At 37.6% G+C, this 72089-nt stretch overlaps 2 protein-coding genes, 3 long non-coding RNA genes and 1 pseudogene across 6 annotated transcripts; 5 read left to right on the forward strand and 1 right to left on the reverse strand.

The window, feature by feature from the left end:
- The first annotated feature begins 4209 nt into the window (after positions 1-4209).
- On the forward strand, positions 4210-6750 carry LOC147504949 (uncharacterized). Its single transcript, XM_086605414.1, has 8 exons — positions 4210-4251; positions 4329-4586; positions 4683-4745; positions 4835-5086; positions 5166-5225; positions 5307-5375; positions 6280-6500; positions 6582-6750. Exons 1-8 carry the CDS (start codon positions 4210-4212, stop codon positions 6748-6750), a joined length of 1134 nt encoding a protein of 377 aa, XP_086461540.1.
- Positions 6751-6840: 90 nt separating this feature from the next.
- On the forward strand, positions 6841-7593 carry LOC147504950 (uncharacterized). The gene is made up of 4 exons (XR_015220492.1): positions 6841-6949; positions 7220-7289; positions 7372-7467; positions 7562-7593. It is a non-coding gene; the product is annotated as an uncharacterized LOC147504950 (long non-coding RNA).
- Positions 7594-10242: 2649 nt separating this feature from the next.
- Positions 10243-11055, forward strand: LOC147504951 (uncharacterized). The gene is made up of 3 exons (XR_015220493.1): positions 10243-10664; positions 10773-10859; positions 10936-11055. It is a non-coding gene; the product is annotated as an uncharacterized LOC147504951 (long non-coding RNA).
- Positions 11056-11165: 110 nt separating this feature from the next.
- Positions 11166-13874, forward strand: LOC147504952 (chaperone protein dnaJ 16-like; annotated as a pseudogene). The gene is made up of 7 exons (XR_015221033.1): positions 11166-11262; positions 11516-11920; positions 12061-12203; positions 12284-12340; positions 12464-12748; positions 12925-13125; positions 13633-13874. The product of XR_015221033.1 is annotated as a chaperone protein dnaJ 16-like (transcript).
- Positions 13875-14797: 923 nt separating this feature from the next.
- Positions 14798-15790, forward strand: LOC147504953 (uncharacterized). Its single transcript, XR_015220494.1, has 3 exons — positions 14798-15190; positions 15274-15404; positions 15517-15790. It is a non-coding gene; the product is annotated as an uncharacterized LOC147504953 (long non-coding RNA).
- Positions 15791-68296: 52506 nt separating this feature from the next.
- Positions 68297-70212, reverse strand: LOC147504954 (uncharacterized). The gene is made up of 3 exons (XM_086605416.1): positions 69924-70212; positions 69522-69854; positions 68297-68460 (listed from the first exon to the last, which is right to left on the reverse strand). Exons 1-3 carry the CDS (start codon positions 70210-70212, stop codon positions 68297-68299), a joined length of 786 nt encoding a protein of 261 aa, XP_086461542.1.
- Positions 70213-72089: the final 1877 nt, after the last annotated feature.

Genomic DNA, 72089 nt, shown 5'->3' on the forward strand with positions numbered 1-72089 from the left:
GATTACACTAAGTTCAAACTCCCAAGATTCAAGTGTGATTGGGTTGAGAATCGGAATGGCATCAAGGTAGATGACTTGGGTTTTATATCTTGGTTGATCTTGGTAGAATTGGGTACAAATCTGATTCTTTTCGTCTTTGCCTCTCAAGTGAAGCAAGTTTTCTATGTACGGATCCGATCGATCCTAAATGGTCAGTTGCCCTAGCAACTCCTCGAGATATTATGATCATGATAATGAGAATGAAGATGATGACTTCATTGATGATGGTATTGGAGACAACATTCAAGAATGAAGTATTTCCGGATATGGAATCTCCGGATGTGAATGACGATGAACAATCAATGTATGGACGTGAAGATTGTGAGGGGATCTAGATTGCTCACAAGCCTTCAAAGAAAAGAAAAGCCCATAAATGAAACATTTCAGCTCTATTTATTTGATTATTGTATCTTTTATTTTCTTTTTCTTTTCTGTTAGTTCTAATAGTGTAGCTTGAATTTTCGTATTTAGGAGAATCTTGAGATGATCCGAATAAAACTAATAAAGCTTTCAGGCCTTTGTTTATATTCAATTGTCTTGTTTATCTTGTTATTTTCATGTCATTGCTTGGTCATAATTCTGAAGTAGGTTTTTTATTTTTAATTTTGCACTTATCTGCCTTTGCTGTTTTTTTTTTAAAGATAGTCTCTGCCTTTTTGTTGGAAATGCTTATGGGATGCATTAGTTTCCTATATTTTTGTTTAGATTGTTGATTCATCATCCATTATCTTCCTCCTAAATTAGAAAATTGACCGTTAATCTGTCTTACCCTAAAATTTCTACATAGATTTAACATGTGTTGTGCATTTTATTTTGCCATGTAGGTTATCATGGGTACAAAGAAGATGGCCAATCAAATGACAACCGAAAAAGGAACGATGCAACCGAAAAATCGAAAAAGGGAAACACAAAAAGAGGAACAACAATAATGATTGAGCTTAACAAGAAATGGGATGGAAATAAAATTAGAGTTGTCTATGATGAAAAAGGAAGGCCAAATAATCGGGTAGTACGGAGAAAACTTGCTGGTATGGAAGGTCCATTGGCAAGGTCCAAGGTACCATTGAGTGAATTTGAAACTTGGCATGATTTACCAGAACCTTTGAGAGATGATTTATGGGAAGCAATGCAGTGCGTGTCGTTATAATTCTATGTACTTTATATTATGAACAATTTGTTTTTTGCTCTTCTTCCTAAAGCTGATGTCTTACATGCTTTTTTATGTCTAGCAAATATTTGATATTGATCCAAATTGTATGGATAAAGTCATATCATCCATTGGGGAAAGATGGAGGACTTTCAAGACCAATTTGACTAGGAAATATATTACTCCTTACATAAATGACCACAGCCTACTAGAGAAACCACCAAAAATTTATGATTTTATTCGTCAAAATGACTGGGAACAGTTTGTGAAGTCAAGATTGACGGATGAGTTTCAGGTATGTATAGTAATTGTTTAAACTTGGGATGAATGAAATTCAAATTGCATAGTGATAGCTAGTTATGTATGTTCATCCCCTACTATACTTAGTTATTGTTGTCTTTTGAATTCAAAGGAGTATAGCAAGCTGCAATCTGAGAGGAGAAAGAAGAATGTGTATAACCACCGACTCAGTAGAGCAGGCTATGTTGGTCTCGAAGAAGAGATGGTAATCATTTAGTTTTCTAAATTTTCTGTTATTAATTTGGTTTTTTTTTTGTCGGTAAGTGAGGTTTTTACTTTCTCTATATACATGGTTGATGCTGAATTGCTCCATCTCTTCTTTCATATTTTGAATTTTTCGGATCATCTTCTCTGCTGCCCATGGGTACTTGGTTTTCTTTTTCAGCCACGCTATAACATTTGTTGAGTCTGTTTGTACCGCTCTCTTACTTACTCCTTGTGTTAATGCCATCCTCATTCCTTGCTCTACGACCTGTAGCTCTATCAAAGCAATATTCTGCATGTTTGACTTGCCTTGGCTTGCTGCAAGTACTTCTCCTCTATCATTACGTAGTACTGCTGCCCATTCTCCCTCTGTTCCTTGTAGAGTCCCATCAGTATTCAGATTGTGTATCTCCTTCTCTGCTCTCATCCACTTACAGTACTCATACTTTTTCTGTTTTACTCTAACCTCTATCTCCCACATTTCCATGAAGTTCTGTGCTTCCGGTCCTTGCTCCATTCTTATGTTAAGAGTCAGTAGTCGTCTTCTTACATCTCCGATCACTGAGTTTACTAACTGGTCTGCGTCAACTTGCTTATTCTGAAAAATCTTGTCATTTCGCGTTTTCCATATCCCGTGATATAAAAGCATTCCATGTAAACCTGTGACTATCTTGTATGCAGCCTTTACCTCGTGTAATTTTTCAGCCCCATTGTACCTCTTCTTTGCCCACATATGGGCCATGGGCCTCTTGAATCCTATCTTCTCAAGCAAAGATATTACATAATGTTTGCGCAACTGTACATGTATGAAAGAGATGATCTACAGTTTCAGTTTCCCGCCAACACAGCACACAAACATCAGTTGCTAGTTTCTTCCACTCTTTTAGTTTTTGCAACGTCTTGAGCCCTCCTTTCAATGCCATCCAGCTGATGAAGGAATTTTCAGTTATTAATTGACTTCACGAGTTTAGGTGGTCAGTGTGCGGTTTAGGTGTCTGGTTCATGTAGGATCAGGCTATTAATTGATTTACTATCTGGTTATCAAATCAATTTTGTATGTCCGATTAGGTGGCTATAGGTCCAAGGTTTATCACCTCACCTCTTGTCCAATACTCTAGGTCCTATTATATGTTACTGTTTGTAGCAATGAATATAATCTAGTCTAATACAATTTTTTGTTTATGTTTAATAGAAAGAAGAGTTCGGTTCCTTAGTAGAACATGATGATCGGAGTGTCAAATGGCTAAGGGCTCGTCAAAAGAAGAATGGTGAATTTGTGAATGATGCTACTATGGACATTGCAGAAAGAATTGTGAGTTTTCTTGAAGTTTTTGTTAATTTCTTTTTTACTTTTATATATAAAATATTGAAATGTATTAACATAATTCTGTCATGTAGGCTCAATTGAAACTGAAGGAGAAGGAGGGGAATTTAGTAACTAAGGGAAAGAATGATATACTTACTCAGGCTTTAGGAACCCCGGAGCATAGTGGTAGAGTTAGGGGGGAGGGGAGGTTTGTAACTCCAACAGCATACTTTAAACTTCCTAGACGTACTTGGAAGAGAAATAGAGAGGAGCTTGAGACCCAACTACATGAAGAAAAAGCAAGAAGGATGGAAGCAGAAGAAAGGGTGAGATTTCTAGAAAAGGAAAGTGCATTAAGGAAGAAAGAGATGCATAAGTTGCCACCACCTGAGAATGTTGGATCTAATAGTGCTAGAAGTGATAATAGAGTAAACCAACAGGTATCAACTTAGTTATGCATTTGATTATGACTTGTTTGTGTTACGCATTCGATTTCTTTCTTTTTTCTTTGTGGGACTTAATTAGATCTGTCAAACATACAGGTAGAAGATAGGGATACACTTAGCAAGATGTTGCCCAATCTTGAAATCAGTACACCTAAGGTACTTATCCTTTAAATTGATATGATTCTTATCACGATATATGCATAAGCTCTAACTCATATCCATGTTTCTTATAGGCTATTAAGTGTTCTCGGCTTTTTGAGATCCAAAGGCAACATTGTTGCTAAAGGTTTACTTTTCAAGAAGACCGACCGTAAGAAAAAAAGTCCACAACATTCCTTTGGGAGAACACAATGTACGAGTACAGATTGACTTAATAATGAAACCTGATCTCCCCCTCCCAATACCAGTACCAAGTGGTGACTTGAGCGTTATTAGCGATGCATGGCACAGCTTTGTGGCATGGCCAAAAGAATTTGTCATAGTCGGCGATGTGGTAAAGAATCCTAGAAAGATTAATGACGTATTTGGTTGATTTACACTTGTTCATTCATTTGATTCATTATGTTGTTTTCCCCACTCATTTATGTAGGAAGGAGATGGTGATTTTGATGCATCCGAGAAGGCTAGAAACTATAAAAAATCAAGGAAACAGGTCAACATTTTATGTTTACACCGATATCTTCTTAACACTTAGCACTTAGTACTTTTAGTGTACATATATTGATTTATTTTTATTAAACAAGGTGAAAGATGCTGGTATCCCAAAAATGAAGAAGACTCCGACCAATCATGAATTCAGTACACCCAAGGTACTTATCCTTTAAATTGATATAATTCTTATCACGATATATGCATAAGCTCTAACTCATATCCATGTTTCTTATAGGCTATTAAGTGTTCTCTGGCTTTGAGATCCAGAGGCAGCATTGTTGCTAAAGGTTTACCTTTCAAGAAGACTGGACCAGAAGAAAAAGTCCACAACATTCCTTTGGGAGAACACAATGTACGAGTACAGATTGACTTAATAATGAAACCTGATCTCCCCCTCTCAATACCAGTACCAAGTGGTGACTTGAGCGTTATTAGCGATGCATGGCACAGCTTTGTGGCATGGCCAAAAGAATTTGTCATAGTCGGCGATGTGGTAAAGAATCATAGAAAGATTAATGACGTATTTGGTTGATTTACACTTGTTCATTCATTTGATTCATTATGTTGTTTTCCCTACTTATTTATGTAGGAAGGAGATGGTGATTTTGATGCACCCGAGAAGGCTAGCAATGATAAAAAATCAAATAAACAGGTCAACATTTTTATCTTCTTAACACTTCGTACTTTTAGTGTACATATATTGATATATTGATTTACTATTTTTTTTTTTTTTTTTTGTAGGGTGTGAAGTGTAGTTTGGCTTTGACTTTGAAAAGCAACATCGTTGCTAAAGGCTCAGTTTTCAAAAATACTCGACCTCAAGAAAATATTAATGATATTCCCTTGGGAGAAGCCAATTTTCGAGTACAAATTGACACTGTAATCAAACCTGACCTCCCTCTCCCAGTACCGGTTGGTGACTTGAGATTTGTTAAGGATGCATGGCATAGTTTTGTGGTGTGGCCAAAAGAATTTGTGATAATCGGCAATGTGGTAAACTATTAGACAAAAAGTAATGATTATTGGTGTTGACATGCATACACTAATTTTTTTTTTCTCCTTATTCATGTAGGAAGAAAAACATGATTTACTTGGATCAGAGAAGGCTAGAAAGGATAACAAAGGCAAACAGGTCAAAGTTTACATTATTGTATTTTTATATGCATTTTGTACTTTTAATATATGACTTAGATTTATTACTATACTCATGCAGATAAAAGATTTTGGTGTTGTGGCTAAAAGTAAGAAGACATTGCCTAACTTTGAAATTAGTACTCCACAGGTATTTAGCTTATTTCATATGATCATAATCCCATATATTTGCTAATTGTTATTTATAGACTTTTGCATAAAGAAGAATTGGTTTTTCTAGGAACAATCTCATTTCTAGCATTCCCCAGTATAAAGAGTAAATTTACATAAAGGAAGGTACCAATGAAAGGCAGGGAAATGTTCACACTGCACTCATAGCATTAGATAGGTTAATCTAGTAAATAAGTAAAACTAGTACATTGGTAATCAAACACTATGTGCCGTTAATTATTATTAGAGTTTGGTGAACAATCTAAATTGGTTCTAGGACGACTAGGAGGAAAAGTTATTTCATTTTGTATAAACTCGGGTTGTTGTGCCTCCTGGGTAGTAAATGATAGCATGTTGTTAAATTTAGGTCTTGCTCTAAGTGCAATATTCTAGTTTTCCACAAATCCTGTTGTGACTCCCATACTGTTTATAAGTTGAATGATACTTGACAAGTTTCCAACCACTTTTAACATTTTCATTTGTGTCAATTGTATTAGTGTTTTGCATTGTAAACTTCTTTTTTTGAAGATCTTAACTTAACTTAAGTTCCATCCTCATAACCTAATGGTTTCGCAGATGCAACTAGTTTTGGCAGGACTTTAGATTATTTAAACTTCAATCGATTTGAAAGTATGAGTTGATTTTTTTCTTTCTAGATTTAGCGATGATGTTTATAATATTAAGTTGTGAAGTTCTATCCATGTGAAGTAGCTTATTCAAGTTAAATTTTTGCCCTTGTCCTTTTATTCTCTTCAATTTCTTTGGGTTTTCAATTTCAATTTCTTTTGTATAGTTTAGTGCTTTTTATTATTTTTTCTAGTAGCATCAGTGATATAAGTCCATATCTATGTTATGCCCGTCAATATTTTGATTATTTCACATAGGAAAAGGAGGAAACACTTGATGAGATGGAACGTAGTATCAGAGAATATGGCGATATGCTTGACAACACGATGGAATCGTCTGATAATATTGTCATCCCTATAGAAAGGGAGCTTTTCGGGGAAGAGATTGAGCTAGGCCATTTTTCCATTGAAAAATCTGATTTGTTGGATATTTGTAGCATGGATTGGCTAAGTGTCAGCTGCATGACTACATACATGAAGTGAGCTAAAGTTGCATGCTGCTTTAAACATTTGTATTTGATTAGTAGATGCAATTATCGTAATATTTTTAATTTTTTTAGATATCTTTATGGGAGTTTCATGAGTTCTCAAGAAAGATACACATTTGCTAATCCTTCTAACTTCACAAACTATGGGAATGATGATGGGGAGAAAGTTCAGCATTTGCAACACATATTAGGTTATGTAAGGCGGAATCAAATTCTATTGATTCCTTACAATTTGGGGTAAGTGTTTTGTTTGTCTCTTAATCATATTTATTACTTAAATGACTATACCCTATACATTACGGATTAATTATTATCTATTTATTTCATTGTAGTAGGCATTGGGTATTGATTGTTATTGATATATCATCACAACAAGTTGACTGGTTGGATTCTTCTGGAAATCCGACTCCAATATTCAGAATAAAAGTTCTTGTTAACAAGTAAGTTATGTGTTTCATGTATTTTCTTGTATGATTATAATCTTTTTCCTTTAAAATACCAACCCTTTAAGTTCTCGACTTTATTAGAAACATATTCAAACTTGTATTGTCTTACATGATGCTTCTCGCTAGCATCCTCCTTTAGTATATGTTGTGTTAATGCGTGTGCCCCTCGCCGAAGTGAATGCAATGTGAGCTTGGATCTCAAAATGTTTGCAGCAAGGTCTTATATGAATATGTGTATACCCAATTTAATTTCTTTTTCTGTAGTGCTATTAGAGCTTTCACTTATGCTGGAGGGAAAAGAATGATGGCAGGACCAAATTGGCAAGTGGTCAAGGTAAACAAAGCTAAATTCATATATTTTTATTACTTTTTCCTTCCAAGTAAGTATGACTAATCTTATTATTTGTCTTATGTAGTGCCCAAAACAACCAGGAGGTGTAGAATGTGCCTACTACGTTATGATGTTTATGAGACACTTTCTTAGGGATCCTTCTCAATCTTTAACAAATAAGGTAAACACATATATACTTCTTTGTCATATAATTAAATTAGAATATTAATGCCTTATAATATATTAGTTACGTTTTCTTTCCTTCTCTAATTTAGATCCAAGAGTTGGGGAAGATAGCAGCATATACAAAGATGAAATAAGAGACCTTCATTCGGTTCTACTTGACTTTATTCAACAATTCTCATTGAGTATAACTTGAAGTGGTTAAAGGCATTTGGGAGCGAGACTTTTGGTGCATGGTGAGTATTTTCTTACATTGTTTTTCTTTTTTAGAAATTATTTGCTAAATAGTATGCCTTTGTTTTGCTGACAATCAAACCTATCATGGAAAAATGATAAAGTCAAACTCTTTAAGGTGTTCATTTTGGCTTTGTAGGTTTTGGATCATCACTTTCAGTTAGAAGATTCTGGAGATAGCTAGCTTTCAAGGATTTGGAGATTCTCTTAGTTTTCTTAGGTTAAATGTTATTGAAATCACCTTTTGGCTAGTGATTACTTTTATTACTTGACGTAGTTATTACTTTTATTCGTATTCGACATATAAGACTTTTTTCTTAGTAAATAAATTCTTGTAAGGAATTTATATATGCCATATTGCTTGTATTAATTGTTTTGATGATCAATGTGATGGTGGTAAGGGAAATCCTATACTAATACTATGTCCATGCAAACTATGCGGGAATGTCAAGAAATTGTTGAAAGTTATACTACATGGACATGGCATGTTGATACAGGTCAGTTTCTTCTCTATTTTGTTTCCTTGGAGGAAGACTGCAAAAAAGCACAAGAAAGCTATGCCAGGCGTGAAGGAAGACGGAAAAAGCGCTTTGCCGCACCCCATATGGCTTCTACTCCCTTCAGCTTCATGGAGCCCTACACAGAACTATACTACCAAACAGGCAGAGGTCTCAGCCTCTTAGGTATGTTGTTGTAGTCCTAGCATCCTCCTAATCTAATAATTTACTCTTTGCTTCACAAAGACTGGTATTAGAAGCAGTATACTAATGCATAACTTTTCAGGTGTTGCCTATAATGTCTAGTCAGGGATTTCAACCAGAAGCTGCTGTGACCGCTCAAGCTGCCAGTATGGTAAATGTTTCTACAGTCGAAGGACCATCTACCTCATCTGTTTCGGAGCCATTGATTGTTGCTTCTTGTGAGTTCGCTTGCCTGTGGCGCCCTTGGGATCACAATCTACTCAAGTTATTCCTTCCGTGGCACCAAATGTTGTTGGAGGTCACTCTCCGTGGCATCTGTTACTCCCTCACATGCTACGATCACCGGAATGGAGTTTCGCTTCTTTTTGGCAAAACACTACATTGACATATTGACCTATTTAGTCCTCTTGAATTTTACACAATTGTTGGAAGTGAATTTTGGATAATCGTAGTTTGTTGTTTCTCTTCCAATGGTTTCGTGGAATACTTCCATGAATTTACTTCCTCAAGATGTTGCAAATTCTGCTGATGTAGCCTCTGCTCGGGATCCGGAGGTACTCGGTTAAGCTCTCTTATCGGATGCCTTCTTATGCCGTAAAAAGACCGATTAAATTCCTGTTTCCCTTTGCCGAAGTCAATAAGTATACAAAATAGACAAGCATCATTTGTACTATCTTCTTAGGGATGGTATATGGTTTCATATGGATCTTTTTATTTCTCTACTTGCAATGGAGTTTAAGGCACTTGATCCTATTAATCTAATAGTTATAGTGATTAGTTTGCTAATTTAACTTGCACTGCGTATCATGCTGATGTTTTTACTTTTAGCAGGAAGCAAAAAAGGGTATGGCAGTTGCTGGAAAAATAAATATTCCATAAGAGCGAACTTGTGTTTCTTTGCCAATATAGTACTCCATCATGTACTCTGCAACTTCTGCCCATACTGGCGTTGCAATAGCTTTAGGAGAAGCTATTTGAGAGAGTTTGTTTTTAAAGTACTTTGTTCTAGCTGAGGAGCGATGAACTGCAGCTTCGAATTCATCGTTTTTTGTCAAGTTTGGGTTATGGAATGGCGATCTAATGGAGTTGCGGTGGATAAGGCGCGTTGTGAATCCTGTAGGTTTTGAGGTTGCTGTATCACAAGAACTGAGTGATACTAGAGAGATGATTACTAGTATACATGACAGAGTAGCGGAGACTGTTGCAACCATGCTACTCCACTGGAGGAAAAGTCAGTTGATGATGAACCTTTGGTTTATGCTAGTAAACAGGTGCTTGCTTAGGATTCTCCTTTTATAGCACTGAATTAAAAATAAAGTAGAAAATACCTTTTTATAGTTGACTTGTACAGACTAAAAGAAGTTTTCGTTATGTATCCTTTTAGGAGGCAAATATTGCGTTTAAAGAACTTTTGGAATCTGCGAATGTTGAGCCTAATTGGAGCTGGGAACAGGTATATTTATCTCTTCCCAATATTTCAGTTTCTAGATGTGCACTTTGATTTAATGATGAAATCAAAATATTACAGGCCATGAGAGTAATATTTAATGACAAAAAGGCGCGAAGCAAAGATATGAAAACCCATAACTCTTCTTATCTGCCCAAGACCAAGAGAGGAAACAAAGGGCAAGTAAACTCGAGCGGCTACCTCTAAAACCCTACTACTTCCTCTCCAAAATCTTATCCATAAAAAAAAGAAGAAGATGGCGTCTACTAATGCCCTCACCACTTCATCCATCCTCCAATTCCCAACTCAGGGAAGCCTTAGTAATAGGACAAATCAGAGGCAGAAGCTCAATTGTAGACCATTTACTACTGAAAAAGCAAAGCGTGTTTGTTGTACGTGCAAATGCTAAGGAAATTGCTTTTGGTCAGGCTTCAAGGACAGCTCTTCAGGCTGGAATTGATAAGCTTGTTGATGCCGTTGGTGTTACCCTTGGTCTTAGAGGAAGGAATGTTGTGTTGGATGAATATGGTAGCCCAAAAGTGGTGAATGACGGGGTAACAATTGCTCGGGCAATTGAACTTGCAGATCCTATGGAAAATGCTGGTGCAGCTCTCATAAGGGAGGTTGCAAGTAAAACAAATGACTCCGCTGGTGATGGGACAACGACAGCATCTGTTCTTGCACGAGAAATCATTAAATTAGGGTATTTGAGTGTTACATCTGGTGCAAATCCCGTCTCGATTAAGAAAGGAATTGATAAGACTATACAGGGTCTAGTGGCAGAGCTAGAGAAGAAAGCAAGCGTTTAATGAGGTAAGCCGGCCTTCACAATGATGGTTCTTCATTTTCTTTTTCTTCTACGCTTCTCTTTGTTTCTCGTCATCAGTGATATTGTAATTACTTGTACTTTTTGTATTTTAGTACTTGGGTCAAAGGAAAAAACAGGAAGCCGAGGAAAGACGCATTAAACAAAAAAAGTCTCGAGAAGAATTCACGAAAATGCTAGAAGTAAGACGGATAGTACTCCCAAATCTATTATTTTCAACAATAAGATGGGAAACTAATTGATACTTTTGCTTGACAGGAGTCCAAAGAACTAACATCGTCTACAAGATGGAGGTTTGTCTTCTCTCTTAAGTAGCACTGATTTTTCGTGTTGATAGTAAAGTTTGCTATAAAATTGAAACCTTTCAACGTATTTCATCTTTGTTATTAAGTATTTTGAGACGGTATAAGCAGAGTACTATTTAAATGTAATGTCACTTATAACGCTCTATATGAATTGTTTCATTATTATCTAGCAAAGCAATATCCATGTTTGAGGATGACGAGCGATTCAAGGCTATTGAACGTCCTAGAGATCGCGAGGATCTTTTTGAAAACTATTTGTCGGAACTTGAGAAAAAGGCAAGTTTTACTTGTTAACAAATTTCTCTATGTTTGAATGATGTGATTTCTCCTCATGTGGTCTTTAATTCAGTATATTCCATCTATCTAAGTTTTACTTTACAAGACATCTTCCACCGTTCCAGTCTATTGAAGGTCATATGTTGTGTTAAGTTGCATGTTTTCAAATTTTCGCAACCCATCTTATACTGTGTTCTAGTCTTTACCTTACTTTCTTTATTTACTCAAGTCATTTGGTATTCCTTGCTAATTTTGAGTCACAAGACATGCTATTCATCCATTTCAGCTGGGACAATCTTGTTCTAAGAAGGTTGAGAAACAGTGTGCTCACTTTTATTCTGTCGACATAACCGAACAAGAAGCACAAGCAGGCCTTGTCTGTCGAGTCCAATCATCGGACAAGAGCAAGTTTAAGCTATTGTATTTTGAACCGGAGGATAACGGTGGATTAAGCCCGGCATTGCAGGAGGAGAGCGCAAAAAAAAGGAAAAATGTACCTCACCGATGTATTTTCTTGGTTTTCCTTTTTACCGGTTGGATCAAGCAATCAATTCGGTGGCAGCAACAAAGGATCCTAATACTGCTTTCCTTAAAAATGGGACGGATTTCAGCCATGTGAAATATCCGAGCTAAAAGCGGCACCCATGTATTTTCTGTTTATGGTCGGAGTTACGCTTACTTGATCTTTGGGAAATGGTACTTTTGGATTGAAAGCGATTAATCAGTATTCTTAGCCTTTCGGCCGTTTTCTTAATCTTTTGGAATGGTATCTGAAATCTTCGGTCCTTATTATTGTACACAGTGACAAACTTCTTTAAAAGTGCAAGCTACGTAATAGAAGTTCTTTGTCTTTGGACCTTTTTTCAGAAGAAAATGATAAACTTCGTATCGTGGAAGCTTCGAATCTTGACTAAAAGGGTGGAACTATCCAAGTTTGAAACCGAAGTATAGAGGTTAAATTTTTCAATGTAGGCACTCCTTCTATCCTGTATAGATAAGTTCATTCTCACATTTGTTCTACATAGCAGGTGTTGGCACAATTCACAGAGATGACCAGTAGATATGCATAGGAAATGCAAGCTGTGAGTTTACCTTCACTCTTCATCTTGGATTTCATAGTCTTATGAATTGTTCCACATCATTGACTATTGAACTGGAGCAACTACATTTTTACTTGATCGTTACGTATTTACTTACTTATATAGATTGATGAACTCCTGAAACAAAGAAACACAATCCATGCCTCCTACTCAACTGCTCCTCCTCTGAAACGAAGTTCGAGTAGTAGCAAAAGCAGTGATTCCTTCAAAGAATCCAACTTAGAAACGATTTCCACTACCCATTTCAACTCCACAGATAGGTCGCAACTTCACCGTTTGCAAGACGGAGTGAAGCTGATGATCAAAGAATCAATCTCTCGCAGATGGATAAGGGGGTGACTGGAAAACCCGTCATCTCTGGCATCTCAGTAAAGAAAGACCATCAGGCAGGTAACAATCTCTTTATTTTGCAAGCTTCACGTATTTTTTGTATTGACTTACGTGATTAGTTGATAACTTTTCTTGTAATCCACTTTGTTTCTAGTGTATATACTTTGTCTGCTATTTAAATTGAATGTTTTTCAATGCTGAGACTCATTATTTCTTTTATCTAATATACCACTCAGACTCCTGCTGAAAATCTCAAGGTACTTTATTTGCAATATGCAAAGTTGGAGGAGGATTATGGTCTTGCGAAGCGTGCAATGAAGGTCTATGATCAAGCTGCAAAGACTATTCCCGATAATGAGAAGATGAGCATGTATGAAATTTACATTGCTCGTGCTGCAGAGATCTTTGGTGTCCCCAAAACAAGAGAGATCTATGAGGTAACGTCTATTCACTTCTACCTTATTTAGTTGATGCAAACATCTTCATGTATCTTCTTTGAATATTTTGCTAATATTCTGGATGTTTAAAAATGTAAACCAGCTTCAATTTTTTCTTGGGCCTTGTCATGTAGGTACTTTGTGACACAAATTTCCTAGTTCCATAAAACAAACCTGATAAATATTCATGAAATTTGTAAAGCATTGCCTTTCCTCATTCATATCATATTGCTGTGTTGGGATTTCGCCAATTGCCCAAGATTCAAAACAGCTCCGTCCCCCCCCCCAACAAACCCCCGTGGTAGTTTTCAACTTTTCATATTGCATTGGGCTTTGGCCCATGGCCGAAGCTCTCAGATATGCTGATCTGTTTCTTTATGTGAAATCATGTTTGCTTCTTTCTTGCATGTGGCTGGTGCATTATGGTGTGGGTGTCAGTCTTTTGCTATGACATTTTTCATCTTGCTAACTGTGACTAATAGTGTTTTTTGTATTTCTTACAACAAGCAATTGAATCTGGGCTACCGGATAAAGATGTTAAAGTTATGTGCATGAAGTATGCCGAACTGGAGAAGAGCTTAGGAGAGATTGATCGAGCTCGAGCAATATATAATTTCTCGTCTCAATATGCTGATCCAAGGTCTGATGCTGATTTTTGGACTAAATGGCACGACTTTGAGGTGCAACATGGTAACGAGGACACATTTAGGGAGATGCTTCGGATGAAGCGCAGTGTGTCTGCTAGCTACAGCCAGGTTTGTTTATACTCCATTTGGATCTGTAACGTAAACGAAACAGAAATTTGCTACGATGATTTAATTGGTAAGCATATCCTTGTTAGCGTCGTGGCATAATAGATTCGATCTCATCGTAAAAAGAATAGGATCGATTATCCACCACGGATGATAATGAACACTATTGGATGGTCCCAACTCCCATCCATCTTAATCCCTTTCTTTTTATCCCATCACTAAAATACATTTCCGGCAATAGTGAGTAGAAATGGATGTTATGACAATCTTTCTCATGACACCTTTCTCCCGAATTGCTCCAGGTTATATATTTAGGGTGGATCGGATCAACCATTATGTTCGATTCTCGACTACATAGGTTTTAAAATCGGTGTAAAGGCATCTTCCTTGTCGGTATATGCTGATTCCTCGACTAACCTTCTTTTCCTCACTGTTTTCATCTTCTTGCGGACACATTTTATTCTCGAGAGTATCGATGCAAAAAGACCAGAAAATTGAACCCGAAGAAACTGGGACACTCACGAGCGTGATGGGGTTCCCAAAGACGAAATGGCAGCTCTAGAAAGGCAATTTGCTCCGAATCCAATAACATAGCATCCAAAGATGGCGAGAAAACTAGGGTTTGTGAGTCTTTGGAGTGGAATCTCAAACGGGGGTGAGATGAACACCGGATGGTGGAAGGAAAGTTACAGACAATGTTGAAGACATTGATTTGCCTGAAGGTAGTGATGGCGAGGACGGTGACAAAATTGAAATTGCGCACAAAGATGTTCCTGCCATGTGTTTGGCGACTTGGTGAACAAGGTGGAAGAAAACAATAAGGATGGAGATGAAGAAACTTATAGTAAGCTTGGTGCCCTTGAAAGAATCAAGAGAGAGCGAGGGTTTAGTTAGCCTATAAGGCAAGTGTTATTGCAAATTTTGGTCTTATCTTGCTGAACTACTTGGTCTCTGTCACTGATATGTTTGTATTTCATGCTTAGAGTATGTTTTCTCCTGTAAACAAGCTTCAAACACCTGGAACACTGTACTGAGTTGCATTACAAGTATCTGTTAACTATTCATTTCTTACTTCCTAACCACTAATTATTGATTAATCACTGGATGGTTGATGTTGTAGTTAGCAATTAGAATGCAGTAATCACATGAAAATGGTGTTTGAATATGAAGCATGTGAACATATTTTTGTTTCTGATTTTATATGAAGTATATTTTTCAGTTTCTTAAATTAGCTTTGTGATCGTAGGTGGTATGCATCAAGTGGAGCCTCTGCCCAAAAAGTCCAGTGCGATGAATACTTTATCAACACAACAGTGAGTCATATGTTCATACCCATCAGCATTTTGTCGTTGATTACTTATGCAATTTGGTGTCAGAATTTTTTCTTTTATTGTAGATTTATGTTGGAGGATTAGATCCAAGTGTCAGTCTTGAAGATCTCAGGCAGACATTTCCTCGGTATGGAGAGACTACATCTGTGAGAATTCCGGGTGGGAAAGGATTTGGGTTTGTCAAATTTGCCAACAGGTATGGGGAATTATGTCAGCATGTATAATGAAATGCAAATCGATCACTTGCCTATGGTTTAATTCTTTAGCTAACAAGTGATCTGCCATTTCGTTCTTCATTATTCTTGCAGAACTAATGCTGAGGAGGCATTGCTGAAGCTTCATATGACCGACGTGAATACCTTAGGTTTGGGAGCTGTGGATTCTCAAAAAAAAAAAAAATAGTAGGAAATTCAGCAAGAACCATCTGTAAGGAGGAAATTCAACAGGAACCATCTATCTTCTTTGCTGAATATATAGAGAAAGGTTAAAAAAATGTTTTATTATAGTTCGAAGAATAGTAGTTGATACAATATTTGAGTTTCTATAAATAAATGATTGATCACTAGTACTCTTTGAAAGTTAAGATCATGTTTGACATTGTTCTTTCTTATCTTAATGAAATAAGTTCTCCAAAGAATTTACTTATGTTGGGTTGCTTTTGTTAATTGGTGTTGATGTTTATGAATATGCAAAGGGAATGTGGTGGTTTGGGACAGATTTTTATTTGCTGGTTAATTGTCATGAGCAATACCAGCAAAAAATGACAAAGGGTGAGATAAAAGGTTGTCCAACAATCTCCCTTTCCAAAAGAATTTATCACGGTTATTTTTTGATATTATCTCAGTTTCAATAAAAAAAAATATCTCAGTTTTCTTTTATACTAATTGGTTTCAATCAACAATTTATCTCGGTTTTATTTAGAAAACCGAGATAATATATTTAAATAAGATGTCAGACTTCTGAGATAATTTAGTAGTTTATTATCTCGGTTTTATAGAACTCTATTATCTCAGTGGATTTTACCTCGGTTGTTTTTTCCTAGAAAACCGAGGTAAAAACTCTAACATCTCACCTTTTAGCTGAGCTTATAAGTCCTTTTTTTAGTAGTGGTAGCTCTTCTATCGACTCTAAGCAGTCTTAATCCGTTCTCGTATCACACTAACATTCTCTGCAGTCTCTTTAACAATGTCTAGACCAAGTAAGACACCATCACCCACCTCGGCCCAACATGCTGGTGATCTACATGGCCTCCCGTAAAAGGCCTCTAATGGTGTCATGCCAATACTAGAGTGAAAACTATTATTATACGCAAACTCAACCAAAGGAATGTGTTCCTCCTAACTGCCTCCAAAATTAAGGATGCATGCTCGTAACATGTCCTCCAATATCTGATTCACCCGCTCTGTTTGTCCGTCTGTCTGAGGGTGATATGTCGTGCTCAAGTTTAGCTTCATGCCCATAGCACACTAGAAGCTATCCTAAAATTCTGATGCAAAAAGTGGATCTCTATCAGACACAATGGAAACTGGTACACCTTGAAGTCTTACCACCTCCCGAATTTACTTCTCTGCCAAACTATCAGTGTTTCGATGAACTCCAATCGGAATAAAGTGAGCAGATTTTGTCAATCGATCTACAATAACCCAAATCGACTCGTTTCCCCACCGGGACTTAGGTAGTTCATCAACAAAGTCCATTGGGATTTGTTCCCATTTCTATGTGGGAATCTCCAAAAGCTGGAACAAACCTGAAGGCCTTTGATGCTCTGCGTTCACCTGCTGACATGTGAAACAACGAGACACATACTCTCCAACATCCCTGTTCATACCTTCCCACCAGAAAGTCCTCTTCAACTCATGATACATCTTCATACCCCCAGGATGAATAGTGAATCGAGACTTATGAGCCTCGCCTAATATCTCTCCCTTCAACTCGGCATTATCTGGAACACATAGTCTATCCCAGAACCTCAAAGCACCATCAGAAAGCATGGACCAATCCGTAGGGCAATCATCGAGAAGATCAATCACTAAGTCATCCAAGCGTTGTACTAAAGAAAGATGACTAAGTTGTAGGTTCAAAACCTTGCTCACCAAGGAAGGCTGGACAGTCAAACTGCCAACAAAAGCTCTATTTGCCCCTGACTCAAAATGCAAATCTACTAAAGCCAAAATCTCAAGTGACTTCCACTCTTGCACCATAAGTGAAGCCATCATACTGTGTTGCCTACTCAAAGCATCAACTACCACATTTCCTTTACCAGGATGATAAAGAATCTCAAAGTCATAACTAGTAATATACTCCATCCACCTTTGTTGTCTCATGTTCAACTCCTTCTGTGAGTACAAATACTTCAAGCTCTTGTGATCCATATACAACTCAAACCTCTCCCCATATAGGTAGTGTCGCCATACCTTCAAAGCAAATACCACCGCCACCAACTCCAAATCATGTGTAGGATATCGCCTCTCATGAGGCTTCAACTGTCTAGATATGTAAAAAACCACCTTCTGGTCTTGCATCAAAACACATCCCAAACCAGTACCGCTAGCATCAGTAAAAACCACCAACTTCCCACCTCTAATGGGAATAACTAAGATCGGCACTGTAGTCAATCTTTATTTCAACTCTCGGAATGCTCTTTCACAATCATCAGTCCACAAGAACTTAATATTTTTTCGCGTCAACTGTGTCAACGGTGCAGCAAGAAGAGAAAACTTCTCTATGAGCCTCCTATAATACCCGGCCAATCCTAAGAAACTCCTCACTTCAGTGGCATTAGTAGGTTGCTTCCACTCTTTAATAACTACAACCTTCTCAGGATCCACTACTATCCCCTTACTTTATATCACATGCCCAAGAAATCTAACTTCAGTCACCCAAAATGGCACTTGCTAAACTTTGCATATAACTTCTGCTCTCTAAAAATCTATAACACTATCCGCATATGTTCCTTGTGCTCCTCAACACTCTTGGAGTACACGAGAATGTCGTCAATGAAAACAATGACAAACTTGTCCAGATATGGATGAAATACACGGTTCATCAAGTCCATAAAGAATGCAGGTGCATTAGTCAGTCCAAATGGCATAACAGGAAACTCATACAACCCATAATGAGTATGAAAAGCTATAAGAGCAATGCTATGCTCTTCAACACCCATCTGATAGTATCCCGTTCTCAAGTCAAACTGATCTAGGAGTTCATCTATCCTGGGCAAGGGGTACTTGTTCCTGATAGTCGCCTTGTTTAACTCCCTATAGTTAATGCACATCCTCAAAGTACCATCCATATTTGACACGAAGATAGCTGGTGCAACCCATGGTGAATTACTCGAATGTATAAACCTAGTTCATACACACCTTAAATGGTTTATACTTATATACTAACATAATAACAATTAATAAGCACACAACACACAAAAAGAAAATCAAACACAAACAACAAAGGCTCACCCCTTCTGCAACAACTCCTCAAGTTGAACTTTCATCTCATCAAGCTGCTTGGGTGCTAATCTATATGCTGACATGGAAATGGGAGTTGTCCCTGGTAACAAGTATATCCAGAACTCTACCTCTAACTTAGGCGGTAGTCCAGGGATCTCCTAAAAAACGTTTGCATAATCTCGTACCACTTCCACCATACTAATGTCCTTTTCCAATATTTCCATCGAATATAGGAAACTAGACATCACAGAATCTCCATGAGTACAACAATCATAAGTGGCACGCGGTAACCCAGGACTACTAAAAGAAACGGACCTCGCATCATAATCTAATGTAGCATAGTTCTTACTTAACTAATACGTTCCTAAGATGTAGTGGAAACCTTCAAAACCCAAAACTACAAGGTCTACAACAAACTCACGACCCATAAAAGAGATCTCAAAGTCCTTACAGTAATCATACAGAGTCACTGAACCTCCTAATGGTGTTTCAACACGTAAGGGTTTAGGGAGTGGGGTAATTTTAATCTTTTTGCTTTCCACAAGCTGACAAGAAATGAAAAATGCAATGCACCAGTATCAAATAGAACTCTAAGACTGCTATTAGGTGTAGCAAAAGTACTTGCCATATTTTCCTGCCCTGGAAGGGCTGTAAAGGCATAAGCTGGAGCTTCTTGTCCCTATCGCCCCTGCTCTATCCTGAATCCATTAGGGCATGCACTAGCCCTATGTCCTGGTCGCCCACAAGTAAAACAATTGCCAAAAATTGGGGCAATAATCCTTTGAGCTGGAAGAGGTGCCATCTAAGGCCTAAACTATCTGTTATGATGTTACTGACCTTGGTTGCCCTACCTCTGGTTACCATTCCCCTACCTATTATGATACTGATTCCTGCCCTGCGGTTATGATACTGATTTCCCTATCTCTGGAAACCATTGCCCTGCTGGGGTCTTGGTTGGATCTGCTGGGGTCCCCTATTTCCCTGATCATACGGCATGTGCCTAAACCTGTCCCCACCATGACCATGGTGTGGTCCAGATTGTCTGGAATCACTAGCTTTTCCCTTACCCTTGTGTAAAGGTTATGTTTCATCTAACCTTACTAGAGTAGGTAATTTGGGGGAGATAGATTGGTTGATTGGGTTTGACTGAGTTTGTATGAACGAACTGCCTACGTATCAAGTTCTCTTTCTTTGGGGGGGAACTTGAATCAAGTCAGACGTAGTTCCTCATCCTCTTTATATAGGCAAGATGCCAGCGCCTCATGCTCTCCTGCTTCAAGTCAGATCCAGGTCTTCAGGTCACTTATAAGCCATGATGGACACGTGTGTGGTATTCATTGGATGTGAATATTACTCCCTCACACAGCCCCATCTCAGTAGGTCGTTTAGTACGTTTTAACAATCTACTGAGAGAGAATGTTTGCACGTGTGTAGCATATGTGTGGAATAATAACCGCCTCGTTTTGTGGAAGTCGAAAAGACAAGACATAAGGAGACGTGCCGGTTTAGGGTTCATTGTATTGATGGCCTACATTGGGAACTGAACGGGTGGCATGTATAAGACGTTTTAGGGAACTGGAAAGTTATTGTTTTGCCTCATTTCCTTCAAATTTTTGAGATCATTAAGGGCTCAGGTTAGTTCAATCTCCTTCATTTTTCCTCTTCTCGTTTGGTAGTTAAACTTTGCTTATTAGGTTCTTTCCTTTTTTGTCTTCACACCATGTCTGACTCTGATGATACACGATTGGAGGAGGTTATAGTAGGGTCGGTAGGGTTTGATACTGAAGAAGACTATGTAAGATCTGAATCTGTAGTTGCTTTGGAGAGTAGCTCTGGACGTTGTGAGGGTTCTTTTTCTAGTGGGTTGCCCCCTAGAAATGTAGATAAGCATGCTTTGGAAAGTTTTGGAGATTTGAGGGATGCTTGTGGTATAGATGTTAGCGACCTAGAGATACATGAAATAGGAAATGATGTTAACACTTTAAGTAATGCGTACACCCCACGGGGATATGGGGTGGTAGTTTGTGAGGGGCAATTGTGAGCTGGCATGAGGATACCGTTTTCGCCACTTATCTATAATTTTTTAAGCTTTTGTAAGAAAGCGCCTTGCCAGTTCGTTTGCAACACTTGGCATTTGTTGAGAATATTCGACCTGTTGAATGAGGGATTAGGGTACCATGTTGAGGTCACTGATATTATTAAGCACTTCACTGTGAAGCGATCTCGTTCTAATAATTTTAGTTTGCAAACGCTAACAGGGAAGTCGAGCATTCTGGACGGTGTGAGCAACGAGCCTTAGGAGAGAAGGTTGTTGTTGTAATTGGAAATTACTGTGCTAGTGGGTTTGCAGTTCATACTAGGGTTTGCAATTTTTCTGGTATGTTTTGTGTCCTTTGTTGTATATTGAGTGATATTTGTTTGTTTTGAGCTGACCTTGTAACTGGCTATTTTGTAGAGGTCACTATTTCTAGTCGTACTGAGCGGGGAGTGATCGAGAGGTTCGCTAAGCTTAGCCGAGCTAAGAAGCAAGAGAAACTGCCTGAGGTAGTTGCTTTGTGGAAAGGGGAGGATGTGGGATAAGGCTCAAGTAGAGGAGTCAAAAGAAAAGGGCTCGTGGTCAGGTTGATAGTGAGTCTTCTAGCGAGTTCTTCATGGAGAGAGAAGATAGTGGCGTTCTGACCCGGGAGGCTAGGAACAGGAATCGGAGTAGGGCAGTGAGGCCTGTGGGAGGTGATAGGACCTCTGGTGGTGATGGTGGGATGCCCAAACTTAATGGTGGGAAAGGTCACCACTCTGGTTCTGACCCTGCTTCCTGGGAACAAACCAGGAGGCGAGCGCCCGCTCTGGTGGATGTAGATATATTGAGAGTTTCAGTTCATGAAACTGGGAGTTTGTTGAAGAGAAAAGTTGTTGTTGATGACGATAGGGTGGCTAAGGCGGCTCGTCTGGAGGGCATAATAAAGGGGGAGTCTGATCACCGTTCTGATGGGAAGAAAGCTGGGTGTTCTGAGGGAGGGTCGAGCTCTCGGGTGAGGTCATTCCAGAGGGTCGATCTGGGAGATGATGACCTGAACCCGCTCAAGAAGGTGAAGGGTAGTACTGCTATAACTGTTATTCCTCCTGCTAGAAGAGAAAAATCTTCTGGCAAGGGTAGTGCCAAGGCTGGTCTTGGTAAGGGGAAGGGTGGTGCTCTTGAGACGGGTGTCACCTATGTTAACCTCGATATTGGAGAAACCCAATACGTGATGAGGTCTGACTGTAGCATCCAGTCAGCTCCAATCGCGAGTTACTTGTTGGATAGCATCGTTGTTGATGGAGATCGACGGAACTTGGATGTTATGGGCGACCTTGCTGCAAACGTGAGGGCCATAGACCTTGGATATTGCTTGGTATGTACTTGTATAACTTGGCTTTTTGTTGTGTATGAGTAGGATGATTTATTGATTTGTGGATGTACTATTTTTCGTAGGTACTATCCGGTGTCAAAAGTTGAAAGAGCTGGCCGTGATCGCTGATGCTGAAAAGGGCGAGTGGGAAAAGATGAAGGAAGAACTAGAGAACGTACGTTCTGTTCAAGTTGCTCTCCAAGCCAGTTATGATGAACTAAAGAAGCAGCACGATCAGGTCGCTCTGGAGAAAATGGTTATGGCAGGGGTGCTGGAAGAAGCAAATGACGAGCTGTCACTGTACACTAGGTACGTGGAGAAGGCAACAACTGCGGCCAAGGCGGCGAAGGACGCCTATGAGACTCTGTTAGGAGAGGCAACCGAGCTGGCCAAGGAGTACAATGATCTGGAGAAGAAATACCTTGCCTTACAGGAGGAACCAGAACGTGGGGCTCGAGGTGCAACAATGTTAGACGTACCTGGAGATGCTAGTACCATTCTTCCTGTATTTGAAAGTCCTGCTCTCGTGGCTGATGTTGCTTCGGATCCTGCCTTGGATGGAGCTGCTGTGGAAGTCATGTTGGAGCCCCTAGCCACTGAGAATTTGCTAAATGTTTCTTGACTCTTGTCAGCTATGAAAGAATGTCCCTTGTTTTTGTTTATCTTATCTGTGATTAGCTGTTATGATATAATAGAGCTGGTTTCCTGGGCTTGCCTTGCCAATTCGTCTTTATTTATTGCTACATGGCCTATGGCCCGATACATTAAGAGTTGATAACCTGGGCTTGCCTGGGCAGTTCGCCTTTATTATCTGCTTTATTTTGAGTTTGGAATGAATTGGTTTCCACCTAAGTGGCAGTTCGGTAGCTATAAAGAACTAGTTTCCTGAGCTAGTTCAGGCAGTTCGTCTTTTACATTTATGAAATGCATGTTTATTCTCCTAAGCTTGATGTCTTGAATTCAATTTGTCTGATGTTGTTGCACTTGTCTAGCGTTGTAGGTTCCAACTGGTAAGAAGTGTCCAAATTATGCAACCAGCGAGCTTGACTGAGCGTCTTGCTCTTAGAGAGCATTCTTCGCTGAGTCACGTCTAGCGTTGTGATAAACATAAAAATGATAGTTCTACTCACAAATAAGCGATGAAACTAAATGCAAGTAAAACTAAAATTGTACGAAGACTGTGTTTATCAAAGATTATTCTACTCTTGAATCTATCGAAATAAAGTGGAGTAAAAGATTCGTTCCACTCCTAGTTCTTTAGCATTCAATGTTTTCTAATATCATCAGTCCTAGCCAAAGTAGTGAGAGTAATGGTGGGAATTTATACTACGATGTGAATTCAAATAACAAAATATGCTAATTCAACTACGGAATTTCTAAATTGACTATATGATAAGGAATTAGGGGGGATTGATTCCACCTTAACTCGACTTAATCAACTAACAAAGATTCGTCGTGATCTAAATTTCAATGCTTTCGCATATCAAAATGGTATTTCTAATCCCTAATTATACATGGCAATCTCTACCAATTAATAACTAGCATGTGAAGCAACCAAACCCATTCTCATGGTGAACTAATCACTTTCTACAATTGAATAGATTATCACGACGATTTCTAAGTTAACAAAGACCAAGCTTTCATCAAAGCTTCATCAAACCCCTCTAATGGAAGTTTAGCCTTGATTCATAAAACAATCATTTCTCATGGAATTCAAACAAGACATCATATAAAGGTTCTAACTTTACTAAATTGAACTAAACAATAATTCAAATCTAAATTAACAACTAAGAAATGATTAACAACTAAGAATCAAAATTAGATCTAAGTACTTAAATAAATCAAAACCGAAATTATAAAGAACTAACTATTTTATTGATCTAATGAATAATAAAATAATTATTCAATTAACTAAGTTCAAAACAAGATAATAAAAACTAATTAATTTAATGTAAAACTAGATCTAAAACTATGCTCTAATGGCTACCTTCTACCCTAAGCTAAGTATATCTTAAGAGCTAGGTCTTGTGTGTTGAAATGGAAGAGACCAGATCCACATTTTCGTGTATGGGCAGAGGAGCCATATTTTGGGCCGGAAAATCGAGCCCAAAACCCAATCTCTTCAGTCCACAGGCCCTTTTCATCTAGATCTGACTTCAGCAGACTTTTCATCCACTTCTGCTCCTCTAATTGGGTCAAGATTCAAACTATTGGAAAGCTCTTTCCGAGCTGGTCGTTTTTACTTAAGGTAGGCCCAATTCCGAGGCATGAGTCCAAAGATATGATCATCAAAAGTTATGCTGACTTTTGTGTGTTGTTTCTGCCCGCATTGACTTTTACTTTTCAGCTTTTAACCGGGATTTACAAAGGCTTTTTCTCCTTGAATCTTGGCCTTTAATCACAGAACTTCTTAGCAACCAACCCTTGCTCCTTTATCTCGCCAAAGTGGCACATTTCTACACATAATTGACTTCAATGCCTGAAATACATAAAAGCATGCAATTAGCATTAACTCTTATTTATTACTCGCACAATTGGTCTAAAAGTATTATTATTAAGGGTTTAAAACTACAATTTTGGGCTCTTATCAAACCACCCCCAAACATCATTTTGCTTGTCATCAAGGAAATATGAGAAATTAGCATAAGTGACCAAAAATGGAGTTCTAACTAATCTCGTTTTGTCGAGTGCGATTGCATTGACCATATGCAACAAGGCCTTAAACCACTAAGAATTCCCTAGTGGAGGAGTTATAGCCTCGTGAGAGTTTTCCAATGAAGGTACTCACAAACTTCATCTATACTACAACAACTAAGAAATAAAACTATTGTTTCCTTATTTATGCTCCCAATTATCTATATATCTCACTAGCAATGAAGAAAGAATAATCAAGTCGAAACCTAAGCTAATATATGCATAATAATCAATCATCTACGAATAAACATATATACAATGAGTACTACTATGAATTGCACTAGCAGGTCTATTTCTGAAAACTCGGAATAGCGTCCTTAAGTAGGTCCTCACATAAATATCAAGACAACAATACTCTTATTTTTCCGCTCGAGTTTCGCTACTCCAGTGTGCAGTGGGCACACTTTACCTTACAATCTCAATGACACACAAGGAAGCCGGAGTCGATCAAACACATCTGTCACTTACTATCACACTAACATATTCCTAATTGAGCTAAAGGTCTTTATTAGGTGTTACGGGGATTAGGAGATGGTTTAAGAAGGAAGGAAATGGATATTCAAAAAGGACACGTCTAAGATAATAGAGTCTTCATATTATGTAACTAGAGAAAACCTTGTTATTTACTTTTGCTTCTACACTTTGTTTCCATCCTTAGCCATATTTTTCTTTTTCTTTCACTTTTGACTCCTTTGATTCTATTTTTGGAGTTCTAACTCTTTATTTTCTTTTATTTGTTTTTTTTTTATTTGGATGGAAACTTCATTTTCTTATTTGAAGTGACTAACAAATTCTTGATCTCAAAGGTCTTTCTCTTTTCTATTCTTCATCTCTATTCTCAGACTCATTCAAAGAATGGGTAGGCTGATTTTTATTTTTATTTTGTTTTGTAAAAGGTTAAAGGATTTATGGTTTATGAAAGGCTAAAGAAAGGCTCAGAGGGGCGGACTAGCGGGAAATAATTCATAGGTTTGAATTTCTGGCTATATCAATCCAAAGAGGGCCTAAATTCTCGCTTAGGATATGGTATAGTGATCAAGCAAGTGGACGTGTGATTTCCCTATCCGGATTTTACTTCTCCCTTGTGTCATTTCTCAAATGTTCACTCATATAAGGCTTTAGGCTATATTCTCATAGGATTTGTAGAATAAGTACTCTAGCCTAGATTTCAGAAACTTACTGCCAAACAATCATAGATACTCATGTAATATATTTATAGATAGATGCAAAGGTTATTACCTACATATTAACCTAAGTTTCTAAAAACTATTCTAATACAAAAGCTACGTGAGATTTCTAGATTATCAAGGGCCTAGAGAAGGAAAACAATACCAATATTCCTAACTGTACAACATAACTTTTTATTAATATTTTTAAAAATTTTGAATTTTTAACTAGAAAACAAGTGCATATTATACATATCTATATCCTAACAGATGCCTTAATTACGTGTTTGTATCCCCCCTAAACAAGAAGCATGCTTTGTTCTCAAAGTATTTAAATAAAAATGGAAGAAAAATACCATGGAAACACGTGAAATTCTAGAACATCTACAAAACAAGGTTATAACATACTAATATAGCAAATAAAACTGACGTAACTATATAAGAGTTCCACCCGTTATGGGGTTAATAAGAAATAAATTGCTTGGGACATAAGCAGACACTAACTGAAACTAAAAACTTACCTTATCTCTCGCTTAATCGTCCTCCTCATCCTCTCCTTCTATAAAGAATTGAGGTTCCTTCGCGTCCTGCCATGCCATGATAATTTGCAAGGCTTGACGCCATTTATCATCTACGGATGCTAACCTGTTAAGCGCCACTTAGTCAGATGGGGTGTAAGGTGCAACCTGATGAGATTGTATCCTCCACCCTTGCCAAGTCATTGCACAGAAAGATCGAATAATACAATTGGTGGGTCTCACAATGTCGACCCCAACCCAATCCGTGAAACGGGTACAAAAAATAGGGAAGAAACATAGCATAATACGGCAAACTAAAACAAGTATAAGAAGGTACTTATGCCTCATGCTATGGGCTCGCACTAAACTAGAAACTAAGGTTCGGGGAAGGTTATAAAACATACGTCCCATGGTTAAAGCAAGGAAGATGCTGCATGTGGCGTCATTCACAGACGGAAAATGTCATTCCCCTAATATGTTTAGCATGATCAAAAACATAACAGTGCCCACGTTCATGGATAGCCTACCAAGGGAGACATTGTATTCCCCTTGGTCCTCGACACGGAAAATTCCTGCCCCATAAGCCTCATGCAAAAACTCATAGGTGTAGACATACATATTATCTACCCAATAGCCCCATGGGTCTTGTATTTCAGCGGGCATAGCAAGTCCAAGAACAAATTCTAGCAAGAACCTGGTAATTTCCATTGGTTCATCCTCAATGTTGATGGAGTACACTTGTTCTCCATCCGATCTATCAAAGAACATGCAATTATCATAAAAATAAGATGTAAGTGCTGGAGAATAATGTTCATCAGGTCTTACCATTAGTGGTTCCCAGCTTACGTGTATGATCACCTCGCGAAACTAAGCACCATAGGTGGTGCTTTGGAACAAATCTTTGAAAGACTGTTCCGGTATGACTGTAGGAGATGTCATCTCAAAACTACCCTCTGGAACAGCTGCAAACGATCCTGGAACAACCCATAAAAAATCAGAATTTTTCGTGCCCACGGGTCGGGCGGGTCGCTAACCGAGGCCTTGTATGGGCACCGGTCGCTCCCGAGAATTTGGACTTCTGATGTTTTGAAGCGAAAGTCTACTCAACCTATGCCTGGGTAGGTGTCACACCCCGAATTTCGACAGAATTCGGAAAAACATTATTTGTTCCCGACTCTTCGATTTTCGAGGTGTGACGCACTCTCCACTTCCAAAAACCCATAAATAGTTTAAATATACGGATAATTAAAAACCAATAAAATTTTTAACTTAAACAAGAGTCCTCTTCATTATAAAAATTTACAAATGAAAATACAAAAAACATTGTCTAGACTGAAAATCTATATCACCTCAAAGGAAAACAAAACATATCCTGAGATGCAACGCTAACGCAAACCACAAGCAGCAACCAATCTTCTTCAACACTAAACCTGTCAAGACTTATCAACTATGTTTATTTAATGAACACACCCGATAAGCCAACATGCAAATCGGGTCAGCATTACAAAAATGCTGGTGTGAGTAGCTCTAAAATACAACATATACTTATACATATATATACACAATCCATACGGCAGTTAGTTCCTCCACCAAGGCGCCTTAACTTTCAACGACTAATATAACATCCTTAAGTATAATAATTAAGGCAGGTAGTTCCTCCACTGAGGCGCCTTAACTTCCCACTAACCACACAACAAACTATACGCATCATAAATAAGGCATGTAGTTCCTCCATCGAGGCGCCTTAGGTTCGAACTAAACAAATAACCAACATATTACCATAATTATATTATTTAAGGCTTTCTTTGCGTGTCCCTAAAATCACGTCGTATCTATGTCTTACCTAGTTTCCCTGGCTACCACAATCGCTTCCCAACGCCGAACATGTACATCCACATGCCTCCCCTTACATAATGAACCACTTTCGGTCGCGTAACTACCTGAAATGGGATACCGCACACCAGGTAACCCTCACACGGAAGCCATTATGCAAGTACTGCCACTATTCGGCATAAAAATATCGCGCGTCTCGTTCTATTTTGCGAACGGAATAATCAAGCCACCATTTGGCTACGATTGCCCAACACATGGGTCAATCAACATCTTATATATACACCCTACACAAGGGCCATTCATATCACATACGCCCACACAAGGCAAATCACTTGAGTTGTGGTAGTCAGGTTCTAGGATTTTCGTTACGTAATTTATTCAGGTGTCATACATTTATGACTTATAAAAATTTCACTATATCACGTGCATGTCAAATACATTATTGCACTAAGCCACAATATTTAGAAATATCTCAATTATATCTCATAACCACTTTCATTCTTTCACGTGCCAATATATTATTGCACTACGCCACAATATTTAGAAATATCTCAATTATATCTCATAACCACTTTCATTCTTTCACGTACCAATATATTATTGTACTATGCCACAATTCCGTGGGAAAATATCCACAAATACTCTACTAGCATCTCACAGATAAAATAATGGAGTGTCTATACATTTATTTCTCCAAAACTGCATTTAATATATATATCCCAACATATTATATAATGTCACAATATCAACGTCAAATCTTAATTAGATAATGACCACCAAATTTATACAAGCTTCCACAGCATTTTTGCATTTGATTTGTCCATACAAGTTACAACATAAAATGTAGCACAATTAAACAGTCCACAGTCCACAATCAAAGCCCAATATATATATGCTTTACACACTACTCACGTCAAATCTTAATTAGATAATGACAAACAAAGTTATACAATTTTTGACAATATTTTATTACTATATTTGTCCATATTCTCAAATATGTGAAAAACTGGAAAAACAACATTCTACAGTCAACGGTCAAAGTCAATGGTCAACGGTCAAAGTCAACACGTCATGGTCGAAGTCAAACTGTCGTTTCTATGTTCAACAGGTGCGTGGTCATTAGGGCTGGCAATGGGTTGGATCGGTCCGGATATAGGCAAATCCAAAACCGATCTGCTTTTCAACAATACAGACCCAGAACCGGATCCGACCCGAACGGATATTTGAGTTAGAGAACCAGAACCGAACCGAAAACTTTTTTTTGATTCCGGATCCGATCCGATCCGTTCCGAACCAATAAGCTCAATTTCAACACGGTGAACCGAGTTTTTAATAATTGGATCCTAATTTTCATTATATAAATATTAAATAATTTTTTTTTACTAAACACAAAAACAAGATATACAAATAAAAAAGGCATAATGAATGATTTGAAATCCAAATTTGTAATAGAAACCATCTTTTTATTATGTAAAAAAATATCGTAATATTACATATGTATTTTGCATATCTTATTTTGGAACTTTAAATATTGCAATGTTGTATAAGGTAATAGAAATATATGGTGGAGGAAAATTAGAAAGAATAAGACTAAAAATTTTAATTGGATTAGGTCCATAACGGTTCGGTACATACTTAATCCAGAACCAATCCAATAAGAGTCCGGTTCTGATTTTCAAGACCCAGAACCGGTCCAATATACTAACTACCTGTCCCAGACCCGCTTTTATTGGTTCGGACCGGATCGGGTATCGGTTCTTACCCAACCCATTGCCAGCCCTAGTGGTCATGGCCATGGTTCATGGCTAAGGTCAAGGTGCATGGCTCATGGGCTCATGACTAAGATAATGGTTCGGACCCAACAGGCCAAGCCCAAACCTTAGAACCTGGAAGTCTAAAACCAACTTATTTATTCCACTTGACCCAATTGGGGACATAAGGACCAACCCATATAAAATTAAAAACCGGCCCAAAGAAACTAATTGGAAAAGGCCCAAACAAAATAAAATAGAACTGGTCCAAACTTAACAAAACTGGTCTGGCCCAACAACTAGAACTAAATCCCAACAATTTAAAACATAAGCGGGCCCAATCAAAACAAAACAAACTGGCCCAACCAAACACCCCAAACCCAAGAGAAACCGACCCAGGCCCAAGCCCAGCCGGTCATCTTCTTCCTCAGGCTTCTCCTCCACCACCAGCACCAAATCGCGCCGGCCACCAACTCTCCCCTTCATCATATAGGTTTTAATCCCCATAAAAAACCAAACAACATTAATTAACACAAACACCTCAAATCCTTTGATCCATATATTTCTTCAAAACTAGATCTAGAATCGCACCGCCATTAACGACTTCTACAACCTCCGACAGCCCCCATTCGAACATCAATACCCAAACCTCAACCCCTTACTACCCCAATCTTCAATCAACACAAAAAAACAACAACCACAGTTCACCTAACTTTTACTGGCGATTTTTCCTTAATGCCGCCATTAATGCCCTCTAAAAGCTTCGACAGCACCCATTACAACCTCCAAGCTCACAACTGTCGACGCCATTAACGTCTCCTTCCAACCTCAATCAATCCTCCTAACCCCATTACCAACAACCCATAAACAAAATACAACAGTTTAACATCACAATTAAAAACATAGTTTAAACAAATATGAACAGGACGACTCCGTTCCTTTGGCTGGGCGACGCCATTGACGCCCATTCCGAGCTTGAACAGGTTAAGTTCAGAGTTTCCAAAACCACGACCAAACAGAGTTTAAACGAAACACAAGCCGACATCTTGTTGTGGGGCTTGCGCCGCCATTAACAGCTTGTCGATCTCCGAGTCTCAACAGAGTTTCAAAATACAATTTAACCAATTTTTGACAACGACAGGACGAATGCTAATAACAAAATAATGAACCGAAAATATGAGCAGAAACTTTTTAACAGTATACGCCGGTACACGGAAAACTATAAATTCGGTGAAATAGCAAAAATAGCTACTCACCTTTACTAACAGCTCGACGAATCGTCATCGTCCGAATCATCGCGCTCCAATGCTCTAGCCAACGAGCTTCTAGCTCTGCCTCCATTTTTATTATTTTATTTTTCTTCGAACCCTATTCTCCAGAACAATGTGATTATATACTTGGGTCTGAAACCCAAGCCCAACACAGACTCAGGCCTAGAAATTAGGCCCACGTATCCCAAATCCAATCTAGTCGATTTTTAAATAAATAATTTAATTAATTAATAAGTAGAAAAATACGTATTTTAAATACAGGCGTTATAGTAGAGTAGCTGGTCGCTTCGGGGTAAACTGGATTTGGCAAAGTTATGGGCGGTGAGTGGTGCTCCACCGAAAAGCAGCGCCTCGAGGTGCTTTGAAATGCTGAAGTTTATATAGGTTTTTAGTTTCCAAAATAAATCGAGAAGTTGCCAAAAAGTTTTAAGGCAATTGCCGGAAACAAAAAATTCCAAAACCGAAAACGGAAACAACCCATATTCTTGATTCTAAAACAAACCTAATATCTTTTATTTTTGAATTTAGGGTAGTAACTACCTAACTCATTGAGATTTCATCTTACCACAATATTTACTCATAGCCATACCAATATCAACAACATTCCCAACAATCATCGCAAAAGTACATAATAAATTGTGGATCATATAAAAACCATGCTAAAAGAAATAATACCACCCCCAAACAATTCGGGAAGGTGGGATTAACACTAAAATCAACGCATAATTTGAAAAGAACCAAATTAAATTAAAATCAAAATTCAAATACAATTAACTATCGAATTCAAATTTAACTACTGAATTTAACAACTTAACATCCAATCTACTAAAAACAATAAAAACAACATCAAAACAACAAACAACAAGAAGGCTAGCTACGAGATGAGGAAGGGATAAGAATAGGAAGTTGAGTGATCAAGAATGGAAAAACTAATCACCCCACCCCCAAACAAATTTTATAGAACAGAGTTTAGAAAAAATGTTTTAAATGTGGGTCTTTTAAAGTCAGATTCCCGAGACTTCCTAAATTACTATTTTTATGGTTTTAATATTTTTTTACTTTTTATGAATACGAATTAATATAAGAAAAAACAAAAAGCAATAAGGACATAATTAACACCATAGAAGAACATGGCTCAAAAACTGAGAAAACATGCAAGAGTGGAAAACGTGAATTATGTTAACCGTAGACTTAGGATCCGGTACTTACAGCTACACACTCCATAGGGAGGGCCTGGTTACTTTAATGGTGCACTTACCAATCATATGGAAGTGGAATGTAGCACACCAAAGAATAAAATGAGTCTTTTATAGTCAGATACTCAAAACTTTATCTAACACATATGTATATAATGAACATGTAGTTTACCATATATCAATAACCAAAATAGTTGTGGATCATTCCATAAATAATGATCACAGGAAACACACCCAAACAAAATCAAATACCATGATTGCCCAAAATGTGGGCTAGCAGGATGAGAGTGAATGCTGATAAATCTAGAACCTAACCTAGCATGCAAAGTCTTCTTTTTCCTCCAATGAAACGGTGGCCAAGTGAATGAGTGAAAAAATGGATGGTTGTGTAAGATATGGTGGATATGGATGAATTTTAGAGGTAAGGAATTGAAAAAATGAGAATGTGAGTTTAGCATAAAACTCATTTGTGGCATGGGTTGGTATTATCACACAACTAAAATTGAAGGTGTCAGGTGGCTCTTTAGGTAGTATTTTCTTAACAGGAGAGTTTAGAAAATCATGAAGCACAGGAGAAACAAGAGGATCAAGTGCAAACTCTAAGTTCCTTTGAAAGGGTGGAAAGAGAGGAATCGAGGCGGTTAGTGCTCAAGGTAGTTCTTGATAGGGTGAATCATCACCTGCTCTAAGAAACTCGTTGAGTTCCTCATCCAGCTTGGTCACATCCACATTACTATGGTATTCCTCTGTATCTTTGAGAAAGTCATCAATCTCATCATTATCCATAAGATGGGTATCGACTAATGTAAGGACGAAAACACCGTTGTCTGAACTTCCAAAGGAAAAAAATTTGGGCATCTGATTATCAGGAAACGTGTTGTCAAAATAATCTCGAGCGAAGCTCTCGATCATGTTAACCTCTCCATCGACAATCGTATCTAGGTACTATTGAATCGTCTTAAAAACATTTACCTCAACAGAAAGATGGCTGATAAGAGCCCAAAATTGTAGTTTTAGCCCTTTAACAATATTTATGTTAGACCAATTATGTGATTAATAATATAAGTTTATCATTAATTACGTGCTTTTGAGTATTTCAGGCTTTGGAGTTGAAAAAATATAAATTCGTTACTAATTAGGCGCTAAAAGGAGCTAAAGGGATTGCTATGAAAGTTCTATGAAGAAAGTCCAAGTTTCATGGAGAAAAAGCCCTTAAAAAGCCCAAGTCAAAGCTGTTAAGTAAAAGTCAAACCGGATTAGAAAGCTGAAGAAAAGTCAACAGAACTTCAAAAGGTCATATCTTTGGACTCAAACCTCGGATTTGGGCCCATTTTATATCAAAATGACCGGCTTAGAAATCTCTTTCCAATGGTACAACTGGATCAGAGTAGTATAAGTTGGTGAAAACTCTCACTATAGTAACACAACCAGAATGCAAAGTCTTGGATTCAACAAATTGGGTTTTGGGCTCGATTTTTCGGCTCAAAACATGATTCCTCAACCCATACACGAATTTGGGGATCTAGCTCTTCTATATCAAGAGACAAAAGCTTAGCTCTTAAGAATCTGGATCAAAACCTAGTTCTAGTTCATAAAATTTAGTATTGGTAATATAAAATGAGTTTTAATTCATTAACTTAGTTTATATAGATTAATCTAGTTAGTTGTCAATTTTATTAGTTGTTAGAACAAGAATGAATATTATTTATATTAGCTAGACCTAGATTAGAAAATAAATTAGCTTAGACTCCATTAATTAGTTTTATTACATTGTTTTTAATTTAGTTATTGAATCATTGATAATTCTTCATTATATTAATAAAAGTCAAGTTATTGTTCTTCATTATGTTTTCTTATTATTCATATGTTAATGATAGTCTAATGAATTCTAGCTAAACCGCCATTAGAGGAGTTTGATGAAGCTTGGATGAAGACTTGATGTGTTAGTTAGAATTATTGCATTTAAGAGTTCACTCTAGTAGGTTAGTTGATTCGCCATGAGAATGGGTTGAACTTCCTCACATACTAATTATTAGTTGGTAGAGATTGCCATGAATAATTAGGGATCACAATTAATCTTAATTGGTTATGATTGCAATAATCTACACTACCATATTAGGAATTTATTTAAGTGAAATCAAATCCCCCTAATCTTTTCTCCATATTCTTCTCTATATTTTATTCAATTCATATTCAGTTGCTTAGTTAAATTATTATAAGTAAATTCATATAATTAGTTTCATAGTGTAAATTCATCTCTATAAATAGTGCTCTCACCATTGTTCCCTTGTGTTGAGTAATTGATTTCTTTATGTCTTGGTAGTTTAGGAGTGGAACGATTTCGTAGTCTATATATTCCATAAATCTATATGTGAGAGTAAAAAATAAATAATTGATACCATAAGAATAAGGTTAGAGTAAATCTAATTGAGTTTTTACAGGTTATCAAATGGCGCCACTGCCATCTTAAACTCTTTCAAGACAAGAATTCAATTGCTTGAATCCAAAGGACAATCCCCCATTCTCTACCCACCCACCCTTTCAATTTTTCTTTCTTGTTTCTCATATTTTTGTTACTGTTCATGCTTGAAATTCACTATTTTAATCCGCCTTCCCTTTTGCCTTGCACAAAGAAAGCCCGCGCTCCCTTAAGATTGCGGAATCACAGTGACGAATACTGCAGTAAAGGTATTTTTAAATTTTCGAAAATTCTAAAAAATTTCAGGAATAATATCTAAGGTGTTATTGATTTACTGGAATATTTTCAGAATTTTCCTAATTTTTTTACTCTGTGAACAAATATGATCTTTACAGTGCTGCATTTCAGTTTTCAAACTGTAAGTTCTTGAAAAACAGATGAGTAAGGTTACTTAGGCATTTCCAAAAATTCTAAACATTTTACAGGAGTATCTATCCTAAGTTAGAAGTTTGCAGTAAAAATTTGACGAGTTTTTTATTTGTTTTGACCTCCTAACTAGTAGAGTGTTTCCAGTGTGTTTCTGCAGTTTTGCAACACTTAATTTCTGGAACAATAGCCGATAAGGAGGATTTGTAGAACTCCAACTTCTCTAAAGTTTTTACAGAAATACGCATGATCTATCAGAAGTCTCCAGTAAAGTTTTGGCGATTTTTGGCTCTGTTTTGATTGGTTAACCATTCGATTGTTTGTATTGTGTCCAAAAACTGTTTCGCAAACTTTGCAGGGTAGTAGATGGACATTCATAGCTCTGATTGTTCTGAAATTTTACAGACTACTTACTGGACGTCTTAGCAATCTACTATAAAATTTCAAAGTTTTTGGAAAGCGTGACCCATGCCCATACAAGGCAAAGTTTGAGCGCGACCAGCGCTCAAAACATTGTAACTCGAGTTCCACCCGAGCGCGACCCGCGCCCTTCACAGGCAAATTCTGAGCACCCCCCGCGCTTAACTCACTAAAAATTGCCTCAGGAACGAGCGCGACCTACGACATTCACAGGCAAATTCTGAGCGCACCCCGCACCCTCTTCTGGAGCAGCCCGATTTTCACAAGTCAGTCCAAACTTTGATTTCTTCAAGTTATTCGGTGTTTCTAACTTCTTCAATACACTGAGATTACGTATACAAGACGATATTCATACGCGTAGCAAGGAGGCATTAAGGTACTCCTTCTTCCACTCCTCGCCTCTTCTGTCAGAGGAGTTTCAATTCTAGTATAATCAGGCTTGTTTATCGTAAACATCAACGTACATGCCTATCTAGAAATTTATAGTTAGAGTTTTGGTTGCATATTAATTGTCCTATAATATATTTATAAAACCAATATGGCATATCAATATGTAGACCAACAATCATATGATTATTATGCAAACCCTTCACCATGTTCATGATGTGGTAGTCCTTACCATTGGGCTTCTCATTGCCCATCATATCAAAACTTTGAGCCTACAATAGGATATAATAATAATTATGAACCTTAATTTTCAAATTTTTATAGTGACCCATGCAATCAAGAGTTTTCTAGTCATCCAAACTATACAGGGAGTCAACCAGTGTGGTATAATTCTAGTTCCGTAATGAGTGTGTATAACGAACCAAACACTTTTCCGTGCACAATTTGTTCAGATCCAGACCACACTGCCTATTAATGTCCCATATTTATTCAACCTCAACCTATCCCTTCACAATACGAGATCAACTAGAGTCACTCAAACGCCAATAACTGTGACTATCAAACACCATACCAACAAGACATTTCCACCATGCCAGAAATCACCCACACATCTAGTTCGCCACCCTTCCCAGACCAAATTTCCTAAACTATGGTTCAGAACATAGCCCAGATGATTTCCATGATCTCCTCGCCTAACAAAGAACTTTCAACCTTGCCAGAGATCGACACACAACTAGAACAACCTATTCCCATAACCACACCATTCGACCTAGTTAAGACCTACCCTAAATTTCATGAATCATTACCTTCCCATGACCCTCCCAATAACCATTATGTTGACTCCACACCCCACCTAGATGAGGAAATTCTTGAAGACGACTCTTTAGGACATGTTTTGGATGACCACTCAAATTCGATAGATGCCTCCGAGGAACCTTCCACTGATCCATCTGAAGATGAATATAATGATGACACATTAGAAGATATTTATAAAGATGTGACGGAGGAAGAATTTGATAACTATTGGCATTCTCTTAATATGGACCCTCCGGTTGAGCATGTCCAAGCCTTTGTGTTTGCTAACCGCACTCGGCTGGATGATTCCTTGACACATTTGAATGATGTCATTGAGGATACTCATAATGTTTTAGAGGAAGAGGGTGAGGAAATAAAGATTAACAATTCTAATATAAGGCATGAACAAGGTCATGTGCAGGAATTAAAGGAAGTAACTTTTTTATCACAATGTGAATCTCAATTTAGTTTGGCAGCTGAGGAAATAACAATAGAAGAAATAGATGAATTTCTTAAAGATAAAGCCACGAACCACAACTTTATGGATTCAACTAAGCTAGATGAAGACTTCTATGATTTCTTAAGAGCGTGTTGATAACCCATAAAAACTCAACTAGATTACTCTAACTTTACTCTTACGGTATATCAATATTTTATTTCCTACTCTCACATATATATTCATGCAATATATAGAGTACGGAATCGTTCCACTCTTAATCTATCTAGACATAAATGAATTCAATTAATCAAACACAAAGAACAATGGTGAGAGTAATGAGATGTGAAATTTCTATTATAAATAACAACTATTCTAACAAGCAATCATCCTCACATGGCTTCCTTAACCTCCTCTAATGGAGGTTTTCACCTAATATCATTATACTATCATTCCCGACACAAGAACAATAATAACAAGTTATAATTTAATAACTAATTTTAACTTTATAAATCTAATTTTAACAATAGTCTAAGAATCAAAATGAAGACAACCTAATTTATAAATTTAAAACAACTAAAACTAAATAAGAATTTAATCAATAACTAAATTGAAATGAAAACTAATACTTTATTTTAAAACTAATAGTGATTCTAAATGATAATCTACTTTGTTCTAACACTAATTAATTGAAGGTAAAAACTAGATCTAAAACAAGCTATTCTAACTAATTAATGGAGTCTAACCTAATTTTCTAATCTAGATCTAGGTATCCTTAAGAGCTAAGTCTTCTCCATGCAAATGGAGGAGACCAGATCCACTTTTTCGTGCATGGGCTGAGGAGCCATGTTTTGGGCCGAAAAATCGAACCCAAAACCCAATTTCTTCAGTCCACAGAGGCTTTTTCAGCTGGATTTGACTTCCACAGACTTTTTGCCCACTTTTGCTTCTCTGATTGGGTCAAGACTTAGACCATTGGAAAGCTCTTTGCGAGACGGTCGTTTTGACATAAGGTAGGCCCAATTCCGAGGTTTGAGTTCAGAGATACGGCCTTCGGAAGTTCTATTGACTTTTGTGCGTTGTTTCTGCCCGCGTTGACTTTGACTTTTCAACTTTGACCAGGCTTTCAAAAGGTTTTTTCTCCTTGAATCTTGGCCTTTAATCACAGAACTTCTTAGCAACCAACCCTTGCTCCTTTATCTCGCAAAAGGGGCGCATTTCTATACATATTCGACTTTAATGCCTGAAATACATAAGAACACGATAGCAGTACTAACTCTTACTTATTAATCACATAATTGGTCAAAAACAATATTGTTAAAGGGGTTAAAACTACAATTTTGGGCTCCTATCAAACCACCCCCAAACAGCATTTTGCTTGTCCTCAAGCAAATATGAGAAATTAGAATAAGTGACCAAAAATGGAGTTCTAACTAATCTTGTTTCGCCGAGTACGATTGCATTGACTATATGCAACAAGGTCTTAAACCACTAGGAATTCCCTAGTGGACGAGTAATAGCCTCGTGAGAGTTTTCTAGTGAAGGTACTCACAAACTTTATCTATACTATTGTAAAGTCCTGAATTCTTATTAAGGGTAAATTAGTAAAAGACACGTGAACCTTAGGGACGATTACATACGTGGCTAGTCGAATAGACGTTTAGCCTGACGTAACGTAAATTAATTTAACACCGACTGAGAAACCAAGTTGGTTCAGGAAAACCACTTGAAAAATTCTAAGGTTTCATATCACTGGTTACTTAGAATATACGAAGATCGAAAAAAAAAGATAAATAATAACTAGTAAAATAATTCGATACATAGTAAATTCGTGTACGCATAACTAAATACTCGCATAGTCAATACGAGTCTGTCGCCTGTAAACCCAGAAACTTTAGAACTGGACAAGTCATTTGACGACAGGTTAGTAATTACTGGATAATGTGTGCAAACTTAGATCGTTGCATGCGAGAGCGTGTGATCAAAACCCTTGCTTGATAATAGATTACAAGGTAAGGGTAGGATGGCCTTTTTATCTAAACCTTAGAATTATCCCAAAACAAAATCGCACCAAACCAAAAATCGCACCCAATTTCTTTCTTCTCCATTTCGCCACTTAGAACCCTATGAGAGAGAAAAACAAAATCGCCCAATTTCTATCGATTCAATCCTAAAGGTTTCACACCCAATCCCTTAGAAACCTTAAACTCAAGTGTGAGAGTTCGAATTTTCAGCGTACCAACGGGAAAGGTGAGTTAGTCTTCTTCCCAATTAGCTAGTTTAAACTCAATTTCGATGGAATTAGATATATTGATGAAAAATCATTGAATGTGGTGTTTTAAATTTCGGCAGTAGCTATTTGGAGGAGATATGGCTTAGCGAAATGAGTAGAGAAGGAAGCTAAAGGAGATATCCTTACTGGCTTGGTAAGAATCGTTATTATCCACTCTATTTTTGAGGAGTTCATGTTGGTTTATACTGGTTTAAGATGATGTTGATTATTGAGTGAATGAGGAGAAACACCCACCTATTTTTTTTAATAGATTTAATGTGAATTGAAGGGGGTGGAATTTGGTCGTTGTTGGAGTTGGGAAAAGTCTTAATCGTTAGTGGAATTTATAGGATTCGTATTGACATAAAGGCCTGCAGAGACCTGTCAGAGGAACAGTGCTAGAAATGGCATGTAGCACTGTTAATAGTAGATATAGGAAAAGTTACCTGAACCCAAATTCTTAGCGTCGAGATTTCTTCTCGGCTTAAGTTAGATAAGAATTTCTCGTTAGTTTGATAAATTCTAATAGCCTACTTATATATATGATGTTATATGAGTTAAATAAGAGTGGATTCGGTTAAGTGAGGCTTGAGGAGAACGGAGCTTGCTAAGGTAGGAACTTACATACCAATATATAGCATGCTTATTTTCATGCCTGATTTGATTGGTTTAAATTGGTAAAAGATAGTTTGCTTATCAACCATGCATGTATATGTGATATTCATGTTTTACATTTGTATTTTTCCTCGATATAAACTAAATATATGGATACCTTTTGTGTGAAAATGAGTTTTGTGAAATCTGGGTAGTTGGGATTGTTTTCTTTAATTAAAAGAGCAAAAACTGGTTTTGGAAAGGGTTGTCGTCTCTTGTCTCAGGAAGGAGAAAGAGAGATAGATTTTGTTATGTGGGTATGGATTACCCGATTATTTGTAACTATGTGTGAGGTTCTGAATTGTTCCATGTATATAGTTCGTTGTTATTTTCGATGATTCGCCGTTTGGGAATCATCGGTTGTCATTTGCTATGACTGGCCCGTTTGGGAGTCATAGGTTGTATTTAATCGATTGTTGGAAATCTAGGAACTCACACATACAGAACCAACAGTTTTAAAGGAAAAAACTAAATATGTATTTATAGTATTTAGAAATAACCGATAATATGAGTATATATTACTATGCTTATCACGAGGGGATTTAGAAAAGAAATTATGAATTCCTATAAAGAAAGAATTGTTGTCGCATTTTCAGAGACTGTAGTTCATTCTAGGATTCCAACTGTGGTGTACACCTTTCGAGGTGGTGGACCATCTTTAAAGGCATCACAGGATGTAGTCCGGGAATTCCTTTTCCACTTTTCTAGATAACCATGTTTGTACGTGTCACGCTGTATGGTGTTTAGATTGTGTGAGGTTACATGTTTACCTCGATGAGGTTTAGACGCGAGGAGTGAGAGTTTAGTCCACTCCTAGACATGTGTCAGGATCCTGAGCAATCTGTAGTCATCAAACGGTTGACCACCGTAAGTTAGGTGACAGCCCGTATAGGGGTCGTGGTCACAGGGCCCACCTGAGCCCTAAAAGCTTTGGGTTTTGTGTGTACGAACACAACAACGGCATTTCAGCTCCCTGCTGGTAAAATTAGGAAAACAACGCGGCATGGTGGTGCAATCGGAAAGTATCTTGAACCGAGATATACCCGGATCAGGCTAAGTACCAGTCGTACCCTCACCATTCTAATAGGATGCAGCGACCACAATAGTTGTATGATGATCGTGAAAACTCTATTTTGAATATTAAAGAAGCATGCCGAAATGATTTCTGCTAGTTAGTGATGTATTATATAGTCACGATATTTTGATATTATTATGGAAACCCTGCATGTTTTAAATGGTTGCTATAAGTAGACTATTTATTGGTTATGTGCGTTTCTACTGGGCATAGTTGTTTTGCTCATCCTACATTAACATTTCGCATTTAATCGGTTCGCGGAGAGAGACTATCCCTACCACTAGTGAAGATGGTTATGGGGATTTGGGTGGTTTTCCTTATGCTTGACGAGGGACAGAGTCAAGTTATTTTGTTGTATAGGGCAAATCTAGCTCATTTTGTTGTATAGAGAGAGTATAGTTCATTTTTGGTTGTATAGAGAGAGCTCAATTCATTTTGATGTAATACTTGATGTATTTGAGTGACGGTTACACTTAAATATTTTGTGGATATGTATATATACATCACTGTTGTATATAAAGTTAGTTTAATATAGATATGGCTGTTGAGAAGGATGTAGCATATGATTTCCAGGTTATGACAGGTTGTAAGTATACGAAACATTGATTAAACAAAGGAAACTCCGCTGAAATTTCAATAGAATTGGGTTAGTGACTGCCTCGAGATTCATCTCCACGTCCTCGGGATGTGTGATGGGTATACATCTCACTAGTATTTAAACAAGAATGATCATTCTAAAACTTAAACTAATACATGCATAACAATAAAATCATCTTAAGAAAAACAACTATACAATGAACTATGATATGAAATGCAATGTTAGGTCCATTTCTGAAACTTTTGGGTAGCGTACCTAAGTAGGTTCTCACAAGGAATGTGTCAAAACACATAACATTCTGATTTTTCCACTCAAGTTTGCTAACTCCAGTGTGCAATAGGCACACATTTCCTCACAATCTCAATGGCAATCCAAGGAAGCCGAGGTCGATCAAACACATCTACCACTTACTATCACACTAACCTATTCCTAATTGAGCTAGAGGTCTTTATTAGGTGATACGGGGCGTAGGTGTTGGTTAAAGAAGGAAGGAAATGGACATTCAAAAAGATAAGTTTGAGAAAGTAGGGTCTTCATATTATGTAACTAGAAAAAACATTGTTCTTTTGCTTCTACACTTTGTTTCCATCCTTAGCCTTTTTATTTTGGATTTTTGACTCCTTTTATTCTATTTTTGGAGTTTTTATTTTATTTTTATTTTTCTTTTCTTTTCTTTTCTTTTCTTTTCTTTGGATGGAAACTTCTTTTCTTTTTCTTTTCTGAAGCAACTAACTAAGTTTTGTTTACACAGGTTTTTCTCTTTTCTTTTCTTCACTCATCCTATTTCTCATACTTATCCAGATAGGTAGGCTGATTTTATTTTTTATTTTGTTTTATTAGGTAAAGGATTTGTGGTTTGTGAAAAGGCTAATAAAAAGCTCAGTGGGCGACTAACGGATAATAAATTTCATATAGGTGTGAATTTCTGGCTATATCGATCTAAAGAGGGCCTAAATTCTCGCTTAGGATATGGTGTGGTGATCAAGCAAGTGGATGTGTGATTTCTCTACTCGGAATTGACTTCTCCCTTGTGTCATCACTCAGATATTTCACTCTTATGAGGCTTTTAGGCTAGATGCTCACAGGATATATATTAAGTACTCTAACCTAGGTCTCAAAAAAATACTGTCAAGTACAATCAAAGATGCTCATGCAAAATGTTAGTGAAAAGATGCAATGACTATTACCTATGTATTAATCTATGTTTCAAAAATTCAATCCTAATTCAAGTACTACGTGAGATTTCTAGACTAATATCATCATGGAGAAGGGAACAATATTATTATCACTAAGCGCCTAGTATAAACAATATTTATGATTTTTAATTTTTTTATATAAAGAAAAGTGCGTAATTTACATCCTAAAAGTGCATAATTTTTGCAAATGTTTCTATCCCACCCCCAAACAATCGAATGCTTTGTCATCAAAGTATAAAGAGATAAGGAAAGAATTTACAATAGAAACGTGGCAAAAATTGGCAGTACTTGTAACAAAAATATTGTAAAAATGATATGATAACATGAAGCACAATTAAACTGTTACGTACGCACTAACACAAACTCTACTGGAGCAAACATGACAAGCAAGGGGTGGCAAAAAGATTTGAAATAAAATACCAAAATACGCCACCCCCAAACAAAATTAGAAAACTCTTTTTAAGTTTGAAAATTTTTGTTTGGCCTATACTCCAGAAAGTTGGTATTGTACTTTTAAAGTTAGATTCCCTAGACTTAATGTGATATATATGTATTAACATGTAGTTTCCCATATATCAATAATCTAAATAATTGTGGATCTTTCCATAAATAGTTAACACTGGATGCACCATTAAACAGAATTAAGCACCAAGATTTCCTATGGCATGGCTTAGTAGAATGGGAGTGAATTCTGATGGATCTAGAACCTAATCGAGCATAAAGTTTCTTCTTTTTCTTTGAACGAAAAGGTGTTCAAGTGAATGATCGTGAGAAAATGGATGGTTTTGGAAGATATGTAGGGTATGGATAAGTTTTAGATTGAAGGAATGGAAAAAATGAGTGCGTGGTTTTAGCATAAAACTTATTGGTGGCATGTGTTGGTATTATCACACATATAAAAATGAAGGTATCAGGTGGCTCTTTAGGTAGTTCTTGAGAGGATGGATACAGGCTCTTAGAAACTCGTCGAATTCCTCATCCAGGTTGTTCGCATCCATATAATTATGGTATTCATCTCCATCTTTGAGGAATTCATCTATCTCGTCTATTGTGAGATTTAGTCCATCTCTTGTAAGGTTGGAAGGCAGGGTGGAAAATTCTTTCGCTAGTTTAGTTATGTTCAAGGAGTCAAAATTGTGATCTTTGTCTTCTTCCATAAGAGGGGTATCTACTAGTGTGGGGACAAGATCGTTGGAAGCAGTAATGTGATATACAAAACTCTCAATAGACTTCACTTCACCTTCTATAGGAAAACCTAGTTGTCTCTGCTTTTGTCTAAACATGTTAACTTCCACAGAAAGATTTCCAAAAGAAAGAGTCATTGAGCCATCCCGGTTGTCAAGAAAGGAAGCCCTAAGATGATGGGAATATAATCATGAGCAGCTTCTGTGTCAAGAATAACAAAGTTGGCTGGATAGTAAAAATCCTACACTTTAACGAGAATGTTTTCAACTACACCCTTGGGATACGTAATATAACGATCGGCTAGCTACAAAGTCATTTTGGTTGGTTGAAGTTTTGTTAGACCCAATTGTTTATATAAATAAAAAGGGAGTAAATTAACATTCGCTCCCAGGTCTAATAAAGCAATTGTTATGAAGATATCACCTAAGGTGCATTGTACAGTAGGACGACCAGGGTCCTTGTACTTAACAATTCAGTTATGTTCAGATAAAGAGGGATATTGTTCAGTTAAGAAGGCTTCATTGGGTATGTTAGTTTTCCTCTTCTTGGTGCACAACTCTTTTAGAAATTTAGCGTATCCAAGTAGACTTTTTATAACATCTAGAAAAGGTAGGTTTATAGTCAAATTTTTAAACACTTCCCTAATCTCATCAAAAAATTTGTCCTTTTTAGACACAATTAGTCTCTCGGGATATGGTGGTTTACCTCTATATTTAGCAATATTATTAGTCTTTGCTTTATCTCTAGCCATTTTCCATCTAGGTGTTCATATTGGAACCTCTACAGGTGTTGGGTCTTCAATTTCTATTATTGGGTCTTGTAAGGTTTTCTCTTTTGGTTGTGGTTTAACTGGTACTTCTACAGTTGTAGGGTCTTCAGTTTCTATTACAGTATTTGGTATGGTTTCATTTTCAGCTTCTGTTTGCGGGTGGTCTTCAGGCATAGTTACTTTGTTATCAACTACTTTCCCTGAACGAAGGGTAGTGACTGCATGTAGGTTCCCTTGGTTTATATTACCATTACAATGAAAAATTATTTATTTCAAAGGCGGTGTTTGTTAACTTAGGATTAGGCACTCTTTGACCTGGAAACACGCCTGTTTGGTTATTATTTTAGTTAGGAGATATGTCAATAACCTTTTGGCACAAAGACTGCATCATTTGCATCGTTTGTTTCATCATAGTAGAGTTTTGATCATGCTGATCTTTCATCAAGTTAGAGTTTTGTTGCATAATTTCATTTTGTTTTTCCAACAAGGTCACTACTACTACTATTCTGTAGATGGTTGAACTGGAATTAAGGCTTGTTGAGCGTTAATGTCTTGATGTTGATAGTTCTGGGTCATGGGCACTAAACCTCTATTCTAGTTACCTAAGTTCCCTTGTCCTTGATGTTGAGTTAACTGGTTGAAGTGTGATGGTTGTGGTGGTGGTTGTGCATAGACAAGAGGACAATAGAAGTCGGAATGCTCAAAACTAAAACAGACATTACAACGAGTAGAGTTAATGTTCATGACAGGAGTGGGTTGTTGTTTAACAGAGATGGCATCTACCTTTTTAGTGAGGGCATCGATAAGAGTTTTGAGCTTGGAATCATTTTTAACCTCAAAAGAAGAAGGAGTGGAGCGGGAAGAGTCGTTACCTCCCCAATTGTTGTTCCACTTAGATTGATCTTCTAAGAATGCATAAGCCTCCAAGGCTCCTTTACTAAGAAAACTACCCTGAGTCATGATATCTAGAACCTCCTTATGACGATGTGAAAGCCCCTTGAAGAAAGCACAAACAAGCTTGTCTTTCGCAAGATTATGATGTGGGCATTCAATGAGAAGATCAGTGAAACGATTCCAGGCCTCTGAAAAGGATTCATGAGGATTCTGGCGGAAGAAATGAATCTTGTGAAGCATTTCATCTGTCTTTAGTGGTGGGTAAAACTGTTCCATGAACAATTGAACAAGTTGAGCCCATGAGTCCACAGAGTTTGGCGTTTGGGCAGTTAACCAAGACACCGCCTTGTCGGCTAGGGTGAAAGGAAACACCCTAAGTTTAACTTGATCCGGACTTACCCTAGGATGATGGAATGTAGTGAGAACTTACTCTATCCTACGCATATGCTGGTAAGGCTTCTCGTGGTCTAAACCATGAAAAACCGGTAACAAGTTAAATATATTAGGGGGAATTCGAAAATCCCCCACTAGGTCTGCAAGAACGATGCACAACTTAGGGCCATCGTTTAGGGCTTTATAAAAATCAGAGAGAGGAGTCTCTTGTTCTTTTGCCATTGATGCAGGTGTAGTGTGTGAAATTCTAGATAGGTGTGTGGTATTTATGTCTACAAAAAACAAGCCTGATTATACTAGAATTAAAACTCCTCTGATAGAAGAGGCGAGGAGTGGAAAAAGGAGTACCTGAATGCCTCCTTGTTATGCGTTTGAATTGCGTCTTGTATACATGATCTCAGTGTTTGTATGATGTTAGAAACACTGAATAACTTGAAGAAATGAAAGCTTGACTAACCTGTGAAAAATTGGGCTGGTACACAAGGGGGCGCGAGTCGCGCTCAGAAATGGCCTTGGTAGGGCGCGGGGTGCGCTCCGACCTTGCTCGAGGAACAGGCACTTAGGCGCAGGTCATGCTCAAAATTAGCCTTGGGTGGGCACGGATCGCGCTCAGGTCAAACTCGAGTTCCAGGCGCTTGGGCGGGGGCGCTCGAACTTTGCCTTGGTTGGGCGTGGGGCGCACTCAACCTTCACTGATGTCCAGTGTTTTAGGCGCAAGTCGCGCTCAAAAATAGGCTATCTAGGGCGCGGGGCTCACTCCAAAAAATTTGAAATTTTTACAGTAGTTTACTAAGATGTCTATCAAGTAGCCTTTAAAATTTTAGATCAATCGGAGCTATGAAAATCTTTCTACTGCCCTTCAAAGTTTGTGAAACAGTTTTCGGACACAATACAAACAACTGAATGGTTAACTAATCATAACATAGACAAAAATCGCCAAAATTTTACTAGAGACTCTTGACAGGTCATGGGTATTCCTATAAACATTTTAGAACAATTGGAGTTTTACAAACTCTCCTTATCGACTGTTGTTCCAGAAATTAAGTGTTTGTAAAACTGCAGAAATACACTGAAAACACTCCACTAGTTAGGAGGTCAAAACAATCAAAAACTCATCAATTTTTTATTGAAAACTCCTGACTTAGGATAGATACTCCTGTAAAAAGTTTAGAATTTTTGGAACTGCCTAAGTAACCTTACTTGTCTGTTTTTCAAGAACTTACGGTTTGAAAACTGAAATGTAGTACTGTAAAAATCGTATTAGTTCACTAGGTAACACAACTAGGAAAATTCTGAAAAAATTACAATAAATCAATAACACCTTAATAATTACAATTTTAAATATTTAGAATTTTTCAAAATTTACAAATACCTTTACTGCAGTGTTTTCCTCTGTGAATCTGCAGCCCCTATGCCTAACAAAATGAACAGTTCCGAAAATTCAAGAAATAAGAATGAAAAATTAAAAGGGTGGGTGGGTAGAAAATGAGGGATTTCTCCTTGGATTCAAGCAATTGAATTCTTGTCTTGAACAAGATTAAGATGGCAGCGACGCCATTTGATAACCCGTAAAAACTCAACTAGATTACTCTAACTTCATTTTTACGGTATATCAATATTTTATTTCCTACTCTCACATATATATTCATGTAATATATAGAGTACGGAATCGTTCCACTCTTAATCTATCTAGACATAAATGAATTCAATTAATCAAGCACAAAGAACAATGGTGAGAGTAATGAGATGTGAAATTTCTATTCTAAATAACAACTATTCTAACAAACAATCATCCTCACATGGCTTCCTTAACCTCCTCTAATAGAGGTTTTAGCCTAATATCATTATACTATTATTTCCAACACAAGAACAATAATAACAAGTCATAATTTAATAACTAATTTAAACTTTATAAATCTAATTTTAACAATAGTCTAAGAATCAAAATGAAGACAACCTAATTTATGAATTTAAAACAACTAAAACTAAATAAGAATTTAATCAATAACTAAATTGAAATGAAAATTAATACTTTATTATAAAACTAATAGTGATTCTAAATAATAATATACTTTGTTCTAACACTAATTAATTGAAGGTAAAAACTAGATCTAAAACAAGCTATTCTAACTAATTAATTGAGTCTAGCCTAATTTTCTAATCTAAATCTAGGTATCATTAAGAGCTAAGTCTTCTCCATACAAATGGAGGAGACCAGATCCACTTTTTCGTGCATGGGCTGAGGAGCCATGTTTTGGGCCGGAAAATCGAGCCCAAAACCCAATTTCTTCAGTCCACAGAGGTTTTTTCAATTAGATTTTACTTCCATAGACCTTTCGCCCACTTCTACTCCTTTGATTAGATCAATACTTGGACCATTGGAAAGCTCTTTCTGAGCCGGTCGTTTTGACATAAGGTAGGCCCAATTCCGAGGTCTTAGTCCAAAGATACAGCCTTCGGAAGTTCTGCTGACTTTTGTGCGCTGTTTCTGCCCGCGTTGACTTTGACTTTCAGCTTTGACCGGGCTTTAAAAAGGTTTTTTCTCCTTGAATCTTGGCCTTTAATCACAGAACTTCTTAGCAACCAAACCTTGCTCCTTTATCTCACAGAAGGGGCGCATTTCTGCACATATTCAACTACAATGCCTGCAATACATAAGAACACGATAGCAGTACTAACTCTTACTTATTATTAATCACATAATTGGTCAAAAGCGATATTGTTAAAGGGGTTAAAACTATAGTTTTGGACTCTTATCACGTGTGAGGATCCACCAACTGATGAAGCACCAACCAACCACCATCCACCTGAGTTACCACCTCCTATAATCCAACTATCTACCACAACTAAGCCATCTATTCACCCACCATTTCAAAGGAACCTCGATTTTGCCCTTGAGCCAATTGCCTCAGAGACCCTCTATAATTTTTTCAACCCTTACAGTGAATAGTGTTTGCCTAGCACACAATCCCATTGGTACACCATTCTTGTAGTTGAGAACCAAGCTTTGACCAAGTGTAGTGAGACACCTAATTTGTCTTATTTTTCCTCATCTAAGCCTCATGAAAGACATCAGGATCCATACTTCATTCCTTTCTCACCTAAATTATTGCTAATTCATCTTTTGGGTCATTTCAACTTTTTAACGCAGCTACAACATGATGGTTCGCATATGTTCTTTGATGGGTTGCATAAATTTTCTTTCATTCTTCTACATGATTGCTTCCAATTATACAACTTCATTCTATTTGGAGGTGCATTTCGTATCATGTTTTTATGGCTAGACCCCCAACTGTTTCAACTATTAGTTTATAGTTGACCACGCATTATCTATTTTGTGTCACCCCAGTTTCTTGCTTGTTTAGGGGTGTGCACAGTCTAGGGGAATCTGACTTAAAATGACCCCATATTAAGTCTAGGGGAATCTGACTTTAAAAGACCCACGTTTAAAACAATTTTTCTAAACTCTGTTCTATAAAATTTGTTTGGGGGTGGGGTGTTTGGTTTTTCCATTCTTGATCACTCAACTTCCTATTCTTATCCCTTCCTCATCTCGTAGCTAAATTTCTTGTTGTTTTGATGTTGTTTTTATTGTTTTTAGTAGATTGGATGTTTTTTTTTTTTTTTTTTTTAAAGGCACCCCAACCTCGTATAAGCTTAAACTCTTTGATACATCATACCTCTTGCATCCTCCTCCACTATTACAAAAAGCTCATAGACAAGTGGAGGAGTGTTAAAAACAAGACCTAGCCTCACACCAGATATATACAATCCTTTATTGTACTAGACTTGGCGATCAATCGGGCTACTCTATTCATCTCCCTCAGATACATGGGTTACCACCACTGTCTCAAAGAGACGCATGCTTTTCCTAATGGACTCTACTAGGTCCCAACAATACCAAGGACAGTCCTCCTTTCGATTAATCACATTTATCGCTTTCGCAAAGAGTCCGACTCGGATGATCCTTTTACAGTTCATGTAGCAAGTCGCTAGCAATACTCGCTTCAATCCCTTTTAACTCCTATATAATCACTGACCTGAGGTTGGTATTTCCCATGAGCACGATCAAAGGTGCTCCCTCATGGTTTCTAAGCACTCCCCATATCCTGCTCCAAAGAAAGATTCACAGCTCCATCTGAAGTTAATCTTTGTCGTGCCGACTAGTGGCTTTACCCGGTGTCCTTTGTATCGACTTTTTCTCTGCTTAACCAAGAGTTCAATCCCAAGAGCACTCATCATGTTTTTAGTTTCCGCAGAATCGTCAAACTTCTTTTATCACCCTTTGTAAGTAAATTCTCATCATGTTTACTATATCTCTACCGATCGCTTCATCCGGTGTGGGTCTTGCTTTTAAACTTTCGGCCGTTTCTTTCATTCCGGATCCCATAAACCGTAAAGCGCGGTCGTTGTCCTAATTATCTCAATCGGGCGGTAGAGTTTGATCGAGTAATTCTCGTGAGATGATACCATTCAAGATTTGACTTTGCACTACAAATACCCTAATCCCAAAATTGTTTTTTTCACCGCAGCCCATACCTTTTGGGAGAATTCGCAGTCAAATGTTAAGTTGTTAAGTTGTTAAATTCAGTAGTTAAATTTGAATTCGGTAGTTAATTGTATTTGAATTTTGTTTTTAATTTAATTTGGTTCTTTTCAAATTATACGTTGATTTTAGTGTTAATCCCACCTTCCCAAATTGTTTGGGGGTGGTATTATTTCTTTTAGCATGATTTTTATAAGATCCACAATTTATTATGTAATTTTGCGATGATTGTTGGGAATGTTGCTGATATTGGCATGGCTATGAGTAAATATTGTGGTAGGATGAAATCTCAATGAGTTAGGCAGTTACTATCCTAAATTCAACCTAAAATATATTAGGTTTGCTTTAGAATCAAGAATATGGGTTGTTTCCGTTTTCGGTTTTTGAAATTTTTGTTTCCGGCAATTGCCTTAAAACTTTTTGGCAACTTCCCGATTCGTTTTGGAAACTAAAAACCTATATAAACTTCATTCATTCTCCACACACAACTCACATCTCTCACTTTCATCTCTCACCTTTCAGTCCCAAGTTTTCCTTCTTTTTCCTTCTCACTTCAAATTTCAAACCTCGAAGCTGCTTCGCCTCGAGGAGGGCCACTTGCACCCATAACACCGAGTCCCACCTCGAAGCGACCAGCCCAAAATACTTCAGAAGTCCAAATTCTCCGTGAAGCGACCACTACCACCACCGTGGGCATGAAAAATTCCAATTTTTTGTGGGTTGTTCAAGGATCGTTTGTAGCTGTTCTAGAGGGTAGTTTTGAGATGGCACTCCTACAGTCATACCAGAACAATCTTTCAAAGATTTTTTCCAAAGCACCACCTATGGTGCTTTGTTTCGCGAGGTGATCATACACGTAGGCTGGGAACCGCTAATGGTAAAACCTGATGAACAATATTCTCCAGCACTTACATCTTATTTTTATGATAATTGCATGTTCTTTGATAGACCGGATGGAGAACAATGGAAATTACCAGGTTCTTGCTAGCATTTGTTCTTGGACTTGCTAAGCCAGCTGAAATACAAGACCCATGGGGCTATTGGGTAGATAATATGTATGTCTACACCTATGAGTTTTTGCATGAGGCTTATGGGGCAGGAATTTTCCGTATCGAGGACCAAGGGGAATACAACGTCGCCTTTGGTAGCATGTCCATGAACGTGGGCACTGTTTTGTTTTGGATCATTCTAAACATATTAAGGGAATGGCATTTTTCTTCTGTGAATGATGCCACTTGTAGCGTCTTCCTTGCTTAAGCCACGGGACGTATGTTTTATGACCTTCCCCGAACCTTAGTTCTAGTTTAGCATGAGCCCATAGCATGAGGCATAAGTACCTTCTTATGCCTATTTTAGTTTGTTGTATTATGCTATGTTTCTTCCCTATTTTTTGTATCCGTTTCGCAGATTGGGTTGGGGTCAACATTGTGAGACCCACCAATTGTATTATTCGATCTTTCTGTGCAATGACTTGGCAAAGGTGGAGGATACAACCTCATCAGGTTGCACCTTACACCCAATCTGACCAAGTGGCGCTTAACAGGTTAGCATCCGTAGATGATAAATAGCGTCAAGCCTTGCAAATTGTCATGGCATGGCAGGACGCGAAGGAACCTCAATTCTTTATAGAAGGAGAGGATGAGGAGGAAGATTAAGCGGGAGATAAGGTAAGTTTTTAGTTTCAGTTAGTGTCTGCTTATGTCCCAAGCAATTTATTTCTTATTAACCCCATAATGGGTGGAACTTTTATAGAGTTGCGTCAGTTTTATTTGCTATATTAGTATGTTATAACCTTGTTTTGTAGATGTTCTAGAATTTCACGCATTTCCATGGTATTTTTCTACCTTTTTTATTTAAATACTTTAAGGACAAAGCATGCTTCTTGTTCGGGGGTGGGCATAGAAACACGTGTAATTAAGGCATCTGTTAGGATATAGATATGTATAATATGCACTTGTTTTCTAGTAAAAATTTGAAAATTTTAAAAATATAAATAGAAAGTTATGCTATACACGTAGGAATATTGGTATTATTTTCTTTCTCTATGCTCTTAATAATCTAGAAGTCTCACGTAGCTTTTGCATTAGAATAGTTTTAGAAACTTAGGTTAATATATAGGTAATAATCTTTGCATCTATATATAAATATATTACATGAGTATCTATGATTATTTGGTAGTAAGTTTCTGAAATCTAGGCTAGAGTACTTATTCTACAAATCTTGTGAGAATATAGCCTAAAGCTTTATATGAATGAAACATTTGAGAAATGACACAAGGGAGAGGTAAAATCCGGATTGAGAAATCACACGTCCACTTGCTTGATCAATATAACATATCCTAAGCGAGAATTTAGGCCTTATTTGGATTGATATAGCAAGAAATTCAAACCTTACGAAATTATTTTCCGCTAGTCGCCCCTCTGAGCCTTTATTTAGCCTTTCATAAACCACAATTCCTTTACCCTTTTACAAAACAAAATCAAAATCAAAATCAACCTACCCATTCTTTGGATGAGTCTGGGAATAGAGATGAAGAATAGAAAATAGAAAGACCTTTAAAATCAAGAATTTGTTAGTCGCTTCAAATAAGAAAAGAAAGTTTCTATCCAAATAAATAAAAATAAAAGAAAATAAAGAGTTAGAACTCCAAAAATAGAATCAAAGGAGTCAAAAGCCAAAGAAAAAGAAAAATATGGCTAAGGATGGAAACAAAGTGTAAAAGCAAAAGTAAAGAATAAGGTTTTCTCTAGTTACATAATATGAAGACTCTATTATCTCAGACTTGTCCTTTTTGAATATCAATTTCCTTCCTTTTTAAACCATCTAATAATCCCCGCAATACCTAATAAAGACCTCTAGCTCAATTAGGAATAGGTTAGTTTGATTGTAAGTGGCAGATGTGTTTGATCGACTTCGGCTTCCTTGTGTATCATTGAGATTGTAAGGTAAAGTGTGCCCATCGCATTAATCGGAGTAAAAAACTTGAGAAAAAATCAAAGTGGTTTTTGTCTTGGCATTTATGTGAGGACCTACTTAAGGACGTTATTCCAAGTTTCAGAAATGGACCTGCTAGTGCATTTCATAGTATTACTCATTGTATATATGTTTATTCGTAGATGATTGATTATTATGCATATATTAGCTTAGGTTTCGACTTGATTATTCTGTATCCATTGCTACTGAGATGTATAGATAATTGAGACATAAATAAGGAAACAATAGTTTTATTTCTTAGTCGTCGTAGTATAGATGAAGTTTGTGAGTACCTTCACTGAAAAACTCTCATGAGGCTATAACTCGTCCACTATGGAATTCCTAGTGGTTTAAGGCCTTGTTGCATATGGTCAATGCAATCGCACTCGGTGAAACGAGACTAGTTAGAACTCCATTTTTTGTCACTTATTCTAATTTCTCATATTTGCTTGACGACAAGCAAAATACTGTTTGGAGGTGGTTTGATAAGAGCCTAAAACTGTAGTTTTAGCCCTTTAACAATATTGCTGTTATACCAATTATGTGATTAATAATATAGGTTTATCACTAATTACGTGTTTTTGAGTATTTCAGGCTTTGGAGTTGAATAAATGTAAATTCGTTACTAATTAGGCACTAAAAGGAGCTAAAGGGATTGCTATAAAAGTTCTATAAAGAAAGCCCAAGTTTCATAGAGAAAAAGCCCTTAAAAAGCCCAAGTCAAAGCTGTTAAGTGAAAGTCAAACCGGATTCGAAAGCTGAAGAAAAGTCAATAGAACTTCAAAAGGTCATATCTTTGGACTCAGACCTCGGATTTGAGCCCATTTTATATCAAAATGACCGGCTCATAAATCTCTTTACAATGGTCTAGACCTTGACTAGATCAGAGTAGTATAAATTGGTGAAAACTCGCACTACAGTAACACAACTAGAATGGAAAGTCTTGGATTCCACAAATTGGGTTTTGGGCTCGATTTTTCGGCCCAAAACATGACTCCTTAGCCCATGCACGAATTTGGGGATCTAGCTCTTCTATATCAAGAGACAAAAGCTTAGCTCTTAAGAATCTGGATCAAAACCTAGTTCTAGTTCATAAAATTTAGTTTTGGTAATATAGAATAAGTTTTAATTTATTAAATTAGTTTATATAGATTAATCTAGTTAGTTGTCAATTTTATTAGTTGTTAGAACAAGAATGAATATTATTTATATTAGCTAGACCTAGATTAGAAAATAAATTAGCATAGACTCCATTAATTAGTTTTATTATATTGTTTTTAATTTAGTCATTGAACCATTGATAACTCTTCATTAGATTAATAAAAGTCAAGTTATTGTTCTTCATTATGTTTTCTTATTATTCATATGTTAATAATAGTCTAATGAATTCTAGCTAAACCTCCATTAGAGGGGTTTGATGAAGCTTGGATGAAGACTTGATGTGTTAGTTAGAATTATTGCATTTAAGAGTTCACTCTAGTAGGTTAGTTTATTCGCCATGAGAATGGGTTGAACTTCCTCACATACTAATTATTAGTAGGTAGAGATTGCCATGAATAATTAGGAATCACAATTAATCTTAATTGCTTATGATTGCAATAATCTACACTACCATATTAGGAATTTATTTTAGTGAAATCAAATCCCCCTAATCTCTTCTCCATATTCTTCTCTCACTACACCATAATAGCTTTTTTGTGACAGAGGCTTTTTTCGTTTTGTGACGCCAAATAGGCGTCAGAAAATTTGTGATGCTGTTATGGCGTCACTGTATGGGTTTTTTCATCACAATTAATTAAATGATTCATTTAATTTCTCTAAGAAATGTTTAGAAAATATACTGACTTCAAGGTGGCGTCAAAGAATTTAATTTCAAACGCACGTGTTGGCCATGTGCGATAGGACGAGGCGTTAACACGAAACTGTGTCCAAAGACTTCGATTTCTTCTCGACCTCAACTTAACTTAAGAACACCAAATGAGAAACCCTTCTTCTCCACCTTTCTCGATCTATTTGAATTCCACCTGTTATTCGATCTATTCAAAAAAACGTTTCAATTAGACCATCTCTAGAAACCCTTGTATTCAAATTACAATGGATTGAGTTTCAACTTGCCAGAATCTCTGGGCAATCTCCACTCATTGTTGTCCTCAATCATTACTTGCGAAGTAGCAAGCCTCAAATACGGTTGGAAACTTGAAATCATCCGTTTCTCTTGACGGCAACGACCATCGGTTCCCCAACCTCTAGTAAGCTTTCCTTCCCAACTTTTTTCTGTTAACGGCTTTTTTATTGATAAGCATCTCCAGTTTTTTTTATTTTGCTTGGAAAATAATTATTACAATTTTCTTATTAAGAATCCCATTTTTCAAATTTTGATCTCTTCATGAAAAATATATCACCGCCATTTGTTCGACGAATTTCCTGAGAGAATAAAACAGTGGCATCCTATTCAATTTGATTCTCCGCAAAATGTAAGTTTTTGGTTGTTTGGGGTTGAAACAATTTCACAGAGAACAGTCAGGAGGACAGTAATGTTATTCCATTAAGTACTTCTTTCTTCGACTCATTTGTCTACATTTCTTCTATTCAAAATAGCATAAGTCTCAACCAGCCATAATCTTGCTCCATATCTCTTCCTCACTTGGAGAAAAATGGCAGATCACTATATCAAGATGTGGTATACATTGACCACTTTTATGCATTGCAAAATCTATTATAAATTGTTTCTTGACACCGAGGAGAATCTCTATATTTGAGGTTTTAGTTATCATTCATATTGTCAAGGAGGCAAGCTTGTGAACTATCCGCTATGATTCGCTTCTTCAATATTTGAAGGAATTTCTCAGTGATATTATTTCAATGAAGCTTATTCCAATATCATACACTTTCATGAGGTCGTTAGCCTCCCTAGTCCCATTGGAAATGGTAAGGAGGTTATTATCAAGTTTATCTGTGTTTTTATTTTAATGGAATAGTAAGCATATTCTTTTATAGAATATTTATGTCGGCTCACCAGTTGGATGTTGTGTTTGTTTATTGTGATGTGAAAGCTTCTCTCCCCTATTGGAAATATTGTTGTTTCTTTTTGTTCATTGCAGGTAGACAGGATTATCGAGGCACTGACTTGAGGGATAAGCTTGAGAGAAGGCATTCTCCCTAACGAAGATATTCTCCAGGGAGAGATTTTAGGGGACGACATGCATTGCATAGTCAAAAGCAACTTTCTTATGACAGAGGTAATTACTATTTTACAGTTATTGAAATTATTTTCATCAAAGTTTGTTATGCTTTTATATAATAAACGATAGGATACCATGAAAGATTCAAATGCTGGGGCTTATATGGTTATACCATTTTGTGGTAAACAACAACTTGTCTGTATTCCCAAGAAGTTTTCAGACCAAGGGTGTGACTCATGATATATGATATCGTGTATTTGTGAATGGACTGGGCTGATATGCACCTCAAGTTCTGAGTGTGTCACTGCTGAGTCGCTAGTGTGCCTAGTGGCACTTTCCGCTTTTGACTACATAGCTCAGCTTATCTTTACAATTTTTCTAGTCATCTTTTGAGTGTTGCAACTCAGCTTTCTAAGTATATTATGTCCTTAAAGATTCCTTCAGGTTCTATCATAATTTTCTTTTTAAATTTCTTTCCGCTGCTATTTAGCTAGTCTTCGAAAGCTTGATGAACAGCCTGAATGGTTGAAAGGATGAAAACTTTGAGATTATCAGCTTGAGGGATTAAACTTTCTGGTTAACAGGGATGCTATATCCACCTTTCAGGAGTGATGTATAGGTAATTAGCAACATCCTTAGTAATATGGTAATCAGTGGTTTGTTTGTGACAGTTGGAGGAATGATACAAATGTAATTCTTGCTGATGAGATGGGTCTTGGCAAAACTGTTCAGTTTGTTTCCATGCTAGGTTTTCTCCAGGTACGATCTTTAGGCTCTTTATGATATGGTTTTTAACCTTCAGTTATACCCTCTTTTTCTCAAGAATATCTTCTTTTAAATTTTTTGCAGAATGCTCAACAAATTCATGGGCCTTTTCTTGTTGTTGTACCACTGTCGACTTTGTCCAACTCGGCAAAAGAGTTTAAGAAGTGGCTCCCTGGTTTGAATGTTATTGTATATATTGGAAATTGTGCAAGTTGAGAGGTAGGCAATGTTTTGTATGGGGATATATATGACTAGTTGCAAACACATTGTTTTTTCTCGGGTTTCTATTGCGAGATAATTGTAGTCAGTAGTTGCTACTTCTATGCTTAGTTTTTTGCCAAGTTTCTGCTTTACTTTGGGGTTCCCATGGTCTCTGCTAGCGGACCACATAATCTGTAACTAGTGCTTAGGTTAGCCGTGGAGGGTGCAAGGGGCAATGGTAGTTTAGAACATTCTTTATGTGATCTTTGTGTGTCTCCATGCAATTTTGTTTTAAGGATAAAAATCGAACAAGAAAAAGCAAATTAAATTGTGTGATACACCATCTTATTAAGTACTTAATAATGTGACATGGACACCCCCTCTTTGTTGAGATTTCTTAGTTACAATACAGATGCCTCTTCAGCCCCTCTTTTGTTGTTTTTTGTTTTAATGATAATGCTTCTTTTACATAGAAATGAAATTTAATCCTGTGGATCCAAAGCAAAAATGTCTACTGCTGATGACGGGTACAACATCATTCTCTTTTGGTTGCAGGTTTGTGAGCAACATGAGTTTTACACCAACAGAAAAAGTGGTAGAAGTATTAAATTTAATGCTCTATTGACAACATATGAAGTAGTTTTGAAGAACAAGGCTGTATTCTCTAAGATCAAGTGAAATTATCTCATGGTTGATGAGGCACACCAGTTAAAGAACTGTGAAGCTTCATTGTATACTACACTTTCGGTATAACATGCCTCGTTTCTTAATTTATTTCAGGAAAAAGCAATGTTTGTGTAGGTTTGTGAAGGTTATTGTGTTATTTCTTTTTTCTGCAGGAGTTTAGCACCAAAAATAAGTTGCTTATCACCAGTACCCAGTTACAAAATAGTGTTGATGAGCTGTGGTAAGCAATTTTCTTTTTTTCCAATGATAAATTTAGGTTTTGATGGGAAGAATGATAGCATCAGTATTAGACTAGACTTGTTAGATAGGGCAACCCCAAGGATGATTGCAATATGAAGAGTTTTCTGTGTGTTTGTGTTTTTGTGCACGTGCTCGTATGCAAATAAAGCTATTGCGATTTGCACGTGTTAAATTGAAAATTGTGTGTGAATGCCACATGAAGAGAAAGTGGAAAAAATTATTGGGTTGGAGGTTTTTCAGGTGTCATAGACAACAATTTGAGTGTCTAGACCTAATCTTATTGGTAGAAGTTCCAACGCATGAAACAAGAACCACCATGCTCTTAAGTCATTCATTGACATTGTTAATGACAAGGACACATGATAACTTATAACTTATAACTTATTTTACTTCTTTCTTTCTTTCTTTTTTCTATTTGATACACGTTGTCCGCTACCGGAAAAATCCCTCATTAAATGGGTTTTGCCAATACCCAACCTCTATGCTGAATATATGGGTTATGCTACTCGAGTGGTTCTTGTACCATCTTTACAAGATGCTTACCATGATTTTGTTTTTCCTCAGATACGTGCTGTCATTGCCAAATTCTATAAACAATCATTTTCTCCTAACATTATAGCAATGCTTTAATTTTGAAACATTTAGATTTGAAGACTAATATTTTTATTCATCTTCGTTTTGCAGCCTGCATTTGATATCCATTCAGATCTCAAAAATCAGGTATATTCTTATGTTGGCTTCATACTAAGTCTATTTTCTATTTTTCTGTACTGGCCCTTATTGATCATATCATTACTATTCATATTCATTGTTCTTTCTTCTCTCTTGACCCAGATTACCCATATTACAAATCCAAGGCTTTTTTATGCAAATAAGGTAAAACGGCAAAGCTTGATATTTTGATGTAGTCTCACTCTTCAACCGTAAACGAGAGAAGCTTCGATATGTAAAGCTTCTTCTGCAATTCAAGTTTGTTACAAGGAGCAATTCAAGTTTGTTACAAGGCAGTATGTATAGAGTCAATTCTTCAATGTTAGATTCTGCAGTGAGCCTTCATTAAGCTTGGCTGAGAGAAGTTCAAAAGAAGGCTATGAAGACAAAATATGGTGGGCTGGTCTTTCTTGTTATTTTATAAGTCGTTGTCCACTGGTTCCTTGTAAGTGTTAGAACTGGTTCTTTGTAAGTGTAGGCGTGTTAATACAATTGTTGAGTGAAATTTACTATGTGGGACTATGCATGTAATAGAGTTACAATTATATTGTTTGTTGAGAATACAATGTTATATATATTAAATATTTTTAATACAAGATTTCTTATTTTATTTGTGTGGTAATCAGATGTGGATGGATGAATGGAAACAATTGTATAGTAGTGATTAGAGCACTTGCAGGTAGTTTCTAAATATATGGCAGCAGCTGCATTATTATGTTTTTTTAAAAAGCAAAATGAAAATATGATTAGTGACGCCATAACGCCGTCACAAATACAAAATACCGTCACAAAATTACTGACGCCATAATGTCGTCAAAAATTTAAAATATCGCCACAAAATTACTGATGCCAATATGCTGTCACAAATTCAAAATACCGTCACAAAATTACTGACGCCAAAATGTCGTCACAAATTTTTGTGACGCAAATTGAGACGCCTAAATTGTGATGCCTATTTTATTTGTGACGCCAAATAGGCATCACAAAAAAGCTATTTTGGTGTAGTATCTATATTTTATTCAATTCATATTCAATTGCTTAGTTAAATTATTATAAGTAAATTCATATAATTAGTTTCATAGTGTAAATTCATCTCTATAAATATTGCTCTCACCATTGTTCCCTTGTGTTGATTAATTGATTTCTTTATGTCTTGGTAGTTTAGGAGTGGAACGATTCTGTACTCTATATATTGCATAAATTTATATGTGAGAGTAGGAAATAAATAATTGATACCGTAAGAATAAGGTTAGAGTAAATCTAATTGAGTTTTTACAGGTTATCAATGGCCAAAGGATAAGGACATCGAACCATCGCGGCAGTTTATAAGCGCGTTGGCAGTAGCCAAGAAGGGACGCCCTAAAATGATAGGAACAGAGTCGTTAGCGACTTCTGTGTCGAGGATAACTAAGTCGGCTGGGTAGTAAAAAATTTGAACTTTAACTAGCACATTTTCAACCACACCCTTAGGATACTTAATAGAACGATCCGCTAATTGCAACGTCATTTTCATTGGTTGCATCTCTTGTAGACCGATTTGTTTATTTACATAATAAGGGAGTAAGTTAACACTTTCCCCTAGGTCTAATAGTGCAGTTGTCGTGTGATTATCCCCCAAGGTGCATTATACAGTAGGACGACCAGGGTCCTTGTACTTAACGATTCCATTATTTTTAGATAGAGTTGGGAACTATTCAGTTAAAAAGGCGTCTTTAGGAATACTTGTCTTACGCCTAGTAGTGCACAACTCTTTAAGAAACTTAGCATGGTGAGGTAACTTTTTTATCGCTTCAAGAAAAGGAAGGTTTATCGTTAGATTTTTGAAAACTTCCCTAATCTCATCGAAATTCGTATCCTTGGTTAACAGTGCTAATCTCTGTTGAAACGGTGGTTTCTCTTTATATTTAGCGTAAAGATCAATAGGATGTTTAACCTTGGCTTTTTGTTTCTTAGGTTGTGGTTTAACTGGTACCTCTACAGGGGTAGGATCTTCAGTTTCCAGTTCGGTATCTAGTAGAATATCAGGTGTAGGGACCATTGGTGGGGTAACCACAGGCATACTTACGGCGTTATCAACCACTCTGCCAGAATGGAAAGTGGTGATAGCATTTAACTCACCTACGTTTCCATTTTCATTACTAGTATTACCGATTACCTCAAAGGCTGTGTTTGGTGTTTTAGGATTAGGTAACGCTTGACCTGGAAGCACGCCTTTTGGTTAAGCTTTCTCTTGGGCTAACTGTTGGGTTAAATGATTAATGGATTGTAAAACATGTTGGTTAGATTGAGCCATGGATTGGAAAAGTTGTTGGTTAGATTGAGCCATGGTTTGGAAAAAATATTGGCTAACCTGTATGAAGGCGTCAAGACGATCCGGTTGTGTAGGTGTAGTGGTCACAGGTGGTGTGACTGGAACTATCTCACGTTGATTATTAACAGGTGTGTTGTGATAGTTATTATTAACCGGAACGATACCTCTATTAGCATTATAATTATTATTGTTATAATTATTATAATTACCTTGTCCTTGTCCTTGTCCTTGTCTCTGAGGAGCTTGGTTGTAATTGGGTGCTAGCCTAACATTTTGATTATTATACCCTGGAGGTGTAACTTGTTGATTATTTCGCCAACCGAAATTGGGGTTTTGTCTCCAAGGTGCGTTAGGTTCGCTATTAATGGAATAAACATTGTCCGGCTATGCGGATGGATGTTCATAGACTAGAGGACAATAGGAGTCGGGATGTCCAGGACTCAAACAGAAATTACAGGGAATAGAGTTGACATTCATGACAGGGTTAGGCTTTTGTTGAACAGCAATAGCCACTACCTTTTTAGTGAGAGATTCGATTAAGTTTTTAAACTCAGGATCGGGTTTCATCTCAAACATACCGGCGGCTTTAACTGTTGTAGAAGAACTAGCGGAACGGGAGATATCGTCACCCCCCCCACCCCCAGTTATTATTATGCTTAGTTTGATCTTCTAAAAATTTATAAGCCTCTGAGGCTCCTTTACTTAGAAAACTACCCCCATTCATTATGTCAAGTACTTCTTTATGGTGGTGTAGAAGTCCTTTGAAAAAGGCACAAACTAACATGTCTTTCGCGAGGTTATCATGTAGACACTCTATAAGAAGATCGGTGAAACGATTCCAAGCCTCTGAAAATGATTCATGAGGATTCTGTCAAAAGAAATGAATCTTGGAAAGCATTTCATCGGTCTTCAGTGGTGGGTAAAAATGTTCCATAAATAGTTGAACAAGTTTGGCCCATGAGTCCACGCAATTAAAGCTTTAGGCAGTTAACCAAGACGCCTCCTTATCGTCTAAAGTGAAAGGAAACACCCTCAGTTTAATTTGCTCAGCACCAACCATAGGATGGTGGAATGTAGTAAGGACTTGGTCAATCCTACGTATGTGCTGATAAGGCTTTTCATGGTCTAACTCATGAAAAACGGGTAACAAATTAAATATATTTGGGGGAATTCGAAAATCCCCCACTGGGTCTGATAGAACGATGTAAGATTTAGGGCTATCGTTCAAGGCTTTGTAAAAGTCAGGGAGAGGAGACTCTCTTTCTTCAGCCATTATTTCAGGTGTGGTGTGTGGTATATTAGCTAGAAGTGTAGTGAGTGGTATACTAAAAAGGCGTGTTTGTTAACGTTGTCGGTTGATTACGTTAGGCGTTTTTCTTCGACCTGACCTTAATCTCATGCAAGGCTAAAACCAATCTTAACGAAACACAACAACACTCCAAACAATCCTGATATGCTAGTATGAACCTCTAACAGGAGATGCGAGGTGTGGAAGAAAGGAGTACCTAAATGCCTCCTTGCTTCGCTTATAAATAGCGTCTTGTTTACGCGAGCAAGTTAAAACACTGAAAACCTTGAATAAATGGAAGTTTGAAACAAACCTATGGAAATCGGGCAGATTCAGTAGAGGGCGCGGGTCGCGCTCAGAATAGGCCTAGGTAGGTCGCGCTCAGGTCAAGCTGGAGTTCCAGGCGTTTGGGCGCGAGGAGCACTCGAACTTAGCCTTGGTAGGGCGCTGGTCGCACTCAGGGAAAAACTCAAGGTCCATGCGCTTCAGTGCGGGGGGCGCTCGAGTTTTGCCTTGGCAAGGCGCGGGTCGCACTCAGCTAAAAACTGGAGTTCCAGGCGTTTGGGCGCGGGTTGCGCTCTATGTAATTCTGCGAGGAAAATTTCAATGCTGAAATGGACCACCATAGTTAGAATCAAACAAGGGTGGGTGGGTTATGGGACTTTGGAAGTCTAACAATTCTAAAGAAAACAATACTAAGGGGAACTAAGATGGCAGCGGCGCCATTTGATAAACGTAAAAATAATAGTTCTACTTACAAATAAGTGATGAAACTAAATGCAAGTAAAACTAAAATTGTACGAAGACTGTGTTTATCAAAGATTATTCTACTCTCAAATCTATCGAAATAGAGTAGAGTAAAAGATTCGTTCCATTCCTAGTTATTTAGCATTCAATGTTTTCTAATATCATCAGTCCTAGCCAAAGTAGTGAGAGGAATGGTGGGAATTTATACTATGATGTGAATTCAAATAACAAGATACGCTAATTCAACTACGAAATTTCTAAATTGACTATATGATAAGGAATTAGGAGGGATTGATTCCACCTTAACTCGACTTAATCAACTAACAAAGATTCGTCGTGATCCAAATTTCAATGCTTTCACATATCAAAATGGTATTTCTAATCCCTAATTATATATGGCAATCTCTACCAATTAATAACTAGCATGTGAAGCAACCAAACCCATTCTCATGGTGAACTAATCACTTTCTAGAATTGAATAGATTATCATGATGATTTCTAAGTTAACAAAGATCAAGCTTTCATCAAGGCTTCATCAAACCCCTCTAATGGAGGTTTAGCCTTGATTCATAAAAGTATCATTTCTCATGGAATTCAAACAAGATATCATTTAAAGGTTCTAACTTTACTAAATTGAACTAAACAATAATTCAAATCTAAATTAACAACTAAGAAATGATTAACAACTAAGAATCGAAATTAGATCTAAGTACTTAAATAAATCAAAATCGAAATTATGAAGAACTAACTATTTTATCAATCTAATGAATAATAAAACAATGATTCAATTAACTAAGTTCAAAACAAAATAATAAAAACTAATTAATTTAATGTAAAACTAGATCTAAAACTATGCTCTAATGGCTACCTTCTGCCCTAAGCTAAGTATATCTTAAGAGCTAGGTCTTGTGTGTTAAAATGGAGGAGACCAGATCCACATTTTCGTGTATGAGCTGAGGAGCCATATTTTGGGCCAGAAAATCGAGCCCAAAACCCAATCTCTTCAGTCCACAGGGCCCTTTTCAACTAGATCTGACTTCAGTAGGTTTTTCTTCCACTTATGCTCCTCTTATTGGGTCAAGGTTTGGACCATTGAAAAGTTCTTTCCGAGCCGGTCATTTTGACATAAGGTAGGCCCAATTCCGAGGCCTGAGTCCAAAGATATGATCTTCGGAAGTTTTGCTGACTTTTATGTGTTGTTTCTGCCCGCGTTGACTTTGACTTTTCAACCTTTGACCGGGCTTTACAAAGGCTTTTTCTCCTTGAATCTTTGTCCTTAATCACAGAACTTCTTAGCAACCAACCCTTGCTCCTTTATCTCGCCAAAGTGGCACATTTCTGCACATAATTGACTTCAATGCCTGAAATACATAAAAGCACGTAATCAGTATTAACTCTTATTTATTACTCGCATAATTAGTCTAAAAGTATTATTGTTAAGGGGTTAAAACTATAGTTTTTAGCTCTTATCACGTTGTAGGCTTCAACTAGTGAGAAGTGGTAAGTGTATCTAGCATGTGGGCTCGAGTGAGCATCCTGCTCGTAGAGAGCATTCTCCATGTTAGAGAGTTCTACTGAGAGAGGACTTTAGCACGTATTTGGCACTTGTGAGTAGGCAAAATGTTTGAGGGCAGGAATAGTAACCTCCTTGTGTTGTGGAATTTTGAAAAGATGGGGGGTCATGCGGCATATTGGTTAGGGTTTCGATTTATTCATGGTATGCCTTGGGAAGTGAAATGGTTTACCCTAAAATACTTTTCGTGAGAGGTTTAGGGGTACTGGTTCATTATTTCCCTCAAGCTATTTTTCCCAATTTCTTGCCAAAGTTCCAGAGCGCTTCAGGTTAGTTTCCAACTTCTTTTCCTTTCTCTTCTTTTATGATACGTAAGTTTTGTATGCTTATTTTGCTGAAAGTTGCGCTGTCAATGAAGTGTAGGATGGCTAGGTTAACTAGTGATAATGAGGGAGGGCTCTCCCCTTGTTTTGGATGAGATTGATTTCTTGCCGCGTCATAGGGCTGATCTGGGTAAGCAGAAGGCTATCGTTTCTGACTCGAGGGCCACTAAGCGGGCAAAAACTATGGCTCACTCTAGCTCTGGTTCACGCAAGCGAACTGGAGGTGTGGTGTTCAGGTGCCCGAGCTCTAAGAGTGGGGTCGACCTGAGCGCTCACAACCGTGGTGTGGCGAGCAAAGGAAAAGCTACTGTTGGAGAAAGTTCTAAAACTGGTTTGTTGGGGAGGCGGGGTGGCAACCTGGGGAGCGACTTCGTCTATACTGGGAACACGGGGAAGAAGCATGTAGTGAAACGATCTGACTGCAGCTTCGGGTCGGCACCCATAGCTAATTGTCTCTTGGAAGGGATTGTCTTGGACGGTGACAAGGAAGAGTTGGAAGGCCAAGATTTGGACAAGACTTTGGAGACCATGGATATGGCTTGCTGTTTGGTAAGCTTTTAATCTTCTCTGGTCCCTTTCTGTCTCATTGGCGAAAGTAACATTGATGTATCTTTTTGTAGTTTCTCGTTGGATATCAGAAATTGAAGCAGACAGCTCAGTTTATGGAATCTGAGGAAGCCGATATGGGCAAGATAAAGAATGAACTGTTGAACTTGCAGCTCGCTCGAGAGGCTGATAAGAAAGAACTGGAGGATTTGAGGAAAATGCATCAGGACGCTGTATCTGGGAGGTCATCGATGGTCAATTCGATGCTTGACTTGCAGGAAAGACTGGGTGCGGTAACTGAGTACGCCAAGCACTGCAAGTCGGTTGCATGAAAGGCTCAGCAAGCATATGACCGAGTGTGCCAAGATTATGCGTTGCTGGAAGATACGTACTTTGAATTAAAAGAAGAGTGTGAACGTGGGGCTCTAGGTACAAGTATGTTTGTCGTACCTGGAGATGCTAGTAACGCTTCGTCTACCAGTACCGTTCCTACTGAGCGAGCTGATGTGACTGCTGATGATAAGCATGTTACTCCTGGTGCTTGACCATTGCTTCTGGATTTCTTCTTCCTTTGTGTAAGTTGTGAGGTTTTGAACATTTCTCTAATTTCAGTTTTGTAAGTGGTTGTAAAACAATAGAACTAGTTTCCTGGGCTTGCCTAGGCAATTTGCTTTTGAAATGGTTGGGGCATGGCCCAGATACATTAAGAGCTGGTACCCTGGGGAAACCTGGGCAGTTCGTGTTATTAATAGCGTAGCGAACTGGTGTCCACATAAGTGGTCGTTCGGTTATTTTGAAGAACAGGCTTCCTAAGTGTGTTTAGGCAGTTCGTTTATTTTGCACGTTATGGAACACATGATGTGTACTTTCATCTGAATGCTTGTTGCATATTGTTTTGACATTTTCATAGGAATTTGACCTAGAAATATATATCCCGTTATCTAGGAAGACATAGGATGCATGAAGCATTTGAGCTCGATTAAGTGTACTACTCAGGAGAGCGGTTTGACTGTTCCAGAGAATGTTCTGCACTAAGTTGATCCCAGAGTTTGATATATTCAACTAGTGAGAAGTGTTGAAGCTATGAAGCCCTCGAGCTCGAGTGAACGTTGTAGCTTAAGTAAGCATGTTGCTCTTAGAGAGCATTCTACACTAAGTTAATCCTAGAAATGTAGGGTTTGAACTAGTGAGAGGTGTGTGAGCTATGTAGCCCTGAGCACGAGTGAGTGTTTTAGTCATTCAGAACGTTTGAGCTTTGGAGAGTGTTTAAGTTCGTTTGAATGTTTTGCTCTTAGAGAGCGTTATGCACTTAGTTGACCCTAGAAGTGTAAGTCTCCAACTAACGAGCAATGTTAAGGCTAAGTAGCCTGCTAGCTATGTAGCCCTGAGCTCGAGTGAGCCTTTTAATGTGGAGAACGTTTAAGCCATGTATAGCATTTTAGTTCGAGTGAGCGTTTTGCTCTTAGAGATCGAGTTGTGCGTCGATTGATAACGTTGAGAGATTGCAGTGCTTAATGCAAATTAACAATGATGTGTATAAATGCTAAGTGTAAGACTCATGGAAATGGAATTTTATTGATAAAATTTCCTTAACAAGAAAGTATTCTAAGGATGTGGTAGTGGCTATCCATCTTAGGTTTTGATCCAATATGCTCCATTGCCAATGACTCGTTCCACTATATAAGGGCCTTCCCATGTTGGTGCCAGTTTTGAGTCATCCTTTGTCTTTTTCAAGACTAGTTCGCCTGGTTGGAAACTGCGAGGGTTAACTCGCTTGTTGTATGTCTTCCTCAGAGTTTGGTGGTAGGATGCCACTCAAATAGCTGCTAGGACACGTCGTTCTTCAAGTAAGTCGACCTCTCGAGCAAGAATGGAGTCGTTCTGACCAGATTCGATGATCTCCGATCGAATCGTTATAATTGTCAGCTCAGTAGGGATGACGGCGTCAGTACCGTAGCATAGTGAGAATGGTGATTCACCTGTGCTAGAACAAGTTGTCGTTCTATGAGCCCATAGGATGTTTTCTAGCTGCATTGGGCACTGGCTTTTGTTCTTTTCGATCTTCTTTTTTAAGTTTTCCAAAATTGCTTTGTTACTAGCTTCTGGTTGACCATTGCTCTGAGCGTACTAGGGAGTGAAGAATGCGTGAACGATCTTCCACTTGGCCAATAATTATTTGACAGTTTTTCCCTTGAACTGATAGCCATTGTCCATCACCAATGTGTGGGGGAGGCCAAATCTGGTAATGATGTTGGTCCAAATGAAGTTTCTAACATTAGCCTCTTTGACATGTGCCAAGGGAATCGCTTCCACCCATTTGGTGAAGTAGTTTGTTGCAGCTAGAACGAACCGAAAGCCTCTGCTTTTCTATGGAATGAATGGACCCATGATGTCCAATCCCCACATGTGAAATGGCCAAGGCTGGCAATGTTGATCAGTTCACGAGTTGGCTGAATGATGTTGTAGCCAAATGTTTGGCACTTAATGCATTTGAGTACATATTTTTTGGCATCAATCTGCATTCGTGGCCAGAAATATCCTTGTGAGATCGCTTTGTGAGCCAGATAGCGACCTCCTACGTGGTTTCCGCATTCTCCCCCGTGGATTTCTGGGAAAATTGTCTAACCCTGTTCTGGGCTTATGCACCTCAGATGGGGTCCTCTTGCAGATTTTCTGAAAAGTTTTTCGTTTACTAGGCAATAGCGACTTGACTGATATTGAACTTGTCTAGCCTTTGTGTGATCTGCTGTTGCTTTGCCGAGCTAGATATAATCTATGATAGGTTGCATCCATGTTGAACTCATCTGAGTGTCAGAGAGTGGGCATAGGTCGGTAACTTCTAGGACGTGCTCATTTTGGTAAGCAGGTCAGTCGACTACTTCGATGAGTAGATTCCTAGGGTCACAGTTCAGTGTTTGGGTCGCGAGGTATGCCAAGCTGTCAGCGTGGCGATCCTCTTCTCGTAGGAAATGTTGTATGGTGACTTTTTTGAAAGATGGTAGTAATTGATATACAACTTGAAGGTACTTACAAAGGTTACCTTCATTGGTGGTATACTCATGGGCGACCTGGCGAACGACTAGTTGTGAATCGCTAAAGACCTTGAGCTCCTGAACATCGAGCTCTAACGCCATACGGAGTCCCATGATCAGGGCTTCGTATTCCACTTCATTGTTGGAAGTCGCAAAATCGATGCGAACTGACTTTTCCACCATAGAGCCATCTGGTGATACTAGGACTAGGACTACTCCAACTCCACTGCCCCCTGGATTGCTAGCTCCATCCACAAATAGTGACCATACCGATGGGTTTAGTTGTTTAAAGGTCGGGGTGATGTCTTTTGGTTCCCAGTTCAAGTCGTCAACTGGGAAATCTGCTAAGAAATCAGCAACAACCTAACCCTTCTGAAAGGTTCTTAGGGTGAACTCAATGTGGTGTTCACCGAGTTCTTCTGGCCATACTACCATGCGAGTTGTCTTGTTGGCTTTGAGAAGGATCTTCTTAAGTAGCAGGTCGGTAAGCACTTTGATTGGATGTGCTTGAATGTAGGGCCTGAATTTTCTTGCTGAATAAAGTAGTGCCAGTACTGCTTTTTCAATGTGTGAATAGTTCTTCTCAGCTGGCAACAATGTCTTGCTTATGAAATAGATCGGTTTCTCTGCATTCTGATCCTCTTTGAAGAGAACTGAACTGATAGCGAAATCAGACACAACTAAGTATAGCCCCAGCATTTCGCCATCAATCGGTTTTACCAGCACAGGTGGTGTTGTCAAATAGTCCTTGAGAGTAGAGAACGCTTGGTGGCATTGGTCATTCCATGAGAATTGTTCACCTTTCCTGAGGATTTGTAGGAAAGGTCGGCACTTGTCTGATGCTCTCGATATGAATCAATTTAGAGCGGCCACCATTCCTGACAGTTTTTGTATTTGTTGCTTTGTTTTTGGGTTGAGCATGTCCAAGAATGCTCGAATCTGGTCAGGGTTTTCTTCAATCCCACCCTGTGAGACCTGATACCTCAAAAATTTCCTGGAGGATGCTCCAAAGAGGCATTTCTCAGGGTTAAGTTTCATCTGAGTTTGCCGAAGTCTAGAGAACGCTTGCGTGAGATGATCTAAGTGATCTCCAGCTTTCTTGCTTTTGATAACCATGTCATCAAAGATGAAGTCGTCTGTGAGCTTGGTTTTGGCGATCTCTCCCTTGTTTTTGAGTGAAGCCCTAGCGGGCTTACTGACTGAGAGGATCTTATTGCAGTTGTGAGCATCGAGCTGGTTGCTTCGAAGCTCCATCATACCTCTGGGGCTAGGGAAACGCAACACTTGATAAAGTGTTAATAGAACTGCTTGCATCTTGTGGATCCAACGGCGTCCTAGTATAACAGTATATGACGAGTTGACATCAAGAACGTTGAAATGTGTGTTGATGCTTACCTTGTCTTCATGTGACCCTATTAAAATAGGTAAAATGATGTCACATATTGGGTCGGCTCGTGATCCGTTGAAGCCATTGACTGGGGCAATTGGATCGGACATGACTGACTTGGGCATGTGATAAACATAAAAATGATAGTTTACCTACGAAATGAACGATGAAACTCAAAACGTAAGTAAACTAAAACTTATTACGAGCCTAGGTTTATCAAGTTTTCTACTCTCAATTCTATCGAAATAGAGTGGAGTAACAAATTCGTTCCACTCCTAGTTTTTTAGCATGGAATGTTTTCTAGTCAACTAATTAGTCTTAAGTCTAATGAGAGGTTTACGAGGGGAATTCTATACTACGAGGTGAATTCAATTAACAAGTTACGAATAACAAAATGATAGAATGCTAAGGGTTTGAATCTAGATAAAGAATTAAAGGGAATTGAATCTACCTTAACTCGACTTAATCCTACTAACAAAGACTCGTCGTGATCCAAATTGAATGCTTCGCATATCAAAATAGTAATTATAATCCCTAATTATACATGGCATTTCTACCAATTCATAACTAGCATGTGAGCGATTAAACCCATTCTCATGGTGAATTAATCGTTTCTAGAGTGGAATAATTATCACGACGATTTCTAAGTTTAACAAAGATCAAGCGTCATCAAGGCTTCTTCGACCCCTCTAATGGAGGTTTAGCCTTGATTCATACTACTATCATTTCTCATTGATTTAAAACTAGACATCATATAAAAATTCTATCTTTATGCAATTTAACTAAACAATAATTGAAATCTTAGGTAATAACTAGGAAATGAATAACAAGTAATAAAGGAATTTAGATCTAAACAATTGTAAATGACAAAAATCGAAATTGACAAACTAACTATTTTATTTATCAAACTAATGAAGAACAATGATTCTAAGAGTTTAATCTAAAACAAGAATTGAATTTAAACTAAACTTAATTTTATTTAATGAAAACTAGATCTAGAATTATCTATAGTTTTAGGTCCAACTAGCTACCATTAACAAAGAGCTAAGCTTTTGTTTTTTATATGTTCAGATCCAAAAATCGTGCATGGGCTTGGAGCCATGTTTTGGGCCAGAGAATCAAGCCCAAAACCCAATACTTTCAGTCCAAAAAGGCCTCTTCAGCTGCAGTTGGCTTCAACAGACTTTTC

Source organism: Coptis chinensis, chromosome 4, assembly GCF_015680905.1.
Source record: "Coptis chinensis isolate HL-2020 chromosome 4, ASM1568090v1, whole genome shotgun sequence".
NCBI lineage: Eukaryota > Viridiplantae > Streptophyta > Magnoliopsida > Ranunculales > Ranunculaceae > Coptis > Coptis chinensis.

Bases quoted from the DNA above. Each gene is read 5' to 3' on its own strand.
- LOC147504949 (XM_086605414.1), top strand. From the start codon at position 4,210: ATGAAGAAGACTCCGACCAATCATGAATTCAGTACACCCAAG. The intron at 4,746-4,834 runs GTCAACATTTTT...TTTTTTTTGTAG, and splicing joins ATAAAAAATCAAATAAACAG to GGTGTGAAGTGTAGTTTGGC. The intron at 5,226-5,306 runs GTCAAAGTTTAC...ATACTCATGCAG, and splicing joins AGGATAACAAAGGCAAACAG to ATAAAAGATTTTGGTGTTGT.
- LOC147504954 (XM_086605416.1), bottom strand. From the start codon at position 70,212: ATGCTGGGGCTATACTTAGTTGTGTCTGATTTCGCTATCAGTTCAGTT. The intron at 69,855-69,923 runs GTGAACACCACA...ATTTCTTAGCAG, and splicing joins AGTATGGCCAGAAGAACTCG to ATTTCCCAGTTGACGACTTG. The intron at 68,461-69,521 runs GTAACCTTTGTA...GTTCTAGCACAG, and splicing joins TGAGTATACCACCAATGAAG to GTGAATCACCATTCTCACTA.